The sequence below is a fragment of the Calonectris borealis genome, chromosome 1, assembly GCF_964195595.1.
Source record: "Calonectris borealis chromosome 1, bCalBor7.hap1.2, whole genome shotgun sequence".
NCBI classification, from domain to species: domain Eukaryota; kingdom Metazoa; phylum Chordata; class Aves; order Procellariiformes; family Procellariidae; genus Calonectris; species Calonectris borealis.
Genome location: NC_134312.1, coordinates 93,773,432 through 93,845,520, shown reverse-complemented (window position 1 = coordinate 93,845,520; position 72,089 = coordinate 93,773,432). Strand labels below are relative to the sequence as shown.

The window sequence follows — 72,089 nt, the reverse complement described above, 5'->3', positions numbered from 1 at the left end:
TGGCTGTCTCGAATCACTTCCCTGTCCTCCATGTGCCTTAGCATAGCTTTCAGGAGGATCTGCTCCATGATCTTCCCAGGCACAGAGGTGAGACTGACTGGCCTGTAGTTCCCCAGGTCTTCCTTTTTCCCCTTTTTAAAAATGGAGATTATGTTTCCAAAATATGTGTGTGGAGTATTTGGTTGTACATCTTTTGCCTTTATTATTCTAATCGTGAACTCCTATTTTAATAGAATTATCATTGCATAGCATACTCTGATCATTGACATGCTATATGAATTCACTACTTTATCTTGGACTCAGCAAGATCATTGGTCAGGATGCTGTCAGATTAAGTAAATTACCTTTAAAGTAAAAGATTGAATGCTGGCAGAAATATTCAAGCTAGGTCATGTATTAAGCTCCTTCTTTTCCATGTTGTTTCTAATGTTGTGAAGAATTTATATCTGAGGACTGTTTACACTTTTTTGTCTAGCAATTAATCACCTCATGGACAAGGAATTACAAGGCATTTTTGCCAGTCCTTCTAAATGTTTGATTTTTTGGCTGCTACCCAAGGTAGAGTGAAACGATCATTCCTAATTCCAAAGTAGATGGCATTGGCTGCATAAGCTTGAAGATGGGTTGCATCTTTTCTTATATATAACTTACATCAACGTAGGTGTTCCTTTAATTGCATTGCACATCTTATGCCTGTCTGTGGTTCCATCAATTATTCAGAGATATTGGCCTTATGTAAGTGTAACAATCACTTCAGTTCATAGATTTAGGAAGGATATTTTTGGCCTAAGGAATAATTTTCTTTGTCAACACAATAAGATCCAGGAACTTCAGTCTCGCACCAAGAACTGTTGTGGCAGATAATAAACAAATATGTAACAGAAAGACACTCCATGAAGGACAAGCCTACAACCTAAGTAAATAAACTGAAAGGTCTATACCAAACAGGCACCCAAAACCATGCTCAAAGGAAGAGCCCTCAGTATGACAATGAAGTTGTCACTATGCCAAATGATTTCATGATATGCTGTAGGTCTACCTAACCACATAAACATTTACTTGTATATGTTACAGACATTATATATGTTTCATATGAGTTTTTTAGATAAGGATGGTAAGTCCTCTGTGTGTCTGTTTAGATATACAATATTAATAGCTCGTTGTAATAGCACCAACTGGATTGTTTACATGCTGGAAGGCCTCCTAGCCCATTTCTCCTTCACTCTGCCTGTCAGATACATAGGCAGGTGGTGAAATGTTCTTTTTCCAGGGAATTTCTGTTACAGAAGCTTCTGTGGTCAATGCTGATCTGAGCAAGTGTTCATTGGACTTCCCCTGTGTTTCCTTCTGTGTGCCTTTACTGCTCGCACGCACAGAGAAGGGAATAGGGAAATAGGAAAGTAACTCTGAATCTAGTAATACAGAATTGAAACTGAGAAGAACTCAAAGACGTTATTCTTGGAGAAGGCAAAGCTCAGCCAAACAATCTGTTTTGCACAGCAAAAGAACTGAGGGTTCTCTTCTACATTCATAAAACTTCTCTCCCAGCTGACATTGATTTAAAGATTAAATTAGTACGTTCATCTACATGACAGCTAAAAGAGAGTACATACTCATGTTGATAAGGATGGGGAGTGCTAACCTAAAAAGGGGAAGTGTCATTATTAAGAATTAAATCCAATAAGATGAAAATTTATAATAAATACCAAAGTATGATTAATAATCAAATGTCTAAAAATGCATAGTAGTACAGAGTGCAAGGGAAATGTTATCCTTTTTTTACAGCTGAAATATCAACAGATACAACCCACTGAAAGGCTACCTACTGAATGTCTTGCAGGGCCGGGGATGTGTTGTGGGTTAGCCCCAGCAGGCAGCTCAGCCCTACCCAGCTGCTCGCTACCCTCCCAGTGTGATGAGGGAGAGAATTGGAAGGGCAAAATTGGGTAAGCTTGTGGGTTGACATAAAGACAGTGTAATAGGTAAAACAAAAGCTCCATGTGCAAGCAAAGTAAAATCAGGAATTCATTCACTACTTCCCATTGGCAGGCAGGTGTCCATTGATTTCCACCTGCTGGGAAAGCAGGGCTTCATCATGCGAAACGTTTCCTTGGGAAGACAAATGCCATAACTCTGAACGTTCCCTCTTCCTCCTTCTTCCCCCAGCTTTTACTGCTAAGCATGATGTCATATGGTGATGTCATGGGATATCCCTTCGGTCAGCTGGGGTCAGCTGTCCCGACTGTGTCCCCTCCCAACTTCTTGTGCACCCCCAGCCTGCTTGCTGGCAGGGCAGGGTGAGAAACAAAAAAGGCCTTGGCTCTGCATAAGCACTGCTCAGCAACAGCTAAAACATCCCTGGGTTATCAACACTGGTTTGGTCACAAATCCCAAACATGGCACCATACAAGCTATTACGCAGAAAATCAACAGCCAAAACCAGTAGAGGATAAAATATCCCTTGCCTTTTGAAAGTACAGAGGACTAAGAATTATGGCCTGCAGCATCAGAAGTGGCTGGAATTGTTACACAAGACAAAAAGTTCTTGATACGAGTCTATGAACAAGGGAACTCCTGGGGACCTGCCTCCATTTGCTTAATTTTATCTCTCTTTTTCTTTCTCTATGTAATCATGTCCTTTGTTTGCTTGGCTTTTTTTGTGTTAATGTTGGTCTATGGTTTAATGAGTCTATATTGTATGTTTCATTAGGCTTATTTCCAGCTGTGCTGTCACTGGCCATGTTGTATAGCTGTGAATAATTAGTATTTGAAGTCTCCATTGGCATGTGTGAGAAGCGTGAGAAAAGGATCTCAAGAAGCAGGTGTACAAGCGGGACATCACCTCTAATGTTTTACGCATCGGGTTTGAGCTCATGACCCCTTGGTATCAGATGGGGCAGAGATTTTGAAGGAAGTGGTGATATCTTTTGTTAGACCAGTTGAAATATTCAGAATATGGAAAGAATATTAGGGTCATGAGAGGCTTAACTGAAGGAGGAGTGGAGTTAACCCACCTTCAGCCTCTCAGGGACAGAAATAAAACCCACAAAAATATTCAAATCAGAGATGGTCCTCTATGGAGTCCCTTCCTTTCCACATGCTTTCTAGTTTTGTTGCAAGGAGTTTATATTTGGAAATGGTTTCTCCTTTTCTGTCTGTCAGTAGCTACTTCATGAACATGCAGTCATAAGGTGTTTTTGTAAGGTCTTCTGAAAGTCCAAGGCTGCCTGTGCATGAGTGCAAGGGAGCATGGTTTGCCCACCAAGAGGCAAAAGAAAATGTAAACTGATGGATAGGATAAATATCCTGAATTTTAAAATCCTGCTGATTGTTGCCTTTCTGAAAGGACTCATCTACTCTAACGCCTCAATGTGTCAGTTACACCATCGTCATCTCCCAGGACCAAAACTTGAAGTGATGGGGTGTGAGTTAATTGCTGGCAAGAGGGCTGGTAGATGTGTGTAGCCTATGAGTCAGACCAAACAGTATTTAACAGTATTTATGGGATGTATTGAGAGGAAAGACAGACAATTCTGGTTTCCTCAGTTTAAACTCAGTGACTATATCTATGCTAATAAATTAAACAGCCCCAGAAGTTGTTCCCAGATGCTGAGTATGATTTCGTTTATAATGCTCAGCTATTGTCACTGACCTGTTTTGGCCTCAGCCAAATAACACTCACCCAGACATTTCACATGCACAGCTTGAAAGTTAACAAGGACCAAAATGTTTTGGGCTATTAGAGAGTTGGGCTATGAGAGTTGGGCTATAAGAGTAGGCGAAAAAGGGCCAGTCTGTACTAGAGAACAAGTGTTGGGCACATTTACCTTCCCGGTATGTAGACATTAGGTATCCAGTGAATAACCTACTTTTGTCAGCAGTCCACGGTAAAATGGTTGTACAGCTGTCACTTGTCATGAATTAACCAGGGCTGAATCTAATGTGGACTTGGAAAAGAGTATTTTTGGTCATTGTATTCGGTTCTGACAAGAACATTTGGTGGATCCCAATGTTCTTTTCTTTTCAGAACTGGTCATCTTTTCCATCATGTAGTTTGTGTATCATCATCATCTGTATGAAGATGAAGTAATTATGTTAGTGGTGTTTTGATTTGGTTTCCTATTACATAATACTTCTCCACCTGGAAGCTGATCTGGCTTGTTGCCTTGTTTCGTACTGGAGAACACTGCAGGTAGGTGAGAATGGTAGTGGAGAAATGGGACCCCCTGTAAAATTTTGAAAAGAACCTAACCCTTACACTTCTGAAATGCCATTATAATTTGTGAAAAGAGTTTTACATCAGCTGCTTCCACTCCTCCAGTCAGCGGCTTAGTGTGGGGCCACCTTCTTGAACTATACCTCCCATGACGCACCCACAGCCTTGGCCATCCTCTCCCTGCAGGCATGGGATGTCTGGTGCCTCCGGGCAGTCACCTGCCTTTGCTGATTCATGTGTGATGATATCTGCCAGGAAACCTGTTTTCAAGTACTCAGACATTTTTCTGCATAGTATTTTGGTCAAAATCCTGTCTTTCCAATCTTCCCAGCCCTTTGTGGTTCCTGAAGAGAAGCCAGCCAGCCCAAGTTAATGGCTTTAACTCTTCACTTGGCTCTGAAAATGCTCTGCAGCATAGGAGAAATTCTGCTACCCGCAGCTAATAGGCAGGGGAACCGAGGCATGTTGTCTAATCCGCGGTGAATAGCACAGCTTGGGAACAGAGTCCAGGTCGTGTGCCCCCCTGCCGAGTATGCTAGAACAGGTGACTTAGAGGTGAAAGGCTGCAGCTGTGAGACGGCCAGTCCTCCTTATTTAGCAGCGATTAACATTCCTGAAAAGCCTGCCCAGGCTTATGTCAGGTAGTCATGATTTACTGCCTGTGGGGGTCTTTATATAAGGCTTTACATGCCAGCTGCAGCAAACTCAGATGCCTTCAACCCTGAGTTTTAATTTGTATTGTTTTTAAGTCTGTCCTTGATTTAAATAAGGAATATGCCTAAATGTTTTTACAGGAGTAACATGGAGATATGTCTTTTCTTCTGGAAGAGGTGAACTACTGTAAAACCTCACTAGAGCATTGAACAGATTTCTTTAAGAAGAGAAAATCGAACCCAGAACTGAACTTTCTAATTCAATTTCTTCCTGTGCTGGCACAATAGAGCAGTAGCTGCTACTGCATCACCCAAGCTTCCCTGCCTGCAGTGGTTTTGCTTTCCTGCCTCCAGTAACGAGGTACCTCCCCTTCTAACGCAGCAAAGCTAAATTTAGTCCCTGCAGAGTGCACATTTCCTATATTTAGTGTTGTGAAAGTCAGACTTCAGCAAGGAACTGGCTAAATTATGAGGTGTTCTGCAGTCCAGGAGACAGAAATAGAAACATAGCAAAGTGCCTCCTTGGGTTTTCCCCCTCTGGCCAGGCAGTGATGACAATGGAGGGGCCAGTGCAGGGCCAGGCTTTTTTTAAAAATATATATCACGGCAGTTAGCACGGGATTCCTGAACGTGAGCAGACAGAGAGCTACGGAGCCCAGTGCCGCTGGGAGGACGCAGAGCATAGCTGCTGGCTTTGTGACGGAGGGAGGCTGTGGCAGCTCACCCAGCCCTGGCAGTCTGGTGGGGACGCAGCGGTGGTGGCCCTGGCAGGCTGATGCAGCATCCCCAGGTGCCAGGCGCACTGCAGGGGTGATTTAGGCTGCGTTTTACTCCTTTGTCCTACAGTTGTGTAGCTGCATATGTATGACATATGCAGAAATATGCGTGTGCTCGTATATACAGAAAGGGCCCAATTATCATTTACCCAAAGCTTGCCTAGTATCAGCTTGGCAAGATTTGTAAGGCAATATAATACCGTTTTTTAAGCCAGGTGATGTATTTGGGAGAGAAACGCGAAATTTGGGGCTGCTCTCCTTTGAGTCTTGCATCAGAGCAGGTGATGCAGGCCACAGGTACAGCAGTGGGGGTGGAAATGTGTTGTGGCTTTTACTCACGTGGCACCTGACTGGATGGATGAGTGGAGTGGTCACGGCGGCACCCCGATGGCAGCGCGCACGCCCTCTGCGCGGTTCTGCTCCGGCCCCCGGGTCCCCAAGCACGGTGGGCAGACTAGAGGGCTCGCAGGCTGGGACTTAAGGCATCTGAAAGCAAACTCCAATTCAAATTGTAAGGTGTGCCAGCATTGAGCCCCTTTTGTGCTACTACCGGCGGAGGTTAACAGAGTTAATATAAATGGATATTCAATGATCACTTCAGACTGCCTCTTGGGTAGTGCAAGCCATGTGATTTAATTCCTGTGTGAATCAGAAAGCATCTTTTGGACAAACATCAGATCAATTTGGTCGAGGAAATCACTGTTGTTTTTTTCATTCAAGTCTGCAGAGTCTGCACCTTAAACAAGATTGGATTAAAATTTGATCAAAAAGGCTGGTACATTACAGAGACAAGCCTCCGTCAGGGTATTTCAAGAGCCTTATGGGAGCCTGTTTGCAGAAGAAATGTAAATGCTCTAGAAAGAGAAGTATATAGGGCTAGAAGACTCCTGAAATGATCCCCTGCTATCATAGCCATCAGGCCACACAATGGTAAAACTTTCCTAAACTGATCTTGTTATTTCCTAAAAATAGCCATGTTTTTTTGCCCCCTGTACTCCTCCTGGGAGGCTCTTCCAGAACAGCACAGGTAGAAACATTTTCTAATTTCCAGCCTAATTTTATTGTGGCTCATTTATTCCCATTTGTTCTCGTGCCATTTGTTCTTCATTAGCTCTTCTTCTTCCCCGATGTATCTCCTCTATAAATATACCTGGGATAATCATATTTTGTGCCAGCCTTCACTTGGCTGGGCTAAACAAGCAGAGCTCTTCAAATTTCAGATTCTAAAATAGGCTATCAAGCTTCAGGACTGTTGCCACAAGGCATAAATACTTCCTTTTTTTCCTTCTTTTACCCCTTTGTCCATTAGAGAACATTGCACAAGTGGGGTTACTATGGCATGGGGAAAATTTGCCATCATGTCTTATTATGAAGTGTGGCATCAGAGTAGTTTTCTGAGACAGAGCATTGCACTGAGAGAACCACTTTATGATGCAAATTGCCAGGTACTGGTCTAGATGGGCCATTTGCCCTTTCTAACACCCTGATTTCTAATTTTTTAATGCAGAATAGCTTAGTTGCTATAGAGAAAATCATCCTGTTATAAGCCAAGGAGCATGACCTCAGAAAAGGATTGAAAACAAAGCAGCAAGAGCAGAGAAAAAAAGAGCAGAGCCTTCAAAACCTCTCAAATTTTCCTTAATTTTCTGTGAGATGCAGGAGAATATTAAAAGCATTCAGGACAGCATTCGCATTATTAGTTGCTTCTCACGTACGTGCTGGTCCTTGGAAAGGGGAAAATGTTTCTAGCCTTGAGACAGTATCCCAGACTGGAGTGAGTCCTCTGTTCCTTTTGCCTCTGTCTCCTGGCTGAGTTTCCATGCATGTAATGAGTTGCCATTGATGGCTTTTGACCACTCCTTTCAGCTGGGCGCCAGCAGCATGGAGCTGGCAGGCAGTGAAAACTGAATCTGTGTAGGAATGGGAAGAGAGAAGCATCTCTGAAGAGCAAGGCTGAGTCCGTGCAGTGCTGTGTCCATGCAGCAAAACAGAGCTCATGGCTGAGAACAAACAGATAGTAAGTCAGTAATCACTGCTGTTTATGGAATCACGAAACCTGAACTGTCCTGGGGCAGGAGGTGTTTGCTGCACACTGCGGCCATGAATGACAGGCACAAAGACAATCCCACACTGCTGAAGTTCCGATTTAACTTGTCTGTTACCCATAAAGCACACTCTGACTGGAGCGTTCATTTACACAAGCATTAAGTGAATCTGCAAAAGTATATCTATCTTGACATCCTTTGGCCCCATGTTCAGGGCAATGCTTTGATAAAAAAAGGGAGTGAAAGGGCATTATTTTAGCTGGAGGCCAAAAGCTGCTAGAAAGGAATGGAAAGGGAAGGGGATTCCATGGTGAAGGTAATTAGAGAATTTGAAGTACTTAAATGAAGTGAACGCTTCACTGTGCTTAGAATTAATGCTTTTTTTCACTGGTCTGAGAAAAAATGCTGAAATGTTGCTGCTCAGATTTGTGTTAATAATTTTTTTACATGCTACTAAATAACCTAACTCACTTTATCATGGGACCAGAATGGTAATGATCCAAACAGTGTCCTGAAGACTCCAGGAAAAGACTCTGTATAAAGAAAGCCAGCTCTGTGCGATGTGACAAGACAGCGTGTGAATGATTTAATATTATCTCACTGGTAGATCCAAGAGCCGAAGGTAATGGAGGCCTTGTTGGGCAAACAGTGCCCAAGAGCTAGAGTCACAGCTCCAGTAACTCACCGTCTAAACAAATACGATGGAGAAACAAGGGAGGATGTGGCACTGAATGGGAGGTGAGAAGCGATAGCAGCGTGCTACCATGTGGGAGCATGTGCTGCTCCAGCAAGCATTAATGGCTCACAAGCAACCTTACCCCCTCCTCCCAATTAATTTGCGCTTAAAGAGAGGTGGTGGAAATTAAGTGCAATACAGCTGTTTCTGTAGCAGAGTGTCTAGCAGCAGAGTGATTGCAGGCAGCTTCCTACGGCCTGGCTGTGTGGCAATTGCCAAGGTGATGTCTAAAAGCTCATCTCCCAGAGCCTGTGTAGCCCCGTCAGCGCGTTGCCTTGTCTCAGCAGCAGGGCCCAGGCACAGCCGGGGCTGGAGCCGGGCTGCCCAGCGCTGGGGCACCGTCAGAGCAGTGCTACTGCCCGGGGCCAGCCGGGAGCTCCCCGTGGCACGGAGCAGAGGTGCTCGGGGAGATCTGGCTGGGGTGCACCCACCTAGACAGTAACGCAGCTCGGCCTTCGCCTGGGCCTCAAGCCTTTGCTGTTTCTCTGTATCATGTGGCACTAAAGCCGTGGTGAAAACCAGCTCTGCTCAGGTCTGTTGCCAAATTCCCAGGGACTCTTAATGAGGATTTCAGCCTGACAAGCTATTCAGTAGTGCCATCCTCACAGCCGTAGCCCAGTTAGCCAAGAGATGCAAAACCCTTTGTGATTTTCCCCTTCGTGCTCCTAGTTCACCTGCTAACTAGCTACTGAGTACCAGTTGCCCTTTTTCTGTCTCTCAGGTACTTACTTCTGTTGCCAAAACGTCTCCCTCCCTGGCAGGCAACATGAGGGACGATGGCACCCCCCTCTCCTTCCCCAGATGGTCACTGCTGTCTCCTCCTCAGCCACCAACTGCTGAATGTGAAAAGATTCATGACATGAGTGTTGACATAGTGAGAGGCTGAGAAATTCCCTGGCTTGTAGTACTGTCCTCAGCCCGACCTTCCTCTTCATCTATATTTTCGTTTGCCGCTCAGGGTGGAGGAGTGCGGCCGTGAGTCATCCTGGGGGCTGATGACTCATATTTTCAGTCGGAGCCGTCAGCGTGGTGAGGGTTTCTTGAGGCTCTGCCCAGGCTTTCATGCCCGGAAGCTCAGCAGAGGGAGGGGACTCTCTCCATCGGGGGTACACGCGCGGGTTTTCCTCACTGTGATTTCTAGCCCCCGGTTGTCTTTTCTCTCTATTTCATTGTTTCCTCCCTTGCCAGTAGCTTTTCCCTCCCCCACGATCCACCTCTGTGCTTTCCAGTTCCAGACTGAATCTGCCTGTTTTCCATATATGCTAATATTTTCCTCTAACATCCCGTACTCTTCTGCTGCTCAGAGAGAGCCCACTAGTATTTACTGTCTATATGAGATGCCGTTCCGTCATGGCTTGAACAGCCTGCTTCGCTGTGCTTTGGGTTCTGCTAAGAAATACCACGTTGTTTTGAGCGCTCGGTTGCTAAAGTGTACGTGTTGCTGTATGTCATCCCTCGCAGCTGGTATCAGCATGGGTTAAACGGGCTGCTTTCCAACTGTGCACCTGTGGTTCTTAAAATACCCATCCAGTCCCCAACTGCGGTTTGCGTATCATCCACGGTGACTGGCTGAAGCAGCTGCTAGGCCCAAGCATTACTTGTCTCCTCTTGTTTGAGATTCACCTTCACACTGGACTACATCAGTATCAAGAAGCAGCACGTGGGGGATCTCAGGGAGCAGTGGCAGCTAGGAGGTTGTCCACAGCTGAGGGGGGTCTGCTCCGAAAGGAGGAGATGAGAGACAATCTTGAGATGGTTGGTGAGAAGTTGCAGGAAGAATTCTGCTTGACGTGTAAGCCAGTGGTGATACTGGAAGGGGATCTGAATGAGAAGGGCATATGAAAGATGCGATATGATGGGGAAACTGGAAAAGAGGACAGTATTGGAAGGTAGCAAAAAAGTAATCGAAGTAACCCTTCCCAGCTTCTTTGAACTGAGAAATATCGTGACATTCACCAAAACATAAATACACAAAAAAAGAACTTATTTTTATTGTACGGTGCATGACTGATGTGTTGGCAATGTTTCGTTGTCACTCTATGTGGCTTTTAATTTGAGGTTACCTAGAAACAGTAAGGGATAAAAATGTTTCACCATGACTGAGTTCATAGGAAACCCAGAAAGTATCATGGAGAAGAATGGAAAGCCAAATTATGTTTTCCTCAGTCTTTTCAGTTTCTCCTATATTTGCAGACTTTTAAAGTAAAACACGCACAGGGAAATGATGCAAACGGGTCACGGTTTAGTTCCGTCATATTTTTTGTCTGATTTCTTTCCTTTTGCCAAATTGAAAAGAAAAAGAGAGAAAGGAGAGAGGGAAGTGAAAAATAATTCAGTTTGGGGCTCTTAATTGCAAAAAAAAAGTTAAATTTAAAAATTTTTAATCTTGCTACAAATTTTCTTCATAATCTTCATTTTTGAAGAAAGCCAAAGTTTCTATGTTTGTTGGAGAAGCAAACAAAACCAATGTGAATGGAAACTTTAAACCACTCTGTGCTTGACAGAATGAACAAATGGCTCCTGCTCTCTGCATACGTCTTTGCTTCAGCAGATCTAAACATGCAGGGTACATAAAAAAAGACATCATAACCACACCATTTACCAAACTGCAGTGCATTTCACGTCTTGTGTGATAGGTTAGAAAACTTATATTTCAGCTCAGCCAACTCATGCATGGATAATAAATAAATGAGCTGCTAACAGGCTCTCAAGGAAGTGAAGCCATTCTGTGCCTTTTTCTAATCATGAAGTTCAAAAAAAAAAGAGTATCGGGCCAGGAAGCATATATACATAGAAGTTCTCAGATCAAAGTGTCCCCAGAAAAAAAGATTTGCTGGAATAAAGTAGCTTCCAAAAAACTCTGGATAGTTGCAGTGTTAGTGGAGCCAAGCCCGCTGGAAGCTGCCAGCCGTGTTGTGTGTCTTTTGGCACCTCTGCAACATACGTAAATAGCTGGAGACCTTTCTGCAGCCAGGAGCAAGTGAGATGAGAAAAGGCTCTGTTTCTAAATTTGAAAAGAAAGCTGTAAACAACAGGCATGCTGATTGTAAGTATGCCAGGGGACTTCAGGAGTCTGCCCTTTGGTCCTCTCTGCAGGCAAGGTCAACTTCCCCTCTGGTTTTTTGTAAACACAGACAGGGCATGAGCACAGTCTAGGACTGCTCTTTTCTTAGGACCAAATCCCAAACCAGGAAGAGGAAACTTATCCCGGTGTGATCAGAAGCCCCACACTCACATCTTTGCTTTCATAAGGCGTTGCTTACCAATTGTCCAGAGTGGCTGCCTTAACAATACATGGTCCTGCTGTGCAGTTCCTCTACTTAATCTAGCCTTTGAAGAGGTCAGGCAGGATTATTTTTAGGGGAAATCAGAGCAATAAATAAACATCTTAGGCCGTGGAACACGGTGCTAAGTTAAGTAAATGGCAATTCACTACAAAATGAGCGGTGAAAGAGTCCACATCCTATCCCTGTCCAGGACCACCATGTATTTGGCATCTGGCCACATGAATTTGTAAGAGATATTAGATGTCTTTGCTGTTCCCTAGGCCTATTCAAATGCCAGCTATATTTCCAACTTCCATGAACTCTGCACACTCCACACAGTGGGCCGCAGATTCTGTTGATGGTACAATTTTAACTACTTCTGATCCTGTCAGGAGAGAGCAACGTTGTCTACTCAGAGAAGCAAAGCCGTATGTTAAGCTATCTTTTCCCAGATTTCCGTTATTTAAAGAGTTGGGGTCTCATTTTAAAGTGTTTTAGTTTGTTCTTAACTGAAAATTTTGCTACACTATTTTGCAGAGGTGTTTGTATAATTTCATAGTATCATAGAATCATTTAGGTTGGAAAAGACCCTAAGCGCCATGTCTACATGTTCACGTATCTGAAGAGAAACATAATCCAACAAGGTAACTGAGGACTTTTCCCACCGCAGTGTTATGTTAATGGCATTTCAGTTCCTTTAGAAAAAACGGTTGTAGAGTACATTAGGAGCACAACTGAAGGCAGTGGCTACCTAGGTGGTATTGTGCATCAGGGAAAACTGGAGCTGAGTGGGCAGCTGCACGTGGTGCATTTCACACCTCACCAGCTCATAACCACTAGAATAGCTTTTCAGTTATTCCTTCCTGCAGGCAAGGTTGTGAACTCCAGAGAAAACATAAACCAATGCCTAATCCCCCAAATTGTTCAAGGTACTTCAGTTTATTAAGCCTCTTGGCTGCTTTTTGCATGCTTTTCTAGTTCACTGAAGTGACCCTTCAAAGTTTTCAGCACTTTACAGGGGAGCTCTGGCTACAGGCACTTTTTGTTAGCTTTTTTTGCTAATATGTTTAAAATACCATTCTTTAGACATTGTTTCATCAATTTTCTACTTCCATCTTTGTAAAGCTAAGTAGCAGATGATAAATTTTTATACCCTTTTTTTCTTTTTGGGTCTGGACTTGACGTAAGAGAGAAGGGTTAGTTCTGTGGGCCACCAAAATGTTCGCGGTGGCACTTTCTGTTCTGCTATTTGAGAGGATGCTCCTTCCTCCATCTGGCCAGTCACATTTACGCAACTGCTGTTTCCAGAATCCACTTGCCACAAATGGTCCAGGAGTATTCAACTGTACGTGCAAAACATATTTTCCTCAGAGATCTCCTGTCAGTTATAGGTTTTGCTTTTTCTTATCTTTTCCACGGCGTTCTTGGAAATGTCATGACACTGTTCATTGATTGCACCTGTCACCACAATAAACTCAACTTTATTAGTAGTATGTAATAATGTTTAATAACATACACAGCAGAGTCTGGACATTACAAATGACATCAGTTTCTCTGTTTCACAAGGGAGCACTGTTCTTCCTATTTTATAGACAGAGAACAGGGCCTTGATGACACTAACAAGGAAACCATGGCAAAACCCAGTTTGTTTTCTGAATCCTTTTTTGTTATCCTAATCAGAGGACAATCCTGCCTTGCTGGCATTCTTCTGGTGCCATGAATTACAACGTGCTTAATTACCAAGTAGTGGTGTTCTTCCTTGCAAGAATATTATGTTCCCAAATCTTCATCACTTAACGACACAAGAAATAACTGTGCGCATGAAAGAGCTGTTATTTTAACACAGCTGTTCAAATGCACATCAACACCGTGCTGAAATCGCTCTGGCTATTTTGCATATGATTTACATTTGTAAGAGGCCTTAATAACTGTTTCAGGTATGAAATTTCAGCTCATGCTTACAGCAAAGGCAGGTAAAAGTTGCAGTAGATTACAGTGGTGCCAGAACGCTGTTCTGCTGAGTTACCTGCCGAGAGTGGAGGTAGCTCGGGGAAAGCTGCCTCAGGGACACGTAATGGAGGGCACTTCTTCTCACCTGTTGCTTAATGTTTTTTATCCATTTTATCCCCAAAGTTCCTACTTTTAATATCTTCCTAATGTCCTCTGTGCTGGGCATTAGGATGGCTTCAATTACATTCCTGGTGAAGAGTTTCTATATTAGCATAGCTGATGCCCTGGGGTTTTTTTTTGTTATCATAACAAGGGAAGTATCAGGACAGTGGGGAGACAAAGCTGTTCCCTGAGTGCGGGGCTAGGCTAAAAGCTCATTGTGGTGTGATGGAAACATATCTGAGGTGTGGAAAAAGAGAGGGCTGCCATCGACATGACACTGCTGCTCTTCTTAGAGGAGGATACTTTCTTTTTCTTCTCACATAATGAGTCGCTAAGTGACTGATACGAGAATACGTACATATATCAAAATGAGGTTTAGCTGCATTTTGGACTTTTAATACAATGGCAGGGAAAACTGTTATGGGATGATGTGTTACTGGTAGACATAGATATGTGCATGTGCACGTTGATCAGATCTTGAGCGGGTATAAATTTGCTCAGTTGACCTTCATGGAGGTACATCAGTTAGCAGTAGATGATGGTTTTGCCAGAGGTTCTTATGTTTCTAAGATAAAACGCTCAATTAAGTATATGTTTGATATCTGCTGTTTGCTCCACGTTATCTTTCATTTCTAAAGCAATTTAATTTCCTAGGTCTAGTAGTACAACACAGAGCATTTTGCTATCGGCAGTAGAAATCTAAAAATCTCCTTAGTAGTGTTACTGTAGCAGCACAGCTCTACAGTTGTCAAACTGTGTCATAGGTACAGGGTGAGAATTTAAAAAGGTCTCATTTGCTAATGGTGGTTCATTTTTTGTGGTTTTTTTTTTTTGTTTGTTTGGTTGGTTTTTTCTTTCCCCCAAGCTTGAAGGTTTTGGTGATGATTTCCTGAACAAATAACTGCAGGTTGAAGACTGACCTCAACTCCCAGGGAATATGACGGCAATTGAAAGTGGTGTGATTTTGCCCTGGACGTCCTGTAAGACCAGGGTAAATCCATCTCCCGCTGCACCGGGGCTTCCCTCTTGTGGGGCGGAGGACAGTTGCCTGCCTTGTCCCTGAGAGGGCTGAGCAGATATACCTGTTTGGTGGTGATGAAGGCCAGCAGAGATGCAGCCATGTAAGTAAGTAGTGAGTGTTGTCAATATATATAGGTTGTTTATATATTTACCTTACTAGTGTGTGCATGCCTCCAGTCACTTCTTTTATAACTGTTTATTGTGGGAGTTGGTAATTTTCCTTCCAATATGCCAATGCTTGCTTTTTAGCTCTCAGTCGTGGACCAGTCCCCAGTGAAAAATATGTTACCGTCTGTGCTGGGTGCCAGTGTCAGGCTTTTGGCAGGGGGGGCTGCAGGGCGGCCCCTGCGAGGCGCGGCCGGGGCTGCCCCTAGCCGGGCACAGCCGGTTCCAGCCAGCTCCAACGGCCCCACCGCAGGGCACGGCTGAGCCCCGCCTCCACGGGTGGGTGCCTCGGGGAAAGCCTGGGTAAGGAAGGGCAAAACGCTGCCCTGCAGTGAGGATTGAGGGAAAAAAGCGTGAGAAACAGCCTCGCGAGCCCCGAGGTGAGGGGGCAGAAGGGGGGGAGGCACCCCAGCGGCCTGCAGGCCTCAGCACTGCACCCAGGGGCAAGGGGTTTCCAGTGGGAAGGTTTTCTCCATGATCCTAAGAGGTTGCATTTTGTAGACAAAATGTTACAATCTAAAAGTGTAGACTGCTGCCGGGCTGTGTCTGGGGCTCATTCTTCCACCCCAAAACTGCTGTTAGCATCTTGAATTGAAGATTGTCACAGTTTAGAAACTGGGAGTTTGTAAGGCTGGAGAGGGATACAAATGTAAGGACTAATGAGTGGGAAACTGTATCTTACTTGTTTGTCGGGTAGTGAGATGGCTGTGTAAGTGAATACTCCCTTCTGATCGACCCAAAGCAATGAAATAGTGGTCTTTGCCCATCTCTGTGGTTATACTGCTTCTATTTTACTTGCAGACTGATAGGTAAGACTGTCTGTTACACAGAATGAGAAAGACATATTTTCAGTTTGTTTTCTGAACGTGTAAGTCAGCTTGGCAGCCGAGGCCCTTAGAGGAAGGACAATCTAATGTCCTTCTCGCATCAGGACAGTACAGCCTGAACACAACTTTTTCTGTGTCCTGGAACTTGCAGCTGTTGTTATGCCAGAGGTTCCAAAGTTTTTTCAGTGGTTTAAATGATACTCAGTTTTTCTCAGGCTCCTGGCTTTCTGGAGAGATGCAGGCTTCTGAGCAATCTAGATGGCTTCCTTCAAAAGTTGCCTTGGACAGTTAGTCACTCGGAAAACTGCACTTCTCAGGGCGCTGTGCTTTTCAAAGCGGTAACAGGATTTGTGATAATGAGAGAAGTGCAAGGAAGTGGAGATTGAGGGGAATTAGATTATCACCCTACGGGGTCAGGCTGTCTGGCAGAGAATGTGTCCAACACAACAGAGGACCAGCAAGACACCGCAGACCTCCCTCTGATTGCATTCCCAGTGTTTTATGGCATGTAAAATCCTTGTTCCTTCAGTGAAGTGGTTGCTGATGTTGAGACCCCACCCAGATCCAGGCAGAGCCTATGGAGCAACTCCTTGGCGTCCCAAGATTTTGGAACGGGCATCCTACGTTTTAGTAAGTCAAAAAAACGAAAACCAGAGTCACACCCAAAGAGTCTGTTTGGGCAGGCTGAGCATGATAAATGACAATATGTGGCAGAATTGGCTAGAGGTTAGGAGAAACAAGAGGAGAGAGGAGAGGCGTTATCATCTGGGTCAAAGGGAGAAGGTAATGGGAGGATAAATTTGTAGGATGGAGGACAAAGGTTTACCGGGCAAAGACTGTCAAACAAGAATATGCTTGTGCAATTTTGTTTTGATGAGCTCTTACACATTGGCACCAAGGTATCTATCTAGTTTACTTTAGTGATCTAGATGAGCTCAACAGTTAATCTTCACATACCAATCAGCCACTGACACTGTGATACATTACAGAGAGAGCCTGTGTTTTAAAAAAAGAGAGATTTATTGAGAGCAAAACATCACAAGCCTGTGTCAAGATAGAAGGGGAACAAAGAGACTGATACATTTGCAACTTCACATTCCCAGCAACCTGATTACAGAACCTGCCTCTTTTAAGTGAGGGATGTCATGTTTTTAAAGACCATTAGATCCCTAAGGATGCAGAGAGGCACCTCATGGCATTCTCAAAAGTGTCTACACATCCTGCTTAAGGGCGATAAGTGAAGTAACTTTAATTTCCTTGCTTGCCTTTTGGATGCTTAAAATTTTTTTAAAAAGCTAATGCTGGAAGGTCAGATATGTCACAGCTTATGTTTATTTCCTGACTAATGTGTACCTGTGGCCACGAATATTGTTTAAACATTTTCACCATATTTATAGCCATCATACAGCGTACATGCCACAGGATTATTTTAAAATTGACTATATGTTTTTTAAGGAATTTATAAAGATTATTTTCTTCCTGCTTTCCAGTTCTCATTTAAAAGGCATAAACAATACAGGGTATTGTAATGGTGATATGTAAAGTGTTAATTGATCTGAATCTGGAATGACTTCTCTCATGGAGCCTACTGTGATTTCCTTTCTAAAGAATTATCCGTCTCTTCCAGAGAGATTTGATTTCCTAGTGATTGCTTAATCAGTCTTCTTACTATAAAAACTGTGTTAGACCACACATGGAAATGAAACCTCACCTTTAACAGAGGTGAGCAGTCAAACAAACCACGTACATGTTGCAGAATGCACAGATTGCAATACATATCAAATACAAAAAAATACTCCTTTATATTTCCTCTTCTTTCTCTTTGCCTTCTTTCTCCCTGCTTTCTTTTCCTTTCTTTAGGCCTGTTTGACCACAGGTGGAGAACTGCATTTTTAGACCTCGATTCAGCACAGGGCTTAAACACAAAACTTACACCTGTTGCTAGGTCAAGGTGGTAGGTCTTAACCTCCCCTTAGACATGCAATTTAGTGAAAGGAATTGGAAAGAACACGGGTTACATTGTCACTAGAGGAAGAACCATTGCTTTTTGTAGGCAACCATCAGAATTTCAGGATGTTTTCTATATGTAAGCACAAGATTAAATGCATTGTGTTACCAAAGACGAGGAAGAAATCTGGTAAAAATCTCTGCTGACAATCTATAGTACAGATTAAAGAAGTAAGAACTACCATTGGTGAAACAATTGCAGATATTAGTGTGAGTTTAATGAAGAGAAGAATGAATTGTTCAGGGTGCTGGAAAAATACTCCTTTTAATTATTAGTCTGCAGGCTAGTCTGGTTTGTCAGAGAAGAAAATCCACCTGTCTGAGTTTTCTAGCTATGGTCCCATATTTTCAGCAAATTTAAAACAAAATACAGTATCACCATGTTTGTTTAAAGGCTGTTCATGCATTCCACATTTTTTGTTCTGAGTTGATGGTTCGAGGGTTTTTCATTCTCCTGCCTCCAACCGAGGTTTCTCATATTGCCAGTCTGGATCATACTTAGACATGTATATTTATGTTCTAGTTCTGTTGTAAGGTAAGTTGAAATGCTTATTGCTGTCCCTTTCTGGCAATGGTGAGGTGTCTAATGATGAATGCAAAAATATAAATCCTATTGGCTAGAAGGAATATAAATGGGAAGATGTCCCTTAAGTTTGAAGGTTAGGTGTGGATGTTTTCCCATGATTTATATGGTCCTCCAGTGCAAAACCATCTCATATTGAGCTATGCAACCTCCACCAAGTCTCCAGAGTGGATTACTCTTATAGTAACAGCTAGGCCGTAAGAGGCTAACAGGGATCAAAATAAATGAAAAGGGTGGAATAGGTATATGAAGAGTTGTGGTGGCTGCTAAGTGGTCTGCAGCACTTGGTCACTAATAGCTGTGTACAGCTGTAACTCAAAAAGCGGCAAACAAGCTGCTGCCACAAGAAAATGCCAAGCTCACAAGTAGAATTTTGTTTTTCTAATTGGATGCATTTGGATGTTAGTTTGAATTATGTATTACCCTATAGAATTAGCTCTCTCATCTGATCTTAAGAACAGTGTTCAGACTTAATAATTTCAAAGAGAAACAAAGGAAAATTTCCAGGAAACAAGCAGGTCACTTACTTTCCTTGTGGGACATAGGGCGGTAGGTTCTACAGGTAACTCTGGTTCATCAGCCTGCCTGCAGTGGGGAGACAAAGCTCTGCAGCCACTTCTTGTGCTGGAGCTGTGCCTGGCGTCACTTCGTTGTCCTCCATCAACAGAGTTAGGTTCCAAGAGCACAGCAAGGCAGCCAGGTTAGCAGCCACTCTGGGAACTGCATTCCTGCTACAAAACCCTAGAGATTGTCCTTTCTAAGTTGCCAGAGGCACTAATAAAATCAATAGCTCTTGACATGCCAACAGGCTTGAATGACTGTCCTGCTGGTGGTATCCCCAGTGTCTGTCAAATTACTACTAGGCCCTTAGTGGTGAAGAAGAGTGGGAATTTGTCGTGAAGTGCGAGTCAGGCGCCAGTATGAGCCTGGGAGGAGGCAAATGAGCAAATGAGATTTGTATTATAATTAATGCTATTGTATAGTGCTGGATAATAGTTGTTCTTTCTGTGAAGTCACTGCGGTTGATGGCTTGAAAATGCAAATGCTCGCTGGCTAGCTGGCAAAAAGATGCAAGTTAAGCCAGCTGCATTCCAGATAGGGCACAGCAGTACCCGTGTGTGTTACTGCTGCTTCAGTTCTTGAAGGAGAAACATGGAAAAACCACGGGGGGGATACAGAAATCTGAGTGAAGGCAGAGAATTGTAGGCACCAGGTGCTGAGCTCTGTATGGAGGCTGTAGGCTTCCCCTTCCTGCCACAGGGATGGTGCTTGCTGCTCTGCCCAGCTTCCTCTCTAGTGGAGCACAGAACTGGCACAGTCCACTCCTTTTCTAGGGGAAGGCACCTACAAATAGATGAGGGGCAACAACCAACCTAAGAACAAGCTTGGAAACCTATGATAGACAAACACTGCTCCTGTGCTTATTCCATTAAAACTTCCTGAAGGTATCTTTTGATCAGAATCATATAAAATGGATCATAAGGAGGGATATGAAAGGTCTGAGAAGCAAAGAAGGTTCCTGAATGACATGGGTTGGATTTTACTTGTTAAGTATTAGAACACTTCAGTTTTTTACTCCACATTTCTGATGTAAATCAGTTGGAGCAACAAGTTTTAACATTAGTTTCTCAGTAGGTCAGTCTGAATGAGGGATGTTGGTGGTAAGTCAACAGGCTGTAGGAACATTTGGTGCTTTCTTCCACCCTTGCTGCAAATTTTCACTTGGAAAGGTCTTTACTGTGGTGCATATGCTTTTATGCTTTTCCTGACTGCTGTTTGTAGCCTTTCAGTAGCGTAAGAGGAAAATCCTAGAAACAGCAGTTCACAGTAATGGCTGTGGTTGACCTGCATCTTGCAGCACATTGTCAGTGCTTTGTTATCAGCTGCTTTTGTGTGCGTTCCCCTCTAAAATTCCAATATGTAATTCTCCCAAATTGATATCTACAGAAGACATTTTTTGCCATGTTTCTAGCTTTCCATGGGCTGAGGTTTTCATAGCTGATCGAGTGTTGTATGCAAAGTATATGTTTCACTTCTGTCTTTTTTCCCTTGGCACTCTCATATTTGAGGCATGATGGGTACTAAAGTATGAAGTAAGAGACATGGTTGCTTTTCATTTCAGTTTCGTTTTGCAGGAAGGTACAATTATGAAACTGAACTGGCTGCCTACACTTTGTATATTAGGCAAGATAGGATAAATCAGGACGTTGTTAAAAGGTCCTAGATGTGATTGTCGGGGCAGGATGTGATTGTCAGGTGAAAATACCCGCCTTCCCCAGGCCTGACACAACCTTTACTGACCTACATTTGCTAGGTAGTAAGGCTGGTTCTCTGACTGGCTTCTTCAGCAGGTTTTGGCTGGGTGGAGAAGGGGTGAGGAGGAACCATTCTTCTATGGCAGGTGAATGTGGTGCTATTGTAGTTTGCAGGCTGGCTTGTAGGATGCATTCTGAATCCTGGGTGCATTGTAGTTTTGACAAACAGTATAAATATTTACAGATTGTGCTTCCTTCTAACTCTCCAAATGGACTTCTTCATGAGAGAGAGAACTGGGTATTATATGCTTCCCAAGCAGTCAGCAGGATATGAACTGGGTTTTGACCCTGTGATGATTGAGCCTGTCAGATTCAGAGGTTTATGGACAGCCATGACATGACCTTCATCTAAAGAGAGAGCTGCAGAGCTATGACTGTGTCACAGAATGCAAGACTGCAGACTGCACTGATCAGTGCTAGTAGAAAGGCTTAATTTGCTGATAAATGCGTGCTTGAGTTTGCAAAGCCAGCATTTGGGGAATGAAGGGAACATTATTTTTGTTTTTAGAGACTTCATGTTTCATCTGGAGTTAATGAAAGGCAATAAATGTTGAATGAGGAAGTACCATACTTAGTGAATCTCTTCTCAGGGACAGAAATAATGGCTTCTGAGTTGATTAGAAATGTTGTATGTGTATTCTCAGTGGTTGTATTCTTATTGCCTAATGGTGGAGTTTACTACGGTTTCAGTATATAAATAAATAGGCAGGTGTGGCTGTGCAGCGTTCAGTAGTTTGGTCAGGCGTCCCCTTAAGCTAGATGATGAGCGCAAATGAGCAGGAAAGGTTTTGCTTGGGCAAATAACCCTTGGCCTTCTGAGCTTCCTGGGCAGCATCCTTACAATACTGATTTCTGCCCTCTGAGAGGAATTAGATTTAAATCATCAGCTGATTTCTACAGCCACTGAGCATCACATCAGATTGTACCAGCTTTTGACCACCATGAAACCAGACCAGATTTAGATTGGTCATGTGGACTTGAAATGTTATCAGTCATATTGCAACCCCCGTGAATCACTTGTTGCCACAGATAGGTTATTCAGTTCTTTCCTCATCTTTGTAAGTGTTTTCCCTCAGTTTAATTTTAGTTTGTATACTAATAGCAGCTATTACTAATTTCTGTTTTATTTATTTTTCATGCCATGTTTTTTTTGTTTCTTCATCTCTGCTATAGCTGCCTTTTTGTCATTGTAAAATGATCAAGCAGGTTGACACTTTTACAGTAAACTAGAAGATACAAGGGAAAAAATGAGTGCAGAGGTACCACGAAAATTTGGACCCAAAGGTAATTTTGCTAACAGTTAGCAGTTTCCAGTTTCATGAGACCAGTTCTTAACCCGAAAATCATTCTGACCTATCGTTTTATACAAAGATTTATTATGAATAGGGAACAAACTGGGTGACTATTCTCTTGTGTAACCACACACACCTACAAATTTATTTCTTCTTCCTTTTTTTTAACCTATAATAATGAGAGAAAAGCCCAAGTGAGACTTATGGCTTGGCAGAAATTTAGATTTGTTTATGCTGAAAGGATTTGATGTTGTTACGATGTAAAAACAGTTATTTGCTCCTGTGTCAGAAAGGGCCATATAAATCATCATCTTTTACCCAGTTACTTCCCTAATTTTCTTCCTTGATGAAAGGATGTGACTGATTGTCATAAGCTAGTTAAATTTATTTCCAGCGTGTGAGAGAATGTAATAGGATGCATGGGCAAACGACAAGGTTTAGTGGCTGACTATGCCATTAGCTATTTTTAATGGCCTGCTTGGCCTGTAATGGTACCTGAGGTAAGAATAATTGCTTTTCCCCACAGCAGAAGGCTAGGGGCGGCTTCCCCTGGCGAGACCCCATAGAACAAGGTATTTTGAAAGTCCGTATGATTTTGAGAGGCCATGTGACTGCAACACAACTTTTCCAGACAGTGATTTTCCCAATGTGATTAGGCTGAAGACCACCCTCCTCAGCAAGCATTATGGGAAGATGTTTTCACAAACTAGATTGCACTAAATTGGCTCCCAAAATGCGTGAGTGTCAAAATATCGGAGTTCAACATGTAAAAATAAGAAAATATCAGAAAGCTACACATTCTCTGTCTTCATTATCAACACCTGTAGGTGGATAGCTTCTTGGCTACCCAAGAAAGGAAGAAGAGAGGATCTCAGTGGTATGCATTGCCAGGTGACTGACCTGCTACTATCTGGGAGATCCCTGCTGATGGAAAAGCTGTACAAATACCTTCTCTGTTGGCTACTTCTTGCAACTGAAGTAAAAATCCTGCAAGGTTCCGAAAAGAAGGTAACAGATCAAAAGCAACTCATCATTTCTGTATTCTAAGGATGTTGCTTTTCTTGTTCTCTTTTCATTTTATTTTGAAGGAAAATGTTTCTGGTGGCAGCATGTGGAGTGTGTGTGTTTGCATGCCAACACATTCTCTTGAAAAGACTGCCTTGACATTGGCCCTGGTTAACGCTCCCCTGTCTTTAAAACCTAAATCTGCAGTTCATCTATTGCAGGTATTGCTTTATTTAAGGAAGTTATCTGAAACTGCTACCTTGTAAGGTGTCAGCTTTGTTTAGTAAAGCTACTTTGATCTGAAATAAGTAGGTAAACTCCTCTGTAGGTGATTAGATTAAGAAGAGGATACATGATAAGAAGAAAATGATTCTTTCTGTTGCTAGCTGCATGCTCTGCTCCAGCTATTGATAACTAAACCAGATAGCTGTAATGTCATTGTCAACCAATCTGCCGATCTGCGAGGTCAGGTTCAGTTGTGAGCAAGATTTTGTCATTCAATGCTAATGGAACCAGGGAAATGTTAACAGTTTTCACCTGTATGGTGGGTTTCTTTTAAATTAATGTCATCTTGCTTATTTATTTATTATTTATTCAGGCCTGTGCAAATTAGGAAGTGCTGATTTATTCCTTCCGAAAGCCTCATGGGCTGGAAATGTGTAATGAGGTGAAGCAGTTGAGTTTATAGGAGTTTACACTGAGTTTACATACTATTTTTTACAGACTTTAAAGTGTTGTTCTTACAACCTTTCAAGAAACAAGTATCATCAATGTTAAATGTTACATTTTGGAAATAAATCTTCCATGCAATTTAATATGATGCCACCAAATGTGCTGAGCAAAACTGTATGCTGGTTGTTTCTAAACGGCCTGTGGTCACCCCTTGCAGACCCAAGAGGAATTAGTCATGGATTGGACTAGGCACAAGTAAATAAATGAACGACAAGAATATGAAAAGGTAGTTCCTGTGTTGGAGAGCTTGTAGCATTTGTATGTGAACAAATGCAAAAAGGTAGAGACTCTGGTATGGTTTAGACACATGGGTCTGTTAGGTTCTGCAGAATGAGAGCTGTTCTTTCCCAGAGCTTTCCATTGGGTGCTAGATGGGCTTGTAACTTAAATTTAAATTCAGGAGTTGTAGCCAACTTTCAAATCACCCATGTGCTGCCTTTCTCTAAATCCCAGACTTCCTGTAAACTGTTTGGTGTATCATTTGTCTTTGAAAGTGCAAGAGAGGCCATCCATTGAAACAGCTGCAAGATATCATGTCACATAGCTTCTCTAAGAGATCCCCCACAGACAATCCAATACCTGCTCTCCCCTTTTTGCTACTCCTTTCCTGAGAAATAATATACTAGATCAGTTAGATCCAATATCTCATGAGAAACTGGAGCACATTGCAAATTGATGAGTGATGAGATTTCTTTTTGTATATACTCACCTTTAGCAGAGACAGGGAATAAATTGTAACTGCAGGCCAGAGCTTTATAACTGGGAGGTATCAGGAATTTTTTTAAAGTTTTTTTTTATCCCAATAAAGATTTGTAACAGGTGACACTAGCTTTCATTTTGGTCTACATTTGTCATAATTTCTTGATGTTTGTTGAAAGTGACCAAAAAAAAAAAAAAAGAAAGAAAGAAAAAGTTCCTTCTTTGATGGTCAAAACGAAATGGGTGAGTTCTCTTCTGGAAGATCTGCCAGCCCACGGTGCACAGGATAACAGGGCATTGGTCTGTGGAATACATAATCTCTAAACAAGCGCTGTTCCTGGTTGCGTGAATACAGCACCAGTGCAGACCTATACTCTGTTCATAGCTACTATTATACATCTCCTTTTTTTGTGTGAATTAATGGACAATTATGCTTGAAAGACCTATAGCTGGGGGGCAAGTGCCTCTTGGGGGATCAACGGATGGCCTGCTGGCATTACTGTCAGCCTTGCCCAGGTGCTTTGCTCTTTCTGAAAATTGGACAACATGCTCTGATAGTGTGTTAGAAGGCAACATGTGAGAACCCTCAGGAATATGCCATGAGAAACAGGGATGGTGTTCACTGCATGTTGCCTTCACAGTTTTTTCAAAATAAATCCAGTATGCAAATAGAGGAAACATGCCTTAGGGTAGAACAAGCAGGATTCCTGTTGCAGTCACGGCACTAACTCAGTATGATCCTGGATAAATCCTTTCCCTCACTTTGACTCATTTTCAGGAGCCATACAATCAGCCATTGAATAATATTTGCTTCTGTTATCATGAGCTGTTAATGGCTGGGAAATGCTTTGAGGTCTGTAGGCGAATGGCATCAGATTTGTTGAATACAATGTGCTGCATAAAATGCTGGGCATGTTTGAAAGGGATAGATGAAAAAGGGCTGATTATAGAGCCCTTTGAAGTCTGTGTTGAAGTTTTCACAGAATTCTGTGGGCTCCGGATCAGATAATCAGTGTGGAGGGAGGGAGGGGTGGGGGAGAACATCCTATGCAAGGTCATCATCTACTTGTTTTTAAACAAGGAAGCAAGCTGGTGAACTTGTGATTGATTGCCCTTTATACTGGTCCTCAGAAAAAAGGAAAGTGAGGGAAACGTTATTAAGATCCCATTGATGTGCAGCCAGTTTTGGAATGGATCATGGAAACTCTCTGCATCAACGTTGTCTGAATTTCGCTGTCTGAATTTCTCTGTCTGCAAATGACGATCCACTGATGAACGCACTCATAAAAATGGAAAGAACACTCTATGCTGCAGCCCCGCTCGGCAAATCCTCTCACAAATAGACCGTCCAGCTACTCAGCGTCACGTTGCCTGGATTATTCCAAGGGTCAGTGCCCGGGTGAGGAATGTGACATCTTGGGCCATTTATGTAACCACCTAATCATGTAACAGGTGAGCAGGGAGCCTGTGTACAGTGTAAACAAATCCCTTTGCCATTTTTCCCTGCATTGTCAGGCTAATTCTGATGAAGAAAACATGCGAAGCTGAAGCCAGGGAATCAAGGCTTGGAGCCTGCTTGGAGCGTCAAGAGGAAGTGCTTCAGTGAGGGCACTTTCCGGCATGTTTCAGGTGAAGACTAAAATATTTCCCCCGCCTCTGCTGTCTCATTCGTTAGTTCACTTCTGCGCCACCTTGGCTGGGTGCCGGAGATGCTTGTGCTCCAAGGAGAGGAGAGAGGGTGATTGACTCCACAGCGTGTAGCTTGGTGCCAGGAGCTGTGGTCTGCGTGCAGATTGTTATTTGGTCCCTGATCAAGTTACGCTGTCTTGGTTTCTTATCTGTGAGCGATGCATTATAGAAGAGGCTGTATTCATTTGGTGCTTCCTGAAGGAGGAGCTGGGTGTCTTCATTGTCTCCTCTACAGACTTCTCACCTGGGAGCCAGTTAAGCCCTGGCTGCAAGCCGGGGAAAGGTGCCCCTGACTGCACTTAGTCCCTGATGAGTGTGCACAGCAGCTGATAATCAACAGCTTTTCTCCCCCAATGAATCTGTGCAAAAGAAGAGCTCCTGCATCTACTTCCAATCATCAAAAAAGAACATTTATAATGGGCATCTCTTAATTGTTCAAGACCATCAATTTACTCAGCTGGTACACACCATAGATTCTGGCATGTGTTTTACATCTTCTGCAGCTTCCTTTCCATTTAAGTGCAGCATACTATTATACCTAGAAAACTCAACCTAATCTTTAAAAAAGAAAGACATTTCTCCAGGTTTACCAGGGCTCTACTGTAGTTATCATCAATAAGAATATTTAATAACTAGTTGCACTTTCTTGAGGGAAATATGTATGTGTATGGAGAGGCATTGCATGATGCCAGCTGAATAGTTTTTAGCCAAGTTTCATAAGTCGCTTGATTTTTTTTACGTGTGCTTTTTCTGGCAAGCACGTAGTTAAAGGCAGCGTTGTACATATTTTATGATACATAGTAAATATTTTATTAGCATTATTAGTCAGGTTAAAGGGAAAGAATAGAGAATTAATAGCTTTGGTTAAGCTGATCTCAGAAGGCATATAACTCTTATAGCTAATACATTTGCCACATTTCCTAGTTGGCGACCAGATTGTCTTGTATCTGCACAGCAGTTTGCCACTCTGCTGGGCTGTTTCCCCCTGTGCATGTAGTATGTATCATTAATGTGTCCATTAAATCAGCATCCTTTAACGGATCTTCATGTTCTTGAGTTTTCCCTGTGCAATGAGTATCTCATGTCTTGTCTATCTGGGTGTTATTTTTATATTAGGAAAAGATAAAGAACAAAAGAAGCAGCAGTGCTCTAATGCTGAGTCACAGTGAGCAGGAGGTCTTGCTCTGTGTGTGCGTGTGTCTGCGAATGCGTCCTCACACTGCCTCCTGAAGTCAAGCAAGAACTCATCTTACGCTGCATACATGTATTCATCAGAATCATAGCAACTCCCTTAAATTAACACAGCTTCGTATTCTGTCCCCATGCAGATCTAAAGCCTGCTGAATTCCTGGGGAGTTGGTTTGTTAGCTGAGATAGTCTTTATTATCTAGGAGAGAGTCAGGAGGAGGAGAGTATCAGAAGTAAGTAGATGTGCAGGAGGAGTTTCTCCCAGCTAGTCAAAAGCAGGCAGTACTCCTGGAGGCCACACAGGACCAAGGCAGAGGGAGAGAGGAGGCTTTTGGACCTCTTTAGCAGATCCGGGGGTGGATCTTCTTTATCTAACACTTACTGAAAATGTCCATGGAAGTACAGAAATCTCAGGGGAAGAGATACTCCACTGAGAATCAGTGACAAACATAGAGAATTGTGAAAGTTTTCTCTTGTCCGGTCCTGTTTGAAACACCCCAAGTACAGGCCTTCAGCACTGAAGCACTCAAAACATCCAAGCTGTTTGCAGAAACTGTCCATATGTTTTACTGCTAAGCAACTGAGATTTTCTTTTTTGCCTGCTTTAGTCTGTGCTAACCTGTCTTTAATGGAAACACAGTGGTGAGAGAGTGGAAACAGTTTAACAGGATTTGCAAAGAAGGGAATCATGCTATGCTAAACCTGACTCATGGTAAACCCACTAAACCCCATGGAGAGCCTTAGTTATGGCTTTGGGACCTTAGCTTTGGTGTTGAAAAATATGCCCATAATAGCTCAAAAATGAGGCAATTTCTGCCTTACCAAGGATTTTCCGTTGAGAATTCCTGTGCAAGGTCTGCCAGTGTCTGATGCGCTTAGCCTACTGTATGAAGGCTGCCTGGATCACCATTCTCTGTGCTGTGCTTTTTATTCGCTCACTTCTGGACACAGTCCAGTGTCCCTGACGTCCCTCCATTGATTTCGGCTTGCACTGGATTAAGCCCAGCAGTCGTCTAAGCATATTAATTTCATGGTTTGTGGGTTATATTTTGGAGGTTATAAGAGTACTAGTTATAAATATCTTTATAGTTTGACCTTATAAAAATGCAGTACCTTTACTATGTTCTCATGCCTTTTTTATTATCATTATTGAGTTACCCCTTTTAACCGCTCTGGGGTTTAAAAGTGGAAAAACCTTCCATCACAAAAACATAACAACCTCCTCCATAGAAGAATATGATTTAATGTCAAGTCATTAGCTGTGGAGCATTTTGGCTTGTTTGTGAGCATTTACCCTAATCCACTAGCCAATGCCAGTTCCAGCAGGTGGGTCTTAGTTCACACTACTCCACACTCAAAGTTTCTTTAAGCTCTGTGAAAAGCTGTGCTAACTAGAACAGTGACTATGCCCATATGTCACTAGCTATCTATGGAGGCAAGTTTCGAGAACACGAAGCTAAAAAGGGTTCACATTTTCTTGGCTACTGTATCAAGCAGCTTTATGTCAACATCTTCAAGTTACATCTAGACTTGACCTTCAATGTCTGGCTTGGGACTTTCCAGAGTGAGTTTCTTTAAATGAACAGTACCAAGACCTTGGAGCACAGAGTCTGGTCTCTTTTGCATGGGCTACCACAAGAGATGCACATACAATTGCACTATATGTTTTTAAAGAGCGAGTTTCACAAAGAAGCGTAAGTGCCCAGTTAGGTGCCTCAGCACTTCCTTTCAAACCCCACCCAGCAGCTGTTTCAGTCAGACATACACGATTTCTGTATATGCATGAATCTTCCAGGAAAATCCTGCCTAATTTATGCTGCTGGGCACAAACTCAGCTGCTCAGTTTCAGTTGGCTCCAACCTTAAAACCTAACAGGGTTCTCAGGCATCTTTCACCTGCAGGACCCAATTTTGTAGGCATTCCCAGGACTAGTGATCTGATTCAGGCTGTGCACAAGACAGCAGTGGTTAAGCTTACCCAGGGTGTAGGTGAACCAGCTTAAGGTCCCTCCACTGCCTGATTTAGAGTAAGAATTTGCCTTCAGATTTTCCACTAGCTGGAAACTATTAGGCTGCCTTGTCTTCGGGCCTGCATTGCTTGTTTTGCTGAAGTCCCTCTCCTCTGCGCGAAAAACTTAATATTTGTTAAAGTAAATTGCTTTTTTCAGTTGAAAATGTGATCAAGTTACTCTCTCCTTCTTCGGGGGCTGAGTGAATGGTAACACGTATATGCGGTTGTGGGCTTGCACAAGAAGTTATTTTCTTCTGAGATGAGTAGAGGCAATAAGCAAACCAGTCCTAGGTCTCGGAGGAGGTTAAAGGGGTGGTTAACCTCGCTCAGTATTATAACCATGGAAGTCTCCCTCTGTTGAATGGGGCAAAACCATGTACACACACACGCCTGTGAAGTTTGCTACTTCCTGATAGCCTTCCCCACCTGGGAGACCTCTCTTCCTTTATAGGAAGAGCCACATAGTTTGAGGAACTGTATATAAGTGTGTAAGAAACAGTTTTTCATCCACCAAATCAGCACTAGTAAGAAACTCTAATTAAGGAACTGCTTACCATAGCATCTTTTCCTGATGGAGGGACTCGGTTTTCCTCTTCTGAGTAAAAACAATATGTCATTGACTGCTTAACACATGCATATGCCCTCTTCAGCCACTCTTACTCTTTGGAATGAAAGATGCGAGGTAAGACGTAATAGAAGAACAAAGGACAATAACAATGATTTATTATGGTGTTTTTGAGTCAGAGAAATCTATTCTTACACCCTGTGAAGAGTGTAAAATGAAGTACATGGAATTACTTGGGTTGGTAATAACACAGCAATGCAAATGGATCACAGCTTGCACTCTTCCTAAATACAAAATACATGTCTTATATTCTAACATAAAACTGGTAGATCTGGTCGGGGGGATATGCCTGGCAGCTCCTTAGATCAGTGTCTGTAAAGCACTTTTAATCCAAGTCTTCCTTTGATCCTTTAAGAACCTTTTCCCTCCTTGCTGCAGCGGAGGAGTGTGGTGATGACTGGGGAAGGTGTCCTTTGTACCATGTGTGTTGCCTGCTGCACTTTAACAGTCATATCCCATGGATGACAAGTGCAGCAGAGTAGCTCTGCAGCTGAAAAAGATGGTGCTTGCCTAGACCACTGGTGCACCTTATCTCTTCAGCAAGTGATTCCTGAAGGGTGTAGACAGACGAGTCCAATTAACAACTGGCTCATTGACACCATCTGCATGTGGTAGCTGGCCTAGCAGCAAAAGGTGAAGTAGGTAGGGTGTTGGTTGCTGGCCATGTGTGGTTACATGGCATGTTACACACTGCCACTCCCAGAAGAAGCAGCCATATTTGATGGGTTAGAAATGGTCATCTGAACGGGGAACTTAGCGCTGTTTGGTGCATTGTGATGACTGTGCTGACTGGGAAGCTGCCACGCTGCTGTGTTAGCTCTGGAGGAACCTGCAGGGCAGCAGAGCCCTGAGGAGCCAGGCACGATGCTCTTGGCATCGGTACTCTAGGCAAGCACAAAATGCCAGAGCGTGGAGCCAGCACTATCACACTGTGATTCATCTGATCTGTCGTACTTAGAGGCATCTCCCTGCCTTCTCCTCATCATAGTATCTTAAAGCCTCACTGTTGTCATTGCATTTGTTTGTGCACAATGCCGGTGATGATTACTATCCCTAACTTACGGAAAGAGAGGTGAGATGCAGAGAGACACAGGGCATGTTTCCTATGTCTAAGTTAAACATGAAACAAAGCAAAGTCTTAGCGTTAACCGAGCTATCCTGGAATCAGGCAAGCCATGTTAGCTGAAGTATGTGTTTGGATTAATTATCAGCCTGGGCACAATGAAAGTATTGCTTTGAAAATGTGTGTTAGCATCTCTGTGTGGGGCTTTTAGGAGTATCAGCCCGCTCAAAACTTACAGTGATCTTTAGCCTTGTTCTGCCATGTGGCATGGGAGCATAACCCAAGCGACCTACTCCGCTCACATGGAGAGTGGATGGTCAAGCAGGAGCCTCGCAAGTCCCTGGCTAGCACTTTAACCACTGGGCACTCCTTCCATGGAGACTATTCACAGTGGGACTGTTCATGGTGACTTATAAGAGGGTTTTTCATGGGACTAATCACATCTCAGTCCTGCTATGGATGCTTATTCCCTGGGACTCCCTTATTTTGTGGAGAGGTTTCCTTCTTACATCCATTCCTTTCCCTCTTTCCTTTCGCTGTGAAACAGTCTCTGGCATGACTCAGACATCTTTTTGCCTTGCACAGCATTCAAGGCACAAACTGCAGCTTGAACAGCTTGTTGGAGCATGGTCCTCTAAACAGAATAATGCATTTGTTCCCTCAGTTGAAGGACTTAGCAGGAATCAGTTAAAGGTCTTTGCCCAGGTGAAGCCTGGAAGATGACACAGGTGTTTCTGCACTGCACTTCCAGCCTGAAAGCCCCTAGGAAGCAGGCAGTTGTAATTATTTTTGCTGGAATTATCTTCAGGTTTATTATCCTGTGCCCACACAAACACTCTTCAGTTTTTAAGATTTCAGACAATTGACTGCCTCACTAGCGAAGCTTCATGATGAATATTCCGTCTTAATTTGTTTTTAATTGGAGTTTTCACACTTCATCAGTGTAACATTTAAAGAAAACATTAACTCTCTTCCTACTGTCAGGTTGACTGCACAGGGTTTTAGGGTATATATTTCTTCTGTCCTTCTCCCTGTCAGAGCTTATGCTATTTTAGGCATGTGCCTGCCTCTGGCATACAAATCTATGGCTGAGCGTGGTGTGGGGTATGGGGAACCATGTCCATCGTACCAAGCTGATGCTTATAATGAGGCAGATGTCACCTTCTTATGCTTTCCCATCCCCTATCAATCTCAATTTCTAACAGAGTTTTTTTCATTGTCCATGCAGAAGTCAGGAAAGTACAGTATCTCATTACAGGTGAGGAGTGAAGAACACTGGGGGTTTGTCTGCGTTGTACACCGCACGGACTACCACCTTGCAACACCCAAGCAAATGCTAAGCAAACTAGCTGGGATACAGAAATATATCTAGTCATGACAGAATGGGCCACGGTGGGCTAATTTACCTTCCTCCTCTAAAAGAGTGTCAAACAGCATTAGGCTTTGTATCAGGAAAACCTAGGTCTCAGTAAAAAGGAAGACCCAATAATAGAAAATGGTCTGTTTTCTGATGACAGCTATCTCTGAAGCACTCAATTAATTTTTTATTAACTCAACAGGAGAAGCATAATAAAATTATTAATGCCAAGCTCTGGCTAACTGGAATTAGACTGCTTTAGCAAGTTCATTTCAAGGTGCTCCACTGTGTCAGCAGTCTGCTCTCTGTTTTGGCTAAGACCCTTGGTGACAAAGGGAGACAAAGGAAAATTCAGAACCAGCATGGGAATTGAGGCATATCTTCCATGGCCCATCATTTTCGTTCGGGGTGTTTGGCTCTGAAAACATTTATATCTTGATTTTCTTTAGTTCTGCTCATGCCGCACTACATCATTACCCTCTTTGCTTATTTCGCATGGTCCTCCAAGCAACAGACTGAAGGCTGAGTCAATTTTTTAATAGAGCAGGCAGGAGAATAATATATATTAGTTACTTGCTCTTTCTTTCTTTTTGCTTGATCAAAAGAGTTAATTCATTGCTGCTGTAAACTTCCAGCTCACAAAGATGTAGCAAAAGCTCATTATCTTTGCAGGTATTCATACAGCACATTATGGAAATATGTTATTAGCTTTATTGAATATATATATAGAATTTGAGTGTTGTGGTACAAGTGAATGTATCTGACTTTGCAGAACCAGAGTTGTTTAAATCTAACTCAAGTAATGAGATCAACAGGCACAAAAAATGGAGAACAAGTGCACATGTATACTGTTTAAATAATTTGATATCCTTCTATGATAAGGTCACCTGCCTAGTGGATGAAGGGAAAGTGGTGGATATACTTTTTCTGGATTTTAGTAAGGCTTTTGATACTGTCCCTCACAGCATCCTTCTGGACAAGTTGTGCAACTGTAGGATGACCGGTTTCACTGTGCGCTGGGTGAAGAACTGACTGAAGGGCAGGGCTCAAAGGGTTGTGGTGAATGGGGCTACATCTGGCTAGCGACCGGTCACCAGCGGTGTTCCTCAGGGTTCAATTCTAGGGCCAGTTCTGTTCAATACGTTTATCAACGATCTGGATGCAGGCGTTGAATGCACAGTTAGCAAGTTTGCTGACGATACCAAACTGGGAGGTGCTGTTGACTCTCTTGAGGGACAAGAGGCCTTGCAGAGGGATCTAGATAGGTTGGAGCATTGGGCTGTGATTAATGGGATGAAATTTAACAAGTCAAAATGCCAAATTCTGCACTTAGGACAGAGTAACGCCAGGCACAAGTATAAATTGGGAGAGGAGGGCTGGAGAGCCGCCCTGTAGAAAGGGATCTGGGGGTGCTGGTTGACAGCAGGCTCAATATGAGCCAGCAGTGTGCCCTGGCAGCCAAGAGGGCAAACCGCATCCTGGGGTGCATTAAAGCATAACCAGCGGTCAAAATAGGTGATTATCCTGCTGTATTCAGTGTGGTTGTAGCCTCACCTTGAGTACTATGTGCAGTTCTGGGCCCCACAATTTAAGAAGGATGTGAAGGTCCTTGAATGCGTCCAGAGGAGGGCAACAAAGCTGGTGAGAGGGCTGGAAGGAATGTCCTGTGAGGAGCGGCCAAGGACTTTAGGCTTGTCTAGTTTGGAGAGAAGGAGGCTGAGGGGTGACCTCATTGCTCTCTACAGCTTCCTGAGGAGGCGACGTGGAGAGGAAGGTGCTAATCTCTTCTCCCTGGTATCCAGCGATAGGACGCGTGGGAATGGTTCAAAGCTGCGCCAGGGGAGGTTCAGAATGGACATTAGGAAGCATTTCTTTACCGAAAGAGTGGTCAAACACTGGAACAGGCTTCCTAGAGAGGAGGTCAATGCTGCAAGCCTGTCAGTGTTTAAGAGGCATTTGGACAATGCCCTTAATAATTTGCTTTAACTTTTGGTCAGCCCTGAAGTGGTCAGGCAGTTGAACGAGATGATCCTTGCAGGTCCCTTCCAACTGAAAATATCCTCCCCTCCCCCTCCCCCTCCCCCTCCCCCTCTCCCTCCCTGAATAGATTCAGCTAAGTCTAGGAAATCTCTGCCAACCTATTAAGTTGACCACTGGGTGTAGACGGCTGCTAGTATAAGGAAGATACGATAAGAGTAGAGTCAACCCAAATGTTAATTTAGAGGAGAACTCTTGGTATTAGGGAAAGATATGTTCAAAGGCACCAGAATAGTGTTTCCTAATGTGTTAAGGTTATTTTGTTTTTCAACAACACTTGGAGGTCCCACTGAATTGCATTTAAATATCTAAAATTCCATACGGTGTCAATGATTTCACTGCTGATGTTAATGATTTTTGTTGTTTAGTCATTACAATTGTTACTATGGTGTGAGGGGAAAGAGGGTGAAATGGGCATCTCAGAGGACTTGACAGGAGCCAGGTCAAACTAGTTACATTGTGGAGCAGCTCGTGGCGTGCAGCACTGTTTGGGCAGAGCACAGAGGCTGGATGGAGACATTGGCAGTGAGATTCCTTGGACCTGAGTGAGCAGTGTGGCCACGTGCTCAGCTCACGCTGAACAGAAGTTCCACTATTGGTGAGGAATCCAGCCCATTTGTACTAGCCAGGGGACCCAGAGACAAAATCAGTTTAGCAGAGGAAAGTAACAACCTGAAGTCATGACATACAATTCTTGCTAGTAATCCTGCGAATGTGCTGTATGAAGTGGGTGCAGAGCACCGATGCTCTCTCAGTCACCATTTCAGATTAATGTCATGGTGATCTATGTATTTACTGTATCTGCTGATCACCACTTAATTACTCAAAGCCCTTTTTCTCTTGTCTGCTTTGTTAAATAATGTGGAGAGTAACTGCAAACGATAGCTCAGGTTATTGGCCTGTGAATTCAATGTTTGCTGTACTGCAGCGTTAAGTGCAGAGTCTGGGATGTGTATGCTGTAGTTCCCACCTGCAGGGAAGGCAGCTGTCAGACAGAGGAATCTGGAAAGCAGGTAATGTTGAACCAGCAAAAGAGCAAACTGTAGGTTGTGCTGCTAAAAAGGTTCAGATTTAGCATGTCTAAGTGGTAGAAAAGGATGTTTGCATCAGTCTTGTCTCATCTAGTTCTCTCCCTGGACTGTAGTTAAAAAAATTGGAGTAGGTGACTTTTTCCAACCCAGTGCAGCACATTCAACAAATCAAATCCTTGGGAAAATCTCTTCTTGATGTTATAGTCCAGCCTGTGAGCTGTAACAAGTGCAAGCCTGTTACAATTTAATAACTATTTGATTGCTGATCTTGAATTAAGTTTATGGTCACAAGTCAGTTTCTAGCAGAGAAACGACGGCAGCTAGCATTACTTATGCCCTTTGTTGCTTGCCTCAGCAGTACAGCTGTTGGTAAGTAAGCCACAGACACTCAGCTATTCTCCTAGACCCCAAAGAGGTCCATCCAGGGGAGGTCAGAAATATGTGACAGAAAAGTGCTCTGGAAAAGTGCTCTGTCTGTTACGTGGGTAAGAGTTTCTCCAAGGCCACCTCAAATTTTCCTCCAGTGCCAAACTCACTCTGAATAAGTAAAATGAAGATAAATAAAGGAAGAAAGCAACTTTCCGTGTAAGACCATGATCAGAGTTTATTTATTTATTATAGCAAGATCCCCTGCCTGCTACTAGCTTAGGACTGAGAAAGATATGTGAGCTTTCTCCATGTGAGGTGGCTCTATTTCCTCACATAAGGAATAGTGCAAACCTTATAAGGCTTCTACCATTATCAGTGGGCTTTGGACCAGGACTTTGGGCAGTGAGGATGTGTATCTGAAATTAAACAATGATATACTGTTTTAAGCTGTTGTCTTTTATCATTTTTATGGTGCTGCATGCAGTTAGTTTGTATGTGACTTGACAGGCCAGGCAGGCAGAGAAGATTGCTGCCCCAAAATCTTTCAGTAGTTGTAAGAATAACACGAACACAGGAGAGAGAGAGTGAAAGCACAGGAACAGACAGCTTCAGTGCAAAATCACGTGAAACTAGAGGAAGAGAAGCTTGACCATGAAAATGACAGAGAAGCAGCTAGTTGCTTGTCTCCCAGGTTATAGTACCCTGGCTTGGGGCTACCAAGGTGAGACCTACAAAAGGCCATCTTAGATGCTTTGCAAGGCCGTGTTCCCTGCCTCCCAGATGAAAACAGAAGTAAAGGTTGAGGAGGAAAAGAACCTGTGAGCTTGCATGGATGGAAACCAGTGGATGGGAACGACATTCACCCCTGGACATAGCCGTGGCATCTGTTAGATTTCAGTGGAAGACAAAAGCACTTAATTTTGGATGGATGACTTGTGTAATTACGGCAGTGTTTTTACTGATGAATATATCCATTTCCAAGTCAAAGCTTGTTCACTTTAACATGGGTCTAAACCCACGACAGAGTCTTAAGTAACTTCAAACTTTAAAGTAGCTTGAGCAATGTGTTTCTGTTAGCTGAAGCAAAACCTTCTATGCAGCCTCACACAACCATGGAACGCTAGGAGTTCAGTTCTGCGGCCACATGTTGTGCCAAAGGCCCATTTTGTTTAGTTTGTTGAGAATTTGTTTGCTTTTGTTTTTTTCTTGCCTCTTTCTTCATCTGTGATCACACCTCCTCCTTCTACTCACACTTCATTGTTAGCTTATTCCTCTGTTCTCAACTCTCTGTTTTCTTTGGTCAAGGGTTAAGAGCTCCCAACACAGATTAAAAGAATTATATCAACATTATCTGTTGGTTCTGCTTCACTTGGCAAATCCTCTACTTTTCAAGGATGGTATTTGATATACTGCGCTGGCTTTTTTCTTTGCAAAGTTATTTGGGGAGCTTTCTCCAAATTCTTGAAATTTTGCTGGTATTAAATTATCCTAGTCATCTCATCTCCTAAGATAGAGGAGTATGCATTTATTTTAAGAAATTACGTAATGGCATATTCTTCAGGTGGCTTCATGTCTCTGTTTCACTGTTTTCGCTTCAGTTCTTGTCATTCCTGTCAGTTTTCTCTTAGCTAGAACCATCTCTTATGCACCTGTGTCGTCTTCTGTGTTCTCCACAATTTGGGCTGATCTTTTTAGGCCAGGATCTGCAGCGTGGTGACTTGTCTGGTTCAGGCAAGGCCTAGAGAATTTGACCCTGCATGTAAACTAAAGCTCACATCCTGCAAAAATGTAGCTGTGCCTTTTTTTAACGTACTGGGATTGACATGGCTTTAATGCTAAGCTCAGCAAGACTTCTCTTTGTTCTTCTTAAATAATTTAAAGATAACTTAAGGCAGAATGTGTCCTGGTCTTCATGAGGTTAAGTCAGTTTGATTTTTCAAGTAGGATAGAATGGAATAGACTATTTCGGTTGGAAGGACCTACAATGATCATGTAGTCCAACTGCCTGACCAATTCAGGACTTTTATGTCTGAGAAAGTACAAACAGAATATGCAGTGCCTTGTCCATTCCTGTGTATCTTGGCACACACTTCGACTGATTCCCTCTAACCTGAGGTCCAGTTTTTCCAGTCTTCCTTGTAGAGATGCACCAGCTAAGCTAAGATCCTGAAAAGTACTTAGATGCCTGACTCTTGCTTAAGAACTGAACTCCATTGATTTTGGCCAAAGTTCACAAGTTGGATAAGACTGAAATCAATGCTGTTCAGGTATGGAGCTCAGAAAGACAGAGCCAAGCCTGCTGGCTCTGACCCACAGGCACTTGTGCACGTCTTTTATTTTCAGCATGTGCGCAGCCTTGCTGCCTTTTCTAAACTTCTTGATGCATAGGTCCAGATTTCTATGCAGAGCATCAAGCTACACACATACCAGTACCCTGAAATACTGAGGAATAAGGTAGCAGTCCCTTCTGTAACTACTCTGTCTTGAAAAGTAAATCTAGGCACAAGCAATGTTTTATGTTTGATAATGTGTTATTAGCAGAACTCCTCCAGCCTACGGTTCACGCCAACAACTCTGGCACAAAGTGCCACTACCAGTGATGTTCATACTCTCTGTTTGCAAACAGTACTGTAGCCTTAAAGATGCATGCCGGTACAGTAACATGTTGCTGGTACGATGAACATGGGCTTGAAATAAAGTTTAAAACCAGAAAAGAATTCAATGACTGTGAGTCAAGAGTCAAGTCTAAGTAAGTTTTCCTAGGAGCCAACTGGTCTTCTGCCAGGCCTTTTGCTTCATCCACAGACTGGTTTCCCTTCAGCTGTGTTGGCATCTCTCTGCTTAGGTGATGCCATGACTCTCTGCCAGGTTTACCTCATATTACAAAATCCTGAACACTGAACTGGAAGAGGTTGAAGGGTCTCTCGTGATTTTACAGGAAATATGCCTTATTTCAACACAGCTATGGCTTTGCTATTCCTTTTTTTAATCAGTGCTCTGTTGCTAAGTCTGATATATTTATCATTAGTCTCATAGTATTTGATGTCCTGTAAAACTCCCGCTCATTGTCAAGTGATTAAACAAGAATCTCAGCCTTCACTTAAAAAACACATTTCTAGCCTCAGCGTTGTTGAGAAGTAATTGAAAAATACTGTTTGAAGCACTTGAAAAATACTGAAAGTGAAAAATGTTGAAAACGTTGGAAGTGCTTATATACTCTGCAAACTGAGAAATCAGAATATATGAAAAAAATAGAGCTCTCTCTTTTCTACAAAAGTCGCATGGCTTTTAAGTTAATCTTGAGATTTGGGAGGAAGAGCAGTCGAGTCCTCCTCTTTGACTGTTTGGGGTTGATAGAACTGTCTGTGTTTTCCCCAATTACTTATGCTGTTCTCTTACTCAGACCTCTCTTCAAGAGGAGTGGATCAAATGGAGGATGTGGCTTTGGCTTAGCACCAGCCTTCATTGAGTTTCAGGTTAAAGACGACCCACAAAGGGAGTCAGTGTTGGTATTCTCTTCCCCAGCCAGCTCACCCCACTGTTTCTTCCTCACTTCTTTTGTTTAGAGTTAGAAAAGCTCAAAAGGTTCTCCTTGTTCTTTGAAGTTTGCTGCATTTCCCTTTGTGAATGCAAAGATTACTCTGCCCTAGTTTATCTAAAAAAATCACTGACAACGTTGACAGTGTGCCATCTGCAGCCCATGTGGCATGACTGGGGCAATGCTCAGCATTTACATTTTCTCTCAGATGTTTGAATTCAATCCATACTGTTCTTATTTATTAAACAAATAAGGCTTTATTTCCTGATGTTTTATTTATTAAAAAATAAGGGTTTATTTAAAATGTTAGGCCTATATGGGACTTCAGTAATGCATAGGCTCTGTCTTGGCTCTCAGATCAGAGGTGACTTTTACGCCGTATAGTACAAGTGTAGGTGCGGTGCTTCTGTGCCACGGAACACAGGAGAATGAAGAAGTGCTGTGGGCTTCCCGTACCAGGCATCTGCGCTCAGTTGCACTTGGTCTGAATAGGCACAACTCTGTTCGTTTCCCTGCAATGGGATCTGGTTTGTGTTAGCACGAGTGAAATGTGGTTCAGGTTTGGTAAGGTGTCCTAAGCAGGTTGAAAGGCTCTCTTTTCCAGAAGCTTTAGGAAAGTCAAAGCAGGCTTGATCAGGTTTTGAAGCCAGTGAACTTTTGCAAGGCAGGCTCGTCATCGCCTTGCTCTGTGCTGAGGAATTTGGGCTGGAACCTTATCAGCTTTGGAGCAATGTCTTCCCACATGCAAAGATTACCTGAACATTAGAAGTGCATGCTGCAACTTAGATAAACACTTAGATAAAAACTAAGTTCAGTTCCTTTCTTTGCTAACTAGCTGTCCTAGGACTTCACAGGAACCACTCTTTCTCTGCCTCAGTTCTGCTTTTTGGGTTTTTTTTGGTCCGCATCCCATTTCTGCCTTCCCCCAAGATACATTCTGTTTCCCACCCACGCCTTTCCTCATCTGAGAATTACTTAACTTTCTGAAGAGGAGTCCTGTGAAATGTATCCTACACAGATGCACTGCTAGGGTGGAGCTGGGAATAGAGCATGGGTGGAAGGAAGTGACTGGGACCGAGATAAGGGAGAAAGGTGTCATATGGGACAATATGACACTGCAGCCCCAGTGGACAAGAGACCAGGACTGCTCCTTTCGGTGAAGCTATGGGTCTAAATCAGCTTAAGCTGATCTGGCACTGTCCCCTCAGAGGCCTCCATGAGCCCATGGTGTGCACACAGAATTGAGAGCAGCCTAAGTAGTCAAGATAAAGTTGTGTGGGAGATGGGTGTCCATCTAGAGCAGGTGTTTCCAGAGACGATCCTTCTATGACTAATTGTAATGTCTGGTCGTTTCCATCAATTCCCTGGTATGAGTGCCTTCTCCTCTGGTGCTCTCCTGTCTGGACCTCTCTTGGCTTCCTTTGCTTGTCTACCAGTGTCAGCTAACAAGCTTCTCCAGCTTCCTTAGGCCTCTTGATTTCTCTTTCCCACTGTTACTCACATGTCTCAGCAACTGGCCCTCACAGAAACTCCCTAATCACCATCATGGTCTCTGAGAATGACAGAGGGTTTCTTTGTGTGCAAAGCAATAAGCTAGTGTAAGTAAAATCAAGAAAGAGCAAGGCTACAGCAATGCAAAACCTATTATTCTTTTATTGGACAAGTGTAGTTTTAATGCTCACACTTGAAGGTATGCTAGTAATGTGTTAAATAGGCTTGGAACACGGAAACTGACTGGCTAACACCACTGTTTCCTATGAAGCTTTACAACCTTAAATTGGTACATGGGATCATCATGGCCCTTGAGCCACCACTGCCAAAGCCACTGCTAAGTTTACCATTGACTTTATTAGCTGAGAAACTGAGTCCTAAATTCTGGTTTGTTCAAGAGCAAAAATCCTACCTCAGATCTTCCTGGAAGAGATCAACAGTCAGTCTTGTTGAATTATAGCTGCACAAGTGCTGTGCAGTCTTGAAACATGGTCAGCTTATCCTTTACAGTGAATGAGATCTGCAAGTTGGAGGAACTGATGTCACCTAAGTCATTAGCTTTATTTGTCTATTCTAAGCCAAGAATATATTACCAAGGGCAGATGGATGTTGTACAGGGTACCTATAGTGGAAACACAACCCACCTGAAAAGTAGACTCCTGACAAGTGCAGTATACATATTTACTGAGAGTGTGAGTGGCCTGATCTACTCTTGGGTTTGCCCAGGTAGAGCTCCTGGCTAGTTATGTCATTAGAGACTTTTACAACAATATAAAAGAGACTCTCAGTAAAGCTGGGTTAGACTTCTGTTTTTATTGATGGGTCTACTCTCATTTTAATCAGGTATTGACATCTTCCAGTGTTGTAAATACCTGGAATTCCCCTGTGCAGGCAGACCTTTGTTGCAATGGAATTGCGCTGAGGTTTGTAACAGGTAACGCCAGATGCAGTATGTCAGAGACCTCCCGATGCCACTTTCAGCACACTTTCAGCTACTAAACGCAGAGAAGCTGGTAGGGATCACTGGGTTGATTCCAAGTACGGAGTAGAGACAGGAAAGTCTAGTAGGTGTTGGAAAGCTTATAGTATGTTTCTACCTCATTCAGCGTGACTGTGCTGGGAAGCAATTTATACAAAGTTGCTATGTGAAAGTAAGTTGTATGTGTTCAGAATGGCTATATGTATATATAAAAAAGGTAACTGCATATGCCACAGACTTGTGTATCATAAACGTGTATGTCATAAGCAATTTTAGTTGGGGGATACAATGGCCGGTACAGCTTGAAGGAATCCTCCAAAATCGTGTTGCAAGCACGTGGGCTGGCAATTTATTTAATAGCTCCAGAGGGAAAGAATTGTATCTTCAGCAGGCAGCTGATCAGTCTTAGTACTTTTTTTGTAAGCCTAATTGCCCTTCTCCCATAATCACTGACTCTCATCCCCACCCTGTCCGTCCCCAAGCTTTCCAAGTTGGGTACGCTCGATCTTTTTAGACATTTTGAAATGGGCAGTCATACTCTGTCATCCTGCAGACAATGAATTTCCACTGACGATCCCTGCAGGGAAGACAGACAAGAGAGAGATATTAGTGAGCCAGAACTACAGAGGATAAGACTATACAAGTAAGAATAACTTTACTCCCCCTCTACTCCGCTCTAGTGAGACCCCACCTGGAGTACTTGTGTTCACCTCTAGGGCCCCCAACATAAGAAGGACATGGACCTGTTGCAGCGAGTCCAGAGGAGGGCCACGAAGATGCTCAGAGGACTGGAGCACCTCTCCTATGAAGAAAGGTTGAGAGAGTGGGGGTTGTTCAGCCTGGAGAAGAGAAGGCTCCAGGGAGACCTTACAGCAGCCTTCCAGTCCCTGAAGGGGGCCTACAAGAAAGCTGGAGAGGGACTTTTTACAAGGGTATGTAGTGATAGGACAAGGGGTAATGGCTTTAAACTGAAAGAGGGTAGATTTAGATTAGAGATAAGGAAGAAATTCTTCACTATGAGGGTGGTGAGGCACTGGAACAGGTTGCCCAGAGAAGTTGTGGATGCCTCAAACCTTGAAGTGTGCAAGGCCAGGTTGGATGGGGCTTTGAGCAACCTTGGCTAGTGGAAGGTGTCCCTGACTATGGACCTGGATGATCTTTAAGGTCCCTTCCAACCCAAACCATTCTATGATTCTATGATTCTATTGTGGCAACAAAAACATTTGTCTGGCATTAGCTGACTTTCCTCCTAGTGCTTTGTGTTTTTATGGGCTGGAAGGAGATAAAATATGTCTGATAGTTATAATTACTTCACACTCCCTTACAAGGTAAGAAAATCAGCTCTCTGAATAATTAGGTCTCTGAGAATCCTTCAGAAGACAATGACTCTTGATGGTGATCAACCCTAAATTGACTTTAAATCAGTGACCAAGAGGAAAAGGATGGTTCTGTCAAAAGTTATTGTCATGTGATATATTGCTCAGGAATGTGTACAAAGTAAAATATGTGGGTGATTTTCAAGCTATTTCTAAGTGGGGAATTAGCCACACTGGTTTTTTTCTTTTTCTTTTTCTTTCCACTACTAGGTTTTCTAGCTAGTGTCCTTTATTAAAGATGTGAAGGAATCAATAGTGGGAGAAATTAAATTCACTTCTCATCCTTGATCTCCACAAGTCACATGTGAGGCAGAGTAACATTTATGAGTGTAAGGAGAGTTTATGCTCTTCCTGGTTTGTGAGTAATTGGATGTCTGTATTCTCTCTCAGGAGAGTGATACGAAACCTACTAACAATTTTTAGTAGGAAGCATGGCTGGAGCAGCAGGATTCAACAGCAGAGGCCAGTGATTTAGTGTCCAATAGCTGCAACAGGCTGCAAATTTCTACCTTAGCTTATTGTGCCTTAAATTTTCCCTTGACAAAAAAGCGTGAGTTCAGAGGATCAAATACTGTCCTGCTGTGGAGCAAATGTTCAATTTAGGCTGCTTGGTACTGGCTAACAGGAGTTTAGATCTAAAGTACAGTCCTTGTGAATGGCAGCCGTCATTTAAATTGATAATGGATAGTACTCCAAGAGGTTTCAGAAAGTTTGGGTTCTGGTAATAGTTATCTCCTAAACCTGAGGCATGGGACGAGTAATGCTACTGGAATGGTTCAATAGCAGATTGCTTTACAAGACCCCTGCACAGTCTGGGTTTTTTGGTGGCCAGCCCCTAACAGTGAGGATACTGGTGCAGAACCTGCAGCCTCTTAGGGATGTGCTGAGACACCTGAGCCCAGATTTCGGTATTAACTGCTCTTATACGGTTTCATTGACTGGGTGACTCTATCCTGGAATAAGATTAATTTGACTCTTAAGCTCTGTATAGGTATAAAGCATCTCATTTCAGCTTTCATTAACTGAGGTTTTTTAATTGGAAATTTACTATGCTACTTCACCAGTTTATGCTGAGTGTCATTTTGGAACTGGGTCTGTCTCATACTCATCAGCAAGTCTGTGTTTAGTTATATAGTGTTTATTTTTTATTTTCTTTAGGCCTTTCCTAAATGGTTTTTAATTGTAATTGCCTCATAAAACTGTTACCAAAGGTTAATGAAATGCAAGATTCATTTTTAGGTTTATTTTAGGAAGTTCTTGTTTGGACTATGTGCATGCTCTTCAAAGACAGTTATTACTCTTTTGGTCACTGACCTACCCAAAGAGACTAAAAAAAAAAAAGATGACTCATATGTGGATTAACAGGATTATATGGGTCAAAATTAAGATCTGCTAAAATAGCACCCGTTGTCGGAGAGACTTTTAGCTCAAAAGCTGAGGTCAAATAATTTTTCTAAAAAGGGATATTGTAAAGTTAAAAGTCAAGTTCTTTAAAATAAATGTATTTTAGTTACCTGAATTAATAACATGCTTTAAAGTATTAGAATGGAATTATTTCTGAAGTTGTAATTTAAGCTTGAACTTGCAGATACTTTAACATATATGCACATGGTTGATGACCGATAGGTTTATGCATTTAGTGTCTTAATTTATCTTTTTTTGTATTACTTGTGTTTGAAGTTAAGCATATAAGTCCAACTTTTCAGGATGCAGATAACTACTTTGTACCATTGGTGCTGTGTATTTAATTCAATATTTATCAGCCTGTTTCAATTTGTAGATCCTTTACAAGTTTTCCAGTTGGGGTGCAGCTCTTGTCAGGAATTGCCCTATGTGGAATACTCTAGAATATATACGAACTTGCCTTTGCAGATCCTTAACACCAGTTTATAGGTCCCCCCCAAATTGCTAATTTCATGCATTTTCCTTGGCTTGAGGAGTCAATATTGAATTGTCACTTTTACTCTGCAGACATCATGTGCTGTCAGATTTGAATTTTTGATGCTAAAGGGAAAATACCTTTTATCTCCAAATATTGCTGAATAATCTGTTTCCAATTCAGATTAAACATTCTATGAATTCCTATTTATATTGAGATTGACAAAATCCTCTTTCTTTGGTCATATGAAACTTATTAGGGATCTAAAATACCCTATAATTCAGCTCAGCGGAGCTCGGTAGATATCCAGCTTGTCCAGGCATTTCAAATGTACTTACTGCTGGCATATCTGGGTGTTGATCTATCTTTCAGTGATGATGTCTGAGCAGTTAAGAAATTACCGGCTATTCAGATCACCCAAATAAATGGACCAGAGAACAGTTTTGTAAAAGAAATGAGCTTATGACAGTCTGGATGTGCTATTTTTATACTACACAGTGAAGGCAAGCTGTGGCACCTACCAAGCACATCTGGTAATCCTGTCCAAGCTACTGGCTGCAGGTTGGGCTGTGAATGCTCCAGTGGTGCTCTCTGGACTTGAGAGACCGATCCAACCAGACCACAGCCCCGTAACAAGACTCCACAAGGGAGCTATGCCATCATCACTTAGCATGTTTCAGAGCTCAAGCTGAAGCTATTTTGAAGCTATTTTTAATTTATTTATTTTTTTAAATTTTGGAAGCTATTTTGCCAAGGGTTTACAATGTGCATGCCTATGTGGGCAGTTTCAGTTGTTTACAACCTGCTTCACGTACCCCATGTCCATCTCTGAAACTTGACTGTATCAGTCTGTCTAACAAAAGATACTGCCTTTCCCTGCAAGTGTTCCCTAACTTATGTCCATAGGTCATCCTGTCTGCATCAGCGTTACCACCACGCTCCCAAATGTGCTTCCAGAGATACTTCAAACCTCTTCTAATTCTTTCCAGCTGATTTTGTCTTGCTTTATAGTCACTTGTTTTCTCCTTTTGACCCATTTAAAATGGGACTGAAAAATGTAAATATTAACCACTTCTAAAATCTGTTCTCCACAGATGACCACTTAAAACCTCTGATGATGAACAGCAACTCCTTCATTCATTCCTGATACACAGGCATGGAAACTCAGAGGGAGTGATTACAGAAAAGGAGGTGGGAATACCACCTTTCTAAACTTTCTACAGCTTTTGCCAGAGGCATCACGTGCTTTCCCAAATATCTGTGCATCAGCAGTGACCCCAGTGATACAATGTCTTAGGGAGTAGGAGGGGGCGTTGTGATTTCTGCAAGTTTATTCAAAAATTCTAAAAATATTTAACTGTTTGAAGTGATTAGGAAAACTTAAACTAAAATACCTTCAAAGGCTTTTTTTGTGCCTCTCGTTAGCTCAAGAACATTGCCTGTCATGGGCTAAATAGTATGGACACAAGTTTAACATGCTTGGAAATGAAAAGCAGTCTCAAAATCTACAGCATGTTTACACAGGCAAGCTGCATGTGTGCGTGCTGCTGGTAGGCTGGGACTGGGAATAGCTTTTTTTGCTCCTATGCTGCCTCAGTCAGCTGCAAAGAACCATTTAGGATGACAAACTTTGCCGACTCTTGCAAGTATACCACTCAGGAGAGTTACTGCATGAATCTGAATGACGAACTGGCGTAGCAGGAATTTTTTTTGCTTCTTACGAAGCGAAGTTGGTTTTAGTCATTCTGGAAGTTGGGGGCCAGAAAGTTCATTGCACAGAAAAGTTTCCTAGATTGCAATTCATAAAATGTTTTCTCTGTGGTTTTCACCTGCTACTATTGAGGGTTCACCCGTGGTGTCACAGCAGTGGTAGGACAAAGGTGTTGGTCGCTTCTTCCCTTTCCAGGTACTGTGGTCCCATAACCTGTGAAGACCTGTACTCCCGATGTACACCCCTGCGGTGCTGCCTCTGCTCCTGGCCAGTCCCTCCACTGCCACCCCGTTCTGAAGGCTGTGTTAAGCCTTCAGCACTCACAGACAGAAATCTGCTCAGAGGCATCGGTTACCTCAACTGCTCTGTTTTCCAGGCTTGTTCTTGTGATTCCTGACTTTACCCTGGTCCATGTCTGATGGAGGCTGGAATCCAGCTGCAAGGGAGCGCACTGTCTGCATTCTCTCCCCTAGTCTCTGCCATGGCCATGAGGAACAAGGATTAAGAATAGCACTGGGGAATATTTAAGAAAAAAAAAACAGAACAGGGATGTCCCTTGCAACCTTGTAAATTCTTTATCCAAAGCGATAAATCGATACTTTTGAGTCAAATAACTGTGAAAGTTACGCTTCTGCTTGTAGGAATAATTTGCAGACATGGCTTCCATTTGGTTATGAACAGGCTAATGAATTTTAACCAGAAAATTGCAGTTATGGACCTGCAGCACTCTGACAGTGTTTTATTATTTCTGGAAAGGTCTTTTTATTTTAGGTAATCTTTTGGCTGAGGGGGTCCCTAGTGAAGTCCGGCAAGCTGAGAGCATCATAGTGACAAAAGCACCTCGGCTCCTTTAAGTGTTATTAGAGACAGCTTGAAATGTTGGTGTGTTTGAACTCCTCCTCCTCTCTTCTCTCCCCCCTTCTCCTGTAGCCAGTCTTGGCAACGATAGGCCAGTGCAGCGCACCTTGCCTTGCTGTCTATGCTGTGTTTGATAACAAATGCTTTAATATACTGGGCGAAGTGTTTGATAAAAAACATCAGCAAAGAAATAACTCACAGTTGATGTATTAGAGGTCAGCTCAAGAGGAAAGAATCAAGATCCAACTACAACTTCACTAGCCATAGCGTCTCATAAGGCCTGGTCAAGTAATGACCAGGACTGATCAAGAAAAAGTAGCGAACTCATTTTCTGGAAAGGGATCAATATGCACTGCATTGCCTTAATTCCTGGTGTAGCCTCAAATCTTTTAGAGTTGTGTTGCAATGGATTGGGCAGTTTACAGCATTCAGATTGAAGTTTGTATGCTCTTATCTTTGCATACTGGCAGATTCCCCACTTCTCTGTGAAGAAAAGTGGGCCAAAAGAAGTCCCTCACCCCCTGGAAGGACAGGGTGTTCCAGGCTGAGTTTTTACTGGGTTAGATAAAAGATGCTCTGACTAGAGGTAGGTGAGAAACAATACTGAAGATCTGTTAAGCTTCATGGAGTTCAGATTTAACCAAGCCTACCATTGCTATATTTTTCACTACTCAGCTAGACATGGCAGATGATCCCCTTGTACATGAAGATGCCTTTTTCCTCAGCCTGATGCTGAGTACCAGAGTAGATGATGCGTAGCCATGCATTGTTTGGAAGAAATAGAAAAGGAAAACCTTCTTCTTTTTTTTTTTTTTTTTTTTTTGTTGTTTCTAGTGAAACAGATGAAAAGCAAACCTGTCCACAGCAGAGAAAGTTGTGGTTGCCCCACGGATGTAATGGTCATAAGTGTACATCATCATGTCCATATCTTCTCCATAGTGTTCCGGATACTCTGTTGTTAACCTTTACATTAAGGAAAAAGAAGATAAAATAATTTACCATCTTATAGAAAATGGTGACTGTTGACTATACTTCACAGTCAACTCATCCAGTTGACTGAATGCAACTCAAATAGCAGATTTTTCCTGTTTCTTTGAAAGTTCTTGTTTCTTAATAGCACTACAAGATGCAGTCTGACCTATAAGACTGCATTTCTTTTCTACGCAACTAATTCATGTAGCAATTTGAATAAATTTCAGCAAGTTTAGAACTGTTAAGAGCAGGTTGGAGTATTATATGTATACGCATCTGCAGCTCTGGGATAAAAGCAGCCTGAACAATAATGTAAAGCTTGTCTACTACTTACGTCTTTGTTGCAGGGATTTGCTCCGGCCTCTTGTCAGTCTCTTTGGTTTGCTGCTGTAGAGTTCTGTAAATGTTGCCAAGTCAAATAGCTACAAGCATTTATCCATTTATGAATTATATTGAATGAATGTAGCAATTAATCCATTCCTCTTTGTTCTTTCCACTTTCCGCCTAGTTTATAAAGTTAAAATATTGGCCTGGACAATATTTGTGCAGTGTATTTTATCTAAGAAGCTCAAAGTGCTTCTGCACTTGTTAATCCAATCATGGTTACTGCTTCCCTGGGAAATAGGCAAGTAATACTCTATTTGGTTTAACAGACATTTTACAGATAATAACAGATGCAGGAAGGTGCTGGGACCTTGACCAGTACTTTATGTCAACATTATGTTAGAGGTCAGGAATGGAAACCTGGCACTCAGTCTTTCCCTGTATTATATCATTTTATGTGGGTGTTGCTAGTGGAGTTGTGTCAGCTTCACTCCGAAGCAGCACAGGGAAGAATCACGTTCCCTGTAAGGGAGATACTGTCCCCGTGGAAATGAACAGCTCAACTCCTACTGAGACTAACAGGGTTAAGATGCCTTTACAGAAATCCTGACAACCATTTTTCTGACTTAATTCAGCCCAGCAGCAGTACTTGAATGATGCTTGAAGGTGATCCTAGCACATCCCAGCCAAGCATGTGCATGTTTACATTTTGTTAAATCGGTGGGTTTGAGCACAAGCTTAAATATTTTACTCACTAGGAATATAATTATTGGGATGGTTTTAAGTTTTTAAAATGAGATGCTTTGAGGTTATTTGGAGCCCAAACCAGTAACTGTTGGAATACTCAGAAACTGAAAGTTTACCTGAAAACTGAGGGACTCTGGAATATTTGACTGCTTTCTCCTAGAGCTACTTACTATAAAAAAAATCCTGTGAAATTGCCACCACTATCTGTATATTTTAAATGTATTTTTGGTCACTTTGTTTACCCTGTTCTTGTGCTGTTTACACCTTCTTTGTAAAGCAGAGGTGACTTAATTCCAGGTCATTTTCAGCTTTTGAAAATGAAAGAAAAACATCATTCAGCTGCAACATCATTCCTAACAAATCATCATTCCTTGACAGATGAAAAATGGGACTGAGTGTGAAACTCAAGCATGGCCTTATAAGATCCCTGAGTCTCAACAGTCAACTTCTTTGAACATATGTTGTTCTTGTGCCTCCTGTCCTTTGGCCATGGCAATCATCAAACAAATTACCAGTTGTGGTGCAAGAACATCCATGCCCAACTGATTTGGGGAGGCAGAAGATCAGGCCTGGTTACAGTGTCCGTTGTCAGAGCTCTGACCAAGGGCCTATGGATTCACAGAACCTTCACAGTGCTTTGCTGTTGGTAAGAAACGAACAGCAGTATTTCACAGGTGATGCAGACAGCTGCTGCAGGCTAGAAGAAGCAGAAGAAACCATGTACACTGGCTGTTGTTAGGATGGATAAATAGGTAGAGTCATCAGTATGCTCTGTAAGTGGGAAAATTAGAGCCACAGTTTTCAGTCCGGCCCCTATGAAAGTCCGAAATGAGACCACTATGGATTTTAAGGGAACTGGCTCTGACCCAGACAAAGAGAATAAATACAAATATTACAAAAAGCTGTTTCTCATGGCTTCTTGCCAGTCAGCTGGTGGTTTTTCCTAGACCAAAGATCATCACCTGAATGTGTTTCTGTCAGACCACAGCAAACCTAATTTATCTGTTGCTTTGATTGAAGGCTGATGTTATCATTTTTGCTTTCAGGACATCTCCCCTTGTGCTCCCAAATATATATTTATTTGTCAGTGTCAGACAGTTTACAGCTCAGATTTGAATACTTTTTTACCTAGACAATCTATGACTTGGATCTCTAAAACACCTTTATGGCCCCATGAAAGAACCTTAACCTGAGCATAAGCTGGTTCTTCAGTATAGCCAACTTGCTGAAAGCCTTCCAGTTTGCAAAGACATGCTTTTGCGGCCCTGCACTCCATGCCCAGAGCTGTAATGATAGCTAGAGTATACTTCACAAAGCCTGATCTCTGCTACCTGGTCTGTGTTTTATCCATTTTCTTTACACAGAAATCAAGGCCTCGAGGAGGGCTTTTTTGCATGCCTGAGTCTCCCATCGGTGAAGCCATGGATCTGAATCTGGGAACTTGAGAGTATTTCTGGATCCATAGCCAGAGGCCAAGAGAAACTGGGGCTACATCTATGCTAGTAAATTAAACAACACTGAGAATGTTTCTGGGCACTAACTTGGTTGCCTAGACGTGTAAATTATTAGAACAATCCCTGGGACAGTTTTAGCCCAGACCAACTAGCACAGTCTCAGCAGATATCTCAAAGGCACAGTTTGTGAATTAGCACATGGTAGGGACCATTCCTAACAGGCAGAATGTGGACCCTGTTTTGGAGGATGAGAAAGTTTAATAATGTGGCTGCTTACTCTGCTAGAGGAGAGTCCCTATATTTAGTTTACTAATTTGTAGCCTGAGTGTCTGATAGAATGTCTTCGAAGATTCCTGGGCCACAGCAGGTTTTTAAGACATGTGACATGAAGACCAGCTGTGGACCAGGATTTCATTTTGTATTCCCCCATCAATTCCAGGTTTGGGGGCTTTTTTGTGCTATTATTATGAGAAAACACTAAGGCGTGTGTTTATGTATGTTCCACCAAATGTGTTTCATAGCATCTGTTTGGCGTTCAGCAAGGAAAATGTTCTTGACCAGCACTATGTGCTGGGCAGACGAGACTGTGCAAAACACAAGGTGAAAAAGCTGCTTTCAGTTCTACTCAGAGATAGAACTGAGAGTCAGTTCTTTGAACTTGTTTCATGAGCCTTTCAGTTGAAAAGTAAATCTGATGACAAACTCCTGAATTACTGTGAAGGGTCTCACAAACCTTTCGCAGAAGTGGGCAGTATTATTCTGAAGTGAATGGATGCAGTAGGAGCCTTCATTTTTTTCTGCCTGCTGTCATCCCCTCTCCCTCTCTACTAACTTCTTCACATTACCATTCAGCCTCTTAAGACTCCTCCGCTAAGAAAGGTTTGAAAAGCAAATATATACAATTACCAAAAGTAAATGATATGGGGACTTGAGCTGCTCTGAAGTTTGTCTTGTTACATAGACAGATGCCCACTGACTCCTTTTGTTCTGGAGAGAAAAATTATAAATAGTGCTGTGACAGCAATGTTCAAGTTCACTTGGGTCTGTGTGGTCTGTCTGTCTAATTCAGTTCTCTTTGATGTTTGCTGTACTCATTTATGAAACTGTTCCCTTAAGCCCATGCATCTAAAGGTCATCTGGATTGCGCTGTATCCTTTAGAAGGAAATGCAATTGGTTGCCCAGTGGCGTTACCCAGCCCTTCTCTATGATCCCTGTTTTTAGAATCCTGGGGATGAGTTGCACAAAGTGTATCTGCACTGAGAGATGCTCTAGTGTTTAATGCATAGGGATATTCGGCACTTGGTTTTCTCATCATGGAGGGGAGAAAAGTAATTTAACTCAGCCATTAAGGCTCTTCTCAAAGTGGTGTGCCCAGCACAGGACAGTGGGTCCCTCTGCATTTGTTGTAGCTTGGTGTGTAACCTTATTATCAAGTGCTTAACTGAAAATATGAAGTGTTTTACTCTCTAATGCATATCAACTGTGTATCAACTGTGAACCACCTGCCAGGGCCCTACAGACAGGTAATTTATTTACAAATGCGGTAGCATTTGTGAGCCATGTGTGGCAGTGTATGGTTTATAGCTGAGAGGAGTCATGAAACAAGTGAGAGACACTTTTTGCCCTAGTTGGTGAGGATTTGCCTGCCTATGGGAGTCTGGACTCCCAAGGAGTCCAAGCCCAAGGGCAAGACCCTTTTGGGAAGAGCCATCCACAGTAACCTGCACAGGGACCCTGTAAGCACTTCTAGCATTGACCTCTTAGCAAAGAAAACTGGGCTAGAGGAGCAGCGAGAAGCTTGGGAATTGCCAAGTGCTGAGACAAAGTTGCTGCTGCCTTTGGGGGTGATCTAAGGCCGCTAGGACCAAGCTGTGGTACTTGTGGTGCCTGAGAGGGTGCATGAGGGAAAGCCCTAGAAGAGAGGCTTGCAACGCAGCTGTGAGAAGGCCTGTGTTATACTGATGGTGGGACCTAGGCACTGACTAATTTGGTGCCAAATGAACCCTGAGGAGGCAGAGGATCTGTGTAGCAGCTAGCAGGGTGCATTTAGTGGGATTGTTTATTAAACCCAGATATACACACAGGTATTAAGTTTGGGGAAGCACTCACAGGGGAGAAAATAGTAATGTGAGACCTTTAGCAAGTGGTAGCCTTTTCAACCCATACGATCTATTTGCAAGAATTAATACAGAAAAAGAATTCTGCTTCAGCTTTGCAAATCCACTTCAGGTTAGTGTCAGGTGTATAATGTTTGGACACAAGAGACTTGGAGCACCAGTGGTATTGTCAAGAGAGGAGAAAGCAGGTAATTCTACTTTAAAGACTGGGAAAGAAAAGCTTGTGAGAAGGGATGTAAATTGTTTGGCATGTATGGGGGAGAGCAGGAAAACCTGACAGAAAAAGGTATTTTCATAATGGGGTTTTTAGCTGGTATAGAGTTGATGTCGGATGGTTTATATTCTGACTGGTTTGCATCACCCCACCCATCCCCATGTTTTTCTAATGTACTTTACTATAAACCTATAAATCTTGCTCAGGGCAGGAAACATATTGAAAAAAAGGCATTAAATCTTTAACAGGATTACTGTTGTTATTATTTTAGTCTGAAAGTAGTAATGTTGTTTATTTTCCATGGGGAAGAATTACCATGTTAGAGATTAATAGAAAACATAGTTACTCATTTAGCGCTGAGAAGAATGTTTTGTACTAATCTACAGTGATCCCTAGCACTCTTTTAACAATTGACTTCAGAAATAGTTATCATGAGTCTATTTTTTACCGATAAGAAGATCGAGTCCAATGGCCTTATTGGTATTGTACAGCCCGCTCCTTAGAGAAGTAAATGGGAACTGTGGGTATGCCTTGCCTTCAGATATCAAGCAGACAAAAGAAATGGGTCTTTTAAAATATCAAAGACAGTCAGTGGTAGAGCTCATGGTTTCCTGCTCCAACTGTTGAATATACTTATTCCCTGCTAGTAAGTACGTTGCTTTGGAGTGTCTTACACTTTTCACTTCTTGTGCAACAACTGTGCTAACAAGATAAATGGCTCCTCTTTAACCTTCATTTTCCTCTTTGCTGCTGAACTCTTCCTCTAACAATGCCACAGCCAAAAGAAGGAGCTGTTCCATTTCAAGAGGAAAACATAAGCTTTGACATTAACTTTCTGGCCTTTGAGGACAAGGAGTGTTCCCTGAATGGCCTTTAAGGTTTCAGATGTTATTTACAAGTGCTTCAAGAATATGGCTCTCCTAAAGAAGAATCTTGTTTCAAGAGCCATGAGCCTGCATGTTACATTCAGTGAACATGGGAATTATATGCTCTTTAATCAATCTCAATTCTTCCTCCAGCTGGAAGACAGCGGGCATCCCCTTTTAAAAAGCATACTGTGCTGAAAAGCCGAAGAAGGTCTTAGTAAACTGTCTACCGAAATTTCTGCCGATGCTCCCAGTACAGATCCCAGATTGCTGGGCTGCCAGGGAACTAGAGGTGTCCTGGAGCTGCTCTAGAGATGAGCAGTTCTTTCATGTGGCCATATCACGTGCGTTTCAGGATTGAGTTCAGGCTCCAGTCTCTGAGATCATAGATTCACCTAGACACATCACAGCCCTTCTGTTTCCACTCTGTTGTAGTGAAAACCACAAACTCTCACAGGGCTGAGGAGCCACGAGGCCAACACAGTGGGACCACAGTTCTTCTTGGAGGTCTACACGAGCTAGTGCAATATAGATACAAGCTGCAGCAGAGAGCTTAGGGCACCTTATGCCTGTTCCTCAAGAAAGACGTATCTGAAATAACATCAGCCAGCTTTCCAATGTTAAGCAAATGTGTTTCTCCTAAGATGTCTCTGGAAGATGGTCCTGGAGATTGAACTATAAGGTTGTATTTGCTGGGATATAAAAAAAAACCAGTTAAATACCTTTTTTTTTTAAAAAAAAAAGGGGAGAGAGGAATTGCCCAGAAGTTCATGTTTCCACCACATCTATTCTGAGTTCACCTCCTGGATTTATATCTCTGCTGTTGGTAATCTCTGAGAAACCTGCATGGGATCTCATTAGTTTCAATATGGCTTTGGTGGCAGGTTGAGTCAAGAAAACAAGTAAGTTCTTTAAGCCCCATAATTTTTGGAAAATGTAATTGTTGCCTGGACAATATCACCGTGTCAGAGAGCAGCCACAGCTCCAGACAGACCTTTTGGAACTTGGACTGCTGGTTGTTTGAAGAGGGGAAACAGTCATAAACAGGCTTGCAGACTTGGGGCTGCTCTGTGACATGTGTTTGCTTTTGAGAGTATGGAGTCAAGCTTTCAATTTCCTGGCAAAGAGAAAAATCTGAGCTGTAATGGGACGACTTAATAACACTGTCTCTGAATCTGCGATGGATTTGCTTCCTTCATGGTGCGAATCTGCACACAGTTTATTTTACTGTGGTAGCATTCCCGAGCCAGGTAAAATAAGGGAGCTTTTCTGCCTCCTGTGAGGAATGTTAATTATTTTCAGTATGGTAAAAATGTGCAGAATCCATGACAAGACTTGGCATGGTGAGGAAGGAAACAAAGTACTTGTGAAAAAAATTAAAAATAGCAAGTGCAAAACTATGAGACTGGAAAAGATTGGTATATTTATTTGCAGTATGGTGTTACTGTACAGGTAAACTGGGAATTAATGGTGAGAAGACAAGCTGTGAAACAGAACTGCTGGGCTCTAAGAGAAAGGATATAGATGCTACCAAGCAAAGTCCTTAAGCATGTATTTGGCTTTAACCATGTTCTTAAGCAAAGTGTGTGTTTCATTCAGCATGATGGTGTCATAAAGTAGTATTCCAATAAGTATTAGCAGGACTCAAAAAACACAGGAATGTTCCAGCTGTAAAAACCAGGTCAAATTCTAACAAACCATTTGCATGGCTCATATATATGGGAAAAACCTGTCTTTATTCGTTGTAGGGAAGACCAGCTCACTTCAGGAGGAATGTAGTACTGAAGAAGAGCCAAGAGAAACCATGCATAAGGATCAGCTGTCTTACTGCTTTTATATTTGCCAGAGCCCTGTAGAGAGACAACTGGGAGAGGAAGGGATCAAATACCCAAGGTGAGAGCTAACTTAAAACAAAGAGTTTTGTTATGCCTCAGTATTGTCAGTTTAGAACAAAGAGTTTTGTTACGCCTCAGTATTGTCAGTTTTCTTAAAAATGCCTTTCTGCCTATATTTGGTTTCATAATGAAGGATTCATTGCACATTAAAATTCAAGGCTGCTGAGCAATTCTGCAATGTGGATTGTCTTTGAATATGGATTTTCCTATGTGTCACGCATGATCCATGAGGCACCACAGTCATTACATATTTTCCTAGTATTACTTTTTCACATAGTCATATACTAATAGATGCCTTTGCATGAAATTAAGCTGCTTCAACCAAGAAATAGGAGTCAGCAGCGTGTTAATAGCCATTTCTCCACAGATAGTTTATTGACAGCTAGTTTCTGGAACAGAATAAACACCATTATAGGTTGGGGCAGAAACTGTAATAAGTAATAACACTGTATACGCACACACATTTTTATTGTGTTTTATATGCATATACATTTTGAGGTCCTACCCTTGGTAGCCTAGAACTGCTTTGCGGATTGTTTGGAAAACACAGTCTCTCTGTCAAATGCATCTTAAATGGAGTGCAAGATAGAGACCAGAAGTGTGATGTGTGAACAAGGTTTTGTGACAATAACTTGGAAATGCCGATGGAAGTAAAGTTCTGAATGAGATCTCCTGGGCTTAGGGAATGGGAATTTTAGCGGCTGTACATTGAAGTTTAACAATTCTGACAAGTCACATCTGTAGCAGTAAAAGTTGGTCCAAGGCATGGGGTTTTGTGCTACCACATTGCAGTTCATGTTGTTTATATCTTAGCATAACAACTAGCACTCTCCCAGACACTGTGTAGGCAGGGTAAAGGGAATAAAACAGAAAAGAAACCGTTCCCAGCTGACAATAGGCTCCACTGTTTTGGAGAAGAGAGAGAGTTTAGCTGCATGTGTGGGTCCTGCAGCAGAGGAATCCTCTTATTTGGGATCACAGGATAACTGATGGAAAGGGACCTCAAGAGGTCTCTGGTACAGCCCCCTGCTCAAAGCAGGGTCAGCCACGAGGTCAGATCAGGCTGCTCAGTGCTTTATTCAGTTGAGTCTTGAAAACCTCCAAGGATGGAGCCTGCACAGCCTCACCAGGCAATCTGCTCTACTGCTTCACTGTCCTCGTAGTGGAAAAGGTTTTCTTTATTACCCTCTGAACAGCCCTCAAGCGTATCAGCTGTTCCCCCCAGTTTGGTATCATATGCAAACTTGGCGAGAGTGTGCTCTGTTGCCTCCTCAAGGTCACGGACAAAGATGTTAAGCAGAACGGGTCCCAGGGTAGACTATTGGTTACAGTGCTCTGCTCATAATGGGCACCCAGGCAGGGTATCACCCTTTAACCACCCTCTGAGCCTGTTAAACCACCAATTTTTTACCCATCTAGTTGTCTGTCCATCCAGACCATAACATCCTAATTTGGATAACTGTATGTAGGGAGAGCTTGTATCTATCTTGCTAACTCCAAAGGCAGAATGAGATCTTGAAAGAAATTGGAAGAAATATATTGTAAGGAGGGACTTCAAGAGAGTATGGTCAAACAAGGCTTTCAAGTAGAAGAAACTGTATGAGAGACTGTCCAGGACGAGAGTGGATATGGAAGTGTCACGATAGGCCAGTAGTTTGAACAGAACAAACTAGGCTCCAGATGGAGTGACTGAGCCTGGTAATACAGGGTACCAAATGGTTTTATAATGAACCCATAATCACAAACTATGTACCAGAAGCTTTTCACAAGCCAGGTGATAGGTCTTCCCAGAGGTTATATACTGTGATGTTCAGCTCTCCACTCCCAGAAGAACATGAGCACATGGGATTTCTACCCTGCTTAGAGGAAGAAACGCTTCGCCTGCCTTTGAAATGCTGTCCTTTCTGCATGGAAAGACAGTAGCAGCTAAACTGCATAAGGCATTCTTTTCCAACCATAAGAAATGGAGCGTTGTCACTGTTGGAAACAGAAGGGCAGTATAGGAGTCCATGTGCAGCTGGGATGGAAAGGCAAGACATCAGTAACCCCAAACATTTACATTAGGATATGCATTATTACTCTGAATGCCAATTTGCAAGGCAGAGACAAAGCTGTTCTCAGTTGTCAAGCAGAACTGTCAACAACAACAAAAGAGGTCAGAGACGATTTCTGTTGTCTCTCTGAAAATACATGCGATATTACAGGAGTAAGAGAGATCAGAAGAACTGCTTAAAAGTTAGAGTGCGTTTCCCTCAGAGTGAAGAGCCTGGATAAATAACCCCCCAGGTAGAGAACATTCATAGGCAGTGTAGGTTGGAAAGGGAGCAGAAGAATGTTCACTTTGTTACAGAATTCCTGTCATTTAAAATCTTCAGAAATAATAATAAAAAACCATTTATTTTCCTCCTCGCTGCAAGGAGACTGAAGTCTGCAAAGCAAGGCATGGCTGTTGTGTTTGGCCAGTAGCTAGCCAGACAAAGTAAGACTAACGACATGTAAGCAGTTTGTATGCATTTCAATGGGAAGTTTACTTCAAAGCTGAGTTTTGAAAACAAAGATTCTAGCACAGATTTGTTTCCCCCTATTTTCTTTTTTTTTTTTTTAAAGTGCAGGCAGGTTGTTCTTTGTATCAGTGAGAATAGCTGGATTAATAGCCCTGGAGCCTAAAATCATGAGTTCTGTGATACAGAATGGACAGGAGCAATATGAGCTTTCTCTACACAGTCTGCTACTGTGCTTCTGTCTCAATTTAGAGGAACCACACCTGGAGACACAGGGGTACTCGGGATGCATAGCTCATTTTTCCATAGCCTCTGTGAGGTTGCCAGTACCAGTTGTGATACTGTGTTGAGGTGAGGCCACCTTTTTGTTAGTTTTGGACTGTGATCAATAGCTCATTTTGACTTTGGTCTTCAAACAGCCTTGAGAGAGGGAGCAAGTTGTATGCATTACAAATACAAGAATCCCAAGTTGTCAGCCAGAGCATGGTTTTTCTGAGGTTACTGGAAGGAAGTTTGCTCCTGTAAGTCATTGTGCCACAATAGCATAGCATAGAGATGCTCCTACTCCTGTAAATGTGCTGGATCAGGTAGTGGGAGCTATATCACCTCCTTTGAAATGCCATTCCACTTTGGAGACTTCTGTGATGGTTTCCAGCATAGCGAGGCTGCTGCTGGTACCCAGACCTGTTCATTCAGGGCTAGCTACTGCATGGCATTGTTCAGCGTAACTGTGCCCTCATTCTCTTCTCTCAGCCATGGATCCTCAAGAAGCCTGTGGTCAGACTGGAAATAACTTGCTTAGCCCCATAAAATACAGTTAACTTTTTCTCAGAGAAGTTTTTTGATGGGCCAAATGGCCAAAGACATTTATAGGGACTGCTGGGGAAAAGAAGTTAACAGGTGTGGTTTCTGCTTGAACTCACCAGCATGAATATGGGCATCTCCGGCTATAGCGGCAGCAGTAAAATTGCCATTCACGGTCAAGCACAGATGGAAAATACTGACTCTGGAAACCAGCCACCAGCCCATTGTTTGAGCAGGTTTGATACCTAAGAAAGAGGATAAAGAAGAGAACACATAAGGAAAACATGATATTAGATTCCCTGATAGTTTCAAGCATTTCTGAAAACAGCATTAAAAATTTTGATTCAGGGTGGAAGCTAGGGGTTTGGCTTTGTATTGAGAAGCACTATATGCACTTGCGTATTGAGTAACCATTTTGTATAAGAAAGCAGCAGGAGTTAACTAATAATGTCTTAACATTTATGTCACACTTAAAACTATTTAAACTGTTTTTAAATATTTAATCATTCTAGTATACTAATCAGGCAAGAAGATTGTTCTGGTGTTGACATTCTCAACTGTTTACAAATCATGAGACTGACTTCAAAATAGTCCATTAATACTTTTATCTTTGACTGTTGGTGTTTGAGCGTTTGGGGTTCACTGGAGTAATTTTTTCAACTGCTTCTCTACCAAAAAGAAGCTTTAGAAACTCTTTTATAAGAGAAGTTCAGCAATTTCTTTTATTTTATTTCTTTCTCAATTATCTGTCTCCAGGAGAAGGCACTCTTAATTCAAAACATTATAGGCTTGTGATGAAATAATGATTTGATAACAATGACATGAGGAAAACTGAGACTCAGATGTTATGAAATTATAAGACTCACATAAATTTTATGACTGGATTTTCAAAAGAAAAATCTGCTGCTTCATGATTTCTTGTGTACTCAGGAATTCTGTCATACATGTAAATCATTGCCTTCAAGTAAAATAGACATGATCTCTAAGCACGTAGATATATGCTTCTCTTTCTGCGCACCCTACAAGCATCTGGACACTGATACCCAAAGTAATTCAAGTGATGACCAGTTTGAATAGCTTGCTTCTTGGAGACTAAAGACAAGGAGAGCGTGAAAACAGACAACTCATTAACTCAGCTATTGAGTGCTCATTCTCTCAAGTACCCCCCTAGCCTTTTGGAGAAAATTACAGGAACTCAGTTTCTTCCATTTCCTTTCCTTTTCTTTCTTTTTCCTTCATCAAGGAAAACTGGTAGCCTAGAGCTGTAGCAAACCTTTCTTGCGATACCATAAAATCAAATACATTGATATATCCAAAAGACACTTTCAGAAGTAACTTCATGATTTAAAAATACCAAAAATTTCCTCTAGTTTCATTCAGTGACCTCCTAATTTATTTTAATGAGCCTGGAGTTCCCAGAAGGGAAAACACATCGTCTAGCAGAGTTTGGTGTTTGGAAAGTCATTCACTTGTGCACACAGGTGTTAGCGCTTGCAAAGCATGAGGCTCAAGTGCTTGTATACAAAAGCTGAAAAACTGATCAATTTTGACCAATGCAGGGATGAATTCCTCTGCCTAACTTTCAGCTTCCACCTTTGAACCAGGGGTCTCTTCCGTATGTCCCTTCCACTGTGTTTTGTTGCTCAGACAAGATTATTTACATTTGTTTGTGTCCCCGCATCTCCCACGTTGCTGGGCCCACACATACTTGCTGTGCTTTGTGAGACCCTTTCGAGGACCTTCAGAGTTAAGCAATGATGGGGACTCTGAGTTGCTATGGTATCACACCAAGTAAGGCAGTTTGGCTCTCACTCAGAGGATTTCAGCAGGACTTTGAAAGGAAGTTGCTCTGTTTTTTGGCACATAGGCCATGGGAACATATGGCTAAGACTCTGTGTAAACATATTGGATAGCTGCAGATGATTGATGTTATCCTGATGGAAGAAAGGTTGATACACAGAAATATAGGGAATGGTTGTACCTGTTGCAAGATGAGCATTAATCTGTGTAAAGTAGAACCAAACTTGTGTCTCTCCATCTTCTTCTGTCTCTCCCCCTTCCCAGTTACATGGTTCCACTGCTCAAGTCCTTGTACTCGTGGGAGATTTTCTAGCAGTTTTGCAGAGGTGCAGTAACGGGAGAATTTCGTTCCTCCTTTTCCCTTGCACTTCCTCTCAGAGGCTCGGCATTGCCCTGCAATTTCCCATCTCCACCAATCAGCATCTGATATTTTTGTCCTTACTTGTGTTTGTAGGAGACTCTTCCTTCTCCTTTTCTCTCCCCACCTGCTCACATTCAGTCTGGGAAGTCCTACCCGCTCTCCTGCTCTCTTTGCCCTACAAGAGTTTTTATTTTCTTGACACCTTTAATACAGTCCAATTTTGATGGAAAGATTCATTTTGAGAGAGACATCACTGATGGACCCTTCTCTCTATAGTGGATTGAAAAAAATCTAGCTAACATAACACTCCTATGTTTATGTGCATACATATTTGGGCATCATACTTTAGGAAGGTTTGGTTATTTTTGACCCTGATTCTATCTTCTAATGATTCTATCTTCTAATGAGAAGTTTGTTTAAAAAATATTTGGAGTTGCCTTAAAAATTGGTTTTTTAGATGGAGAGTATAACTGGACATAAGTCATGTCTTATAATTAAATTGCCATTTTATTTTAAAAACATTCAAAGTAAAATTTAAAACACAACTTTTAGGCTCATGTTCATTTCTCCCTCTCTACTTCTGTCTCATACAGACAAAGTCTTGCAACCTGAGCTTATTCAAGCTCAATATTGGGTTCAGTGAAAGAAAGATAATAGTGATGTGGAAGTACTTTTCTTTAGCTTTGAGATAACACAAGATTTTTTTCCCTGATCTTTCTAATTTTCAAGTCAAATCCAGATATTCCTCCAAAAATAAAAAGATGCTCTCAGAAATCGGAGTGCTTATTTGTGAGTTCATATGAAATCTTTTCTTCTCTTTCCTTTTCCCAGTTGGCCTCTTTCCTACAAGCGGAAAGTAATTCTTCAAGGGAAACAAACAATCCCTCCCCACACACCTTTTTAGTCAGATGCTCTATGCACTATGAAACTATGAAAACAACACTTTATATTTGAGGATTTCTTCCTTTTCTGTTGAATTCACTATTCCTGTCACAGCAAATCCTGAAAGCCAGTATGGTGAATAAAAACTAGTAATTCAGGACCTTTGATTTATGGCCAAGTGAAAAAAATGCCTTTTTTACTAGACCCACTCTGTAGCACTTTTGTTATAGAGGATAATTCAGTATTCAGAGTTAATGTCACTGGGTTCTCCTCATTCATGAAATCCTGACATTGCTAAGAAGAGAGGAAGATACTTCTTAGAAGGTGAATGCAGAAGAGCATGAGAACCGGGCTGTGACTGTGTGGGATTAAACTTGGCAATAGATAGGTTGTTTTGTTTTTCTAGTTGGCTCAAATTGCGATGCACGATGAGTTGCCTTTTGGATCTGGTATTGGGAGAAGAGGAGGTGAGCTGGCTGGTAGGTGGGGGAGTGGGAAGGTTGGTGGTGGTGAGGGTCAGGTGCTGTTGAATGGGAAGTTCCTTCCCTTTCCTCGTTTACGTCTGTTGGAAATGACTGCGGTTTCATAGAAAATAAGTAAACTATAGAGCCTTGTTTTGGGAGGAATTCTGTAGTAACAGGGATATGGTAGCTGAGACTTTCCCGGCCTGCTGCAATTGCTGTGAAAAGCCTCTCCTTTGCCAAATCTTCTCCTGAACTGGTTAATGAGAGTTGTACGGTTGAGTTCTGTCATGGCAAGCAACCAAAGTAATCATCTATGTTATCGGTTTATTTCAGGACAGGACTGCTTTCCTTGTTCACCAATGAGCTTTTATCCGTGAGACCAAACTAGAGCTGGTTTGAAACAAACCCAGTCAAAATGCATATGTGGATTTTGGGTCCATGCACGAACTCTTTCATCCTACAGATCCACTTAAATTGTGCCACATTATTTGCAAACATTGATAGAACCTCAGCGACCAAGCGTGTACCTCATTGACTCAACAGTTGCCTGCCAGACTGAAGACAAATATTACTTGCAACAGTGTAATTGTTTTGAGCAATGGCACCAATTGTGGTGGCCCTTCATAATTATGCCTACATCTTATTTTTGCTCTTTGCTAGACAAAGCCCCAGAGTGTTGTGCCCCATCTAATTCTGGTGCTGTGTGGTAAACCTGTCTCTGAGGGTCCCTGTCCCTCAGATACATCAGGAATTATGCTGAGCAGCATGTTGTCCTGAGGATGACAACCCAAAGAGGAAGCCTGTTTACTACAAATCCGCTCAGGGAAGCCCAAGTCAAGACGCAGTCAGTGGTGCTGTTAGAGCCTGCATTGAGCCCCTGCCACACTGACTGGGTAGCACTCCCTGAAGCTCCCTGGAAACATGAGGAGTCTGACACACAGCTCAGTAGTCACTGGGTCATGCTGCATTAAGGGCGATTTGTTCCTTGTAACAGGGTAGCCTGAGAGTATCATTCTGTGTACTTCAAAAAAATCCCACTGTTTTGCTGTAGAGCAGATGGCTCCTGTAAAACTTGCATCATTAATTACTTTAAAGCTATTTCTCTAGAGCCTGTCACAGCAGAGTGAATCTATATATTATGGAGATATGTCAGACATGGCAAACCAACCCAACAGAAATAACGCTGCATGCTTTCATTTGCAGTCCTCCCTGGAGTGAATACAGAGAGAGGTAGCCTAAGCTCATGCATCTGGTAAGACCACGGTTAGAGTGTGGGAGGCATTTTTTAATGAGACATTAGATAGACTGTTTTCCTGGAGTGTTTTTTTGCCAAAACCTGTTACTTTCAATATCCAAAACTTAACTTCCTTTTGGTACAACTGCAGAGGCGAGGCCCTATCCTGCTCTCCTGAGTTATTTTTGTGGAGTGTCCTCCTCTGTGTGGTTTGGTTAGTTGCATGACAGAAGCTAATTTAATGGTCAGTCTGTTACAGATGAGTGGGGAGAGATAAGTGGCTGAGGGCAGGCTCAGGACACTTGAAACACTGGCACTCAGATGAAGGGAATGACTTTTCTGTGTTTGATTAGGCTGTGCCAGTCTGCAATGGCCACTTCTAGGAGGAGTCTCCACTATCTGTTGTGGGGAGGTGAGACGTGTTGTCATGACTTCCACATGCCAAAGGCAACCTCATTACTATCTTCAGCTATCTGTTTCTTTCTTTTAGGGATCAGTGATGACTTTCTTTTTCCTCCCCACCCATAAGGAAGGCAAGGCCCTAATCACCCTGTTGATTTCTTCCTGACAGATGCTGATGAGGCCTCCCTATCTACAGAAACACCCTGTTCTCCTCAGATGCTCCCACTGAACTCAGTCCATTGCAGCTGTGCTAAGAGCTTGTAGCACTATCCCTTTAACATAAACCTAGGGCTTTGAAGAAAATTAACTTGTTTGCGTAGATAGCACAAATGGGAACATTTTGAAACGGCAGCTTGATTATCGGGTTTGGGTAATACAGCCTCAGATTTGAGACTTGGGATTGGTCAGAGATTGAGGACAAAAACAGTTCCTTGCAAATGTACCGGGGTGTGCTGCCAGCGCCTGAACAGGAGGCTCCTGCAGACACTTCCTTTGCTTATGAGTCTGTCTTTGCGCCTAGTTTGTGGAAAATAGGGTTGTGTGCCTACTTAAAGAATCTGCGTGCGTGTGTTTGTGCACTTAAAGAGAAGGCAAAGGAGAGTGAGAATGTGAATGGGGAGGGAGAATCTAGATATCTGTTTTTTCCAAGTCCCATCCAAACACTTTCTCAGAAGTCTAAACAAGAAAAAGAGATAATAAACATGCATTAAAGACCATTTGGCTGGAAATGTTTCTGCTTTGTGCCTTATGGGTAACTGGGAGTATATTGGGGATATGGCATGATTCCATCTGTATTATGTGGTGTAGAACAAACATTTTCTCCTGGAAGGAAACGTTGCTTGTCTTTCACTTGCAAGCTTTCATTCATTTGTTTGTTTGATCCCTGTCCTTTGGTACTTCCAGGCAAGAAGAAATATTTTTTCTTAAGTACCTTGTTCAAAGACTGGTCTGTAGAGACAACTCTGTAGTATTCAGCGAAGCAGTGAAGAACAGTCTCACCTGCAGTCACTCAGACCTTACCTTTTCTTAGGTGGTGAAATATTTACCCAAGGTCAAACTTCCTCCAGTACAAATGGAGCTAAAAACATAAGCTTTATTCTGTCTGAAAAGGCAGGATTCCTTGAGCATATAAATAGTTAGAAGGAGTGTGTAGAATCAGGGGATGTCCTGAAGATTTATCTCTGCTCCAGACATAAGTATTTCCAAATCCAGGAACAAATTCTGCTCCCAGTATTGAATAGCATCTTGGTTAGCAGATAGCCTTTGCAGAGGCAGTAGGGCAGAGGCGTTGGGACAGATTCAACAAAGCCTTTGTACACGTACTTCATTTTAAATATATACACAGATTAATGAAGCTGAGAAGGCATCACTGATAATCTCATCCAATTTGTTGCCAAAATTTTCTCTATGAGTCTTATAACATGTTCACAGGTTTCTTATGTCCATTCAGCAAAACATAAAAGAACATGGTCTCTTCAGAAGTGCACGTACACATATGCTTAACTTCAGAGATGCGTTTATTAAGTGAAGCACTTAGTTGTTAGATGTATTCTGAAAAGCCAGTAAGTAATTCTAGGCAACTAGAGGTGATTGGTCTCCATGAGTCTGCTTCTGGAGAGAGATGGGGTGCCACAGAGGGCAGTTTTTAGAGTACCTGTTTCTCTCCATTGATTCTGGAAGGGGGCAGAGGTCATAAATTAGGCATTATGTGTAATGCCTAATGTGGATCTGTGACGTTGCCCTCTTTCTCTTGAATAATTTTTTCATATCTGTAAGATGCAAAGTCTTACAGGTTTAATCCTAGAAGTCCATATAATACCTAGTGTTAGTGTAGGAAGCAAACTTACCTAAACCAGCTCTGCCAGTGGTTCCCCGCTGCCCTCCAGTCCCCCAACTCTCCCATCCCTACACTTCCCACATCCATTTCTGCCATTTCCCCCCCAGTGCTAACAGCCAAAGAAAATAATGAGTTGGAGACTCTTTTTTCTCTCTGCTTTATATTCCCACTTCATTTTCTCTCTAAAGCTTTTCTTGGTTTGTTGTCTTTTCTAAAGAAAACTCTCTTGGGCTTGTCTCTGTTGTGCAGCTGCACAACAGTCAGGAATGGTGATTTGCGAAACGCCATAGACATAGTTTGTCAGAGGTCATTTTTTGGTGTTTCTGCCAGACTAGAATTTCTGGAACACGGCTGAGAAAGTGCAGGGAATTCAGAGGAGAGCTGTGTGTATGATCAGCGCTTGCTTAGGCGTGTTGGAATATAAAGCTTCCAAAGGAGAACCAGAAGAACGAAGACGTGTTCAGCCTGAAAGCAAAAGCATGGGTGAAGGTGCGCAGGTGAGGGAAAGGCATAGCTGCTACCTATTAATAAGTTAAAGAGATTTTACAAAGGATGCAGTGTGCTTGTTCTCATTACTCAGTGAAGGTAGAGCAAGGAATAAAAAGCCTCAATTACAGCAAAGGAAATGTAGCTTAAATTTTAGGAAAAACTTGGCAGCTTTGTATTTATTGGTGGTACGAGCCATTGAGTCTCCCTGGATGTGATGTGTAAGGTAAGACAAAATAGCCTGTGAGGCAGAGCCGAAGAAGGAATATTACAGTCTATCCTATCAGGATGGGGAATGGACTAGCGAGTCCAGCAGAGTGCTATGTCAGCGGACATGAGGATGGATTGTTCACCAACAGATTGGTTTGTCAGGAGATCAGCGGGGAAACAGAGGTGGCCAAACAGGAACTAATGGTACAGATTGTGACTCATATTTGTGGTCCCACTTGATTACTGAGTGAACCTCTTTAGAATTGGGGATGGCTTCAAGTAGCACTGAGCTGGGCATGGAAGAGAGAGAGAAAAGAGAGGCAGCTATGAGAAGTAAGGCTGCCAAGAGAGAAGGTGTGGGATTGTCAAAGGCCCCATAGGCTGCATCTGTGCCATCACATTAATTTGAGGTTTGAGTTTGCATTCAGACACTCCAGGCTGTCTGCCTGCTGGCCCACACTTTCACTCCAGTCTGGGATGAGCCTGCTGTGTTCTTGGGCAGCAGCGTCTGGGCACAGCGAGGGACGTGCTGGCTTACAGCAAGCCACTCTCCATGAAGTTCTGTAGATGCAACCAGCTCAGCCCTGGGTGCAGAAAACTGCAGAACACAACCAGGCACAGCTAGATGAGATTTATGGAAATAGCCCAAGTATTTAAGAGCACAAGTTCATCTTTGCAAAGGGGTATGTGATCCCTAATCACTTTGGTGTATTCTCTCCTCCCCCAAAAATAGATAGAAAGAAGGAGATCTATGCAGAGAAGACAGATAGATATAAGGATATTGGACTGGAAAAGTGAGCTAGGGAAGAAATAACTAAAATAACTCCAAAAGCTAGGAAAGAGAATGAAACACATTAAAGAGGGGTTGGAAAAGAAATACGTTTGGAGAAAAGATAGGGTTGGCAATAGGAAAAAATGTAGGCAAGAAAGAGGACAAAGTGGAAAGATTTTTTTAAGAGGTGGAGGAAATGAGATTTAGATAATACATTGTGGATGTAGTCATGCTAAGCATACAGAGCGTGGTGATGAATATGGCCCCATGGTTAGACAGCAGAAGAAAATGTTCTGTGTAGACTTATACAGTATCCTGTTTGTGAGAAGTGAACTTGAGCAATTGCTGCCAGGGATTTTTAGAATAATAATTTGATTTTGAACAATAGAAAGGTCTAATTCAAAATTACTATGCAATAAGTAGAAATTGCATCAATGTATGAAAAATGAAGAAGTCATCCAGGATTATCACAGTGTCTTCTTTCTGCCTGTTTTGCAGCCCTCCCTCTTTCTTTTCAGTTCTCATTCCAAAATTAAGTATAGGGTCAATCTTTTTTTCCTTAGCAATTGCATCAGCCATAGGAATGTATCACGTGGTAAATAAAAGAGTATGAATAATTCAGAACAAAATTTTGAATCATTTAAAAAGCAGAAGCTTCACATTTCATTGCTAACCTGTTCCCATATAACATGAAATCTACAAAAATCACATTGCAATTTCTGGAACAAAACCATTTCAAGTATTTGAAAATATTCTTGCATTCATTTCATTCTGTCCCAAGAATATTTCAAACTCAGAGTTTTCCAAAACCGTATTTCACATTTCATGAAAAAAACAGAAGGTAGTTAAATACTGGGTATGTGCTGCCTAAACATGAAACACTACACATATTTCCAGAAATTGTCGTGGCTATAAAATGTGATCACCTTTGCCTCTAAGGTTGATGGAAAATGTAACCTTTAGTTAACCAAAACTGACTGTATTAGGGAATTAACATGATCTTCTGCTGTCATTATCATGCATATATATGCCATCATCATAGCTTGTTAGTGTGGATTTTTGGCTCCGGTAATACCAGCATGATTAGAAAACAGCCTTTGACTGGGCCTAAGCCAAAAAGCTTAGCAACAAAAACACAAAGAGAAAAGCCAGTGCAATACAGAGAAGATTTTTTTTTTCTAGTGATAAGAACAGGAGGACGGAGTGAGGAGTTTTACAATTTGTTCTCCAGTTTAGTCACTGATTCAATATGTGGTCTTTCAAGAGGGACTTTATCTTCTCCTCACTGAAGGTTCATGCCTCATTTTCCTCATCTGTGAAACAACAATAGCAAGACTGAACCACTTTGCAGCTGAGGTTGTGAGTGACCAAATGACACAGCATTTCTAAAGCACACTGAGACCCTCCAGCAAGAAATTGCTACAGAGAAGGCAAACGTGATGCTGATTGCCTCACACACATGCATTGTGATTAATGAGTCTCAGGCAGTCGTTCAGGGCAGTGAAGCCGCTGGTTATGATGGCATTAATATGCGTTTGCAATGCTCTGACCGCAGTATTAGCACCCACATTCTACAGGGGGTATCAGGGCTGCGCCCTCCGGGGATGGTTGGGGGTATCCTACCATTCGGTTCCTGCCCTGTTGATCTCTTCCCACCAGCACTCTGTCGGCTCACCGAGGCTCTGGGCCGCCGGCATGCAGGCGTAGTTCCACAGTCTGTCGGAGCCTTCCTTCTTGTTGAAAACACTCCTGACGGCCACGATCACCTGCCCGTGCGGGCACTGGAAGTTGAAACCCTGCCGGTACACATTGGCCCATTCATCATTATCTCCGTAGTTATAAGGACCGTAGTAATAGTCACTGTACTGGCCCCATGCCACGGTCACCAGAGGCAGGAACACACAGAGAAGGACGAGGTCCATCCTGAGGATGTTCCTGGCTTAGAAATGCCCCACTGGTTTGTTGGGCTGGCCCTTTTATATCGCCTCTAACATTTGGCTTCCAGATGTTATGCTTCCAGATCCAAGTGCAATGTGTCATTGCTTAGCAAACCTTCTCTGAGTTACAGACATGTCCAATTACTTTTAAGGTGGAATTCTGCAAGCACAGTGAGTCTGCAGGCCGAAAGAGCAGGGTCTTCCCACCACCACAAACCATCTGTGATCCCTTGCTGCAGAGCTACTGTATACAGCCATATACACATTGTAGTACAACTGTCACAGACATCCCACTTTTATCCTCAAGACAGCGGTTGGTTAAGTTTTAAAACCACTTTATTTGAAATTAAAGCTCTATTTGAAGTTGCCATTTTCCATCATTAGTAACATGCAACAAAATATGATCATGTGTGTGTGTCCCCACTCTCTTTCCCCTAAATATGTGTGACATGATTCTGCCAGTCCCTAGAAAGAAGGGAATTGGCAAGGTTGGGGAATTCACTGCTCCTGTTGTAAAAAATCCTTTAGACATTTTGGTTTGGTTTGGTTGGAGGGGGGGTGGAGCCCAAATGACTGAGACTCTGGCTTGGCATGGAAACAGCCCACCCTGAGAAGTAGGGCATTGGCCTCTTCCAAGAAGAATTGATTTTGTGAGCACTGTAAAACCGTGGACTTGGCAGACGTTTTAATGTGAGGAAAAAGAACATAAGCAAGTTACTATGAGATAAGCTTCATGTGTCACCATAGCCTATTGAAATCTTTGAGCAAGGCCCTTTAAGCTACCTTGCATTTATCATGGGCTAGAAACGTGGGGCTACTGCTGAGGAACTGCTGTGCTGCAAATTCAAAACCTGACTTGCCACTTGGAAATGTGTTTGTATGCCACATCCCCAGGTAATTTCTTTATCAGGAATCCACCCTATTCAGGAGAGTGTGGAACGGTGTGCTTTACTTACCTGTGTACTTGACCCGTAGAAAACTGTGGGACGTGAGCATGTTTTAACAAGACAGTCTAAAGTCAATCTAAGTCTACATATGCATATTTTGCCTATGCTGTGTTACTAGTGAAATGTGTGACGCTTGGAACAGCTCTAGATTCAGATCCTGTCTCTTCCAGTGAAATCACTGCAAAGGACCCAGAGACTGCTTCTTGCTGCAAGTTTCTCCTCCACTCTTTTCACTACCCTTCTTCCCCATTTGGGCCATGCACAGAAAAAAATGTGTATGAGCTTTTATTCTGTTGCTGATACTATCAGAAAGATCTGTGATGGGTAACAGTGGACTTGCTCTTCTCTAGGGATCTCCAAACCCATCATGCCTGGTCATTGCTTTGCAGGAGCATAAGCATCCCAGGAGGCAGGTGCCTTTACTAACCAGCCCCAGATCTCAAAAGCTGCCTTCAGCCTCATCAACCAGGCACTTTTGTGCCTTTAGCTAGTGGCTTTTTTGTAGCAGAGCCTTGTGTGACAAACTGTAAGTGGGGGTTGAGTTCTTTGCCAGGAACCCAGTGCAGCAATATCTCAATTGTCCATGCTTGCAGCCAGTGCAGATCCACATGAACCTGGCAACCGAGAGCTGCTGATCTAGCTCAGTGCCTCACCTCCAGCTGTAGCAGCCCCAGATGGCGGGGGAAGAGGGCTATGGAAACAGCACAGAACAGCCCTTTCCTTGGAGCTGCCCTCCTCTAGATCTTAGGTAACATTAGGGGACACAGGTAGCCAAAGTCTAAAGAGAGAGGAAATTTAAGGTTAAAAACCCCGTAGTTATCTGATGGGCACCAGACTTGAACTGCACGGTCTCACATGAGTTTTTCAGCTAACTCATATTTTTTCCCTCTTACTTCCTTAGACTAGTCAACATCTGGGAGCACTGCACACTGCTGCATATGCCCGAGAGGCATTCTGGAAGACGTTTTAGCAGAAAGCACCACATTATCATGTATATACGATCCTCACCTCACATAACCCTTTATAAGCACCATTCCTGGGAAGGAAGTCCTTACATAACCCACACAAAATCAGGGGAAAGAGGGGATTAGAAGGGGGAGGAGGGTTCTATGGAGAGCAGAGCACAGTCTTCCTTTGTCTGCCTTTGTCTTGCATGTGAGGCTTCGAGGTGTCTGCTGACACTTCCTACATGCAGCCTACCCTGCCTGATCC

The 72,089-nt window shown here is 42.5% G+C and overlaps 1 protein-coding gene across 1 annotated transcript; it reads right to left on the bottom strand.

Annotated features, from left to right (window-relative positions):
* Positions 1-40,990: 40,990 nt before the first annotated feature.
* Positions 40,991-69,946, bottom strand: DPT (dermatopontin). The gene is made up of 4 exons (XM_075171244.1): positions 69,617-69,946; positions 59,665-59,790; positions 48,506-48,613; positions 40,991-42,403 (listed from the first exon to the last, which is right to left on the bottom strand). The coding sequence occupies exons 1-4, from the start codon at positions 69,913-69,915 to the stop codon at positions 42,337-42,339; spliced, it is 600 nt and encodes a 199-aa protein (XP_075027345.1). The 5' UTR covers positions 69,916-69,946; the 3' UTR covers positions 40,991-42,336.
* Positions 69,947-72,089: the final 2,143 nt, after the last annotated feature.

Excerpts from the sequence above, each read along its gene's own strand:
- DPT (XM_075171244.1), bottom strand. The coding sequence starts at position 69,915 with ATGGACCTCGTCCTTCTCTGTGTGTTCCTGCCTCTGGTGACCGTGGCA. Across the intron at positions 48,614-59,664 it reads AGATGCCCATATTCATGCTG|GTTAACAACAGAGTATCCGG; the intron begins GTGAGTTCAAGC and ends CTTAATGTAAAG. Across the intron at positions 42,404-48,505 it reads ACTTTCTCTGCTGTGGACAG|GGATCGTCAGTGGAAATTCA; the intron begins GTTTGCTTTTCA and ends TCTTCCCTGCAG.